Raw genomic sequence first — 72,089 nt, 5'->3', positions numbered from 1 at the left:
TTTAATCTTTCCAAAGTTCTTCTAAATATTTGGGACCGTTTCCCTTGCCTCTGATGCTGTCAGTGCCACTTCTTTGATGAATGTACTAGCAGGTCAGGGGTTCTCCTCCAAATCTCTCTTTTATGCAGCACTATAATTAATTGGTGCCACCTCTCCATATGACGATGCATGGTATAGTTACCATAACTATATTTTTTTTCGGTTCCTCTGGAGAGTTCATCGTGGCAGATGAAGCGTGTAACGTACCGGGCATTTACCTTTTTTTGCATGTACAGGAAAGGAAAGAAAATCGAGCGTCCGAGTTCTAAGGTGTCCCAGGGCCATTTTAGTGGACCAGGCCCAAATCCAAAGAACAGGCCGCCATTTTGAGAGTCCTGTTGCAGCCGCCTGTCGCTGTACCATCAAGAGCAGCCGAAACTCAGCTGAATGGCAACTGAAACGGTAAAGGGGCGCCCCACTACAGGAGACGAGCCTCCACCTAGGAAGGCCCGTTCACGCCGCCTCCCCCCCCCCCCACTTCGGGCACCCCACGCCGTTATTCGGAGCAGTATTGTAGGATGGCCACACCAGTGCGGCAACTTGCTAGACATCACCTCGGTGGTAACCGAATCTCAGCGCCTTGTGGTGTCTTCTATTCAGAAAACATTGTTGTGCTGCCTTCGACCTATTCGTCGCAAGTGCTCACGCAACTCAGCTGCATAGCTTGCTAGACACCACCTCGGTGCTAACCGAATCTCAGCGCCTTGTGGTCTCTTCTATTCCAAAAATATTGTTGCGCTGCCTTTGGCACACACAGGCCAACGGGGCGCCCCACGCCGACTTTCAGCATTGTAGGATGGCCACACCAGTGCACCTTACTAGACACCACCTCGGTGCCATCCGGATCTTGGCATCTCAGCGCCTTGTGGTGTCTTCTATTCAGAAAATATTGTTGCGCTGCCTTTGGCCCCATTCGCACATCGGTCCGCTACTGACGCCATCTCACAGGCTAATGGAGCGGCCCACGCCGAGTTTCAGCATTGTAGGATGGCCACACCAGTACAGCAACTTGCTTGACATCACCTCGGTGCCATCCGGATCTTGGCATCTCAGCGCCTTGTGGTGTCTTCTAGTCAGAAAATATTGTTGCGCTGCCTTTGGCCCCATTCGCACATCGGTCTGCTACTGACACCATCTCACAGGCCAACAGGGCGCCCCACGCCGACTTTTACCATTGTAGGATGGCCACACCAGTGCCACAACTTGCTAGACACCACCTCGGTGCCATCCGGATCTTGGCATCTCAGCGCCTTGTGGTGTCTTCTATTCAGAAAATATTCTTGCGCTACCTTTGCCCCATTCACACATCGGTCGGCTACTGACGCCATCTCACAGGCTAATGGGGCGCCCCACGCCGAGTTTCAGCATTGTAGGATGACCACACCAGTACAGCAACTTGCTAGACATCACCTCGGTGCCATCCGGATCTCGGCGCCCCACTGCAGATGAAGTGCCTCTCAACTATGAAACCACCACGGTGACATCCGGATCTTGGCGCCTTGTGCTGGTTCCGGCCTATTCACACATCGGTCCGCTACTGACGCCATCTCACAGGATAATGGGGCGCCCCACGCCGAGTTTCAGCATTGTAGGATGACCACACCAGTACAGCAACTTGCTAGACATCACCTCGGTGCCATCCGGATCTTGGCATCTCAACGCCTAGTGGTATCTTCCATACAGAAAATATTGTTGCGCTGCCTTTGGCCCCATTCGCACATCGGTCCGCTACTGACGCCATCTCACAGGCCAACGGGGCGCCCCACGCCGACTTTTACCATTGTAGGATGGCCACACCAGTACCACAACTTGCTAGACACCACCTCGGTGCCATCCGAATCTTGGCATCTCAGCGCCTTGTGGTGTCTTCTAGTCAGAAAATATTGTTGCGCTGCCTTTGGCCCCATTCGCACATCGGTCCGCTACTGACGCCATCTCACAGGCCAACGGGGCGCCCCACGCCGACTTTCAACATTGTAGGATGGCCACACCAGTGCGGCAACTTACTAGACACCACCTCGGTGCCATCCGGATCTTGGCGCGTTGTGCTGCCTTCGGCCTATTCGCACATCGGTCCGCTACTGACGCAAACTCACAGGCCAACGGGGCGCCCCACGCCGACTTTCAGCATTGTAGGTTGGCCACACCAGTGCTGCAACTTGCTGGACACCACCTCGGTGCCATCCGGATCTTGGCGCGTTGTGTTGCCTTCGGCCTATTCGCACATCGGTCCGCTACTGACGCCGCCTCACGTGCCAACGTATTTTCTCCGCATTTTATACCCTATGCCGCATAACAGGTCATGTGACTTGTTTATAAAACTTTTCATTGGTTCATTTTACTTTTGGTTTCCTAATGATGGAAGGCTTGATCATATGACCTAAAAACAACACTTTTCATTGGATGAAAACTTTTTTTTTTTCCCAAACGATGAAAGCCCCACCTTGTTTCTGGATGTTTCAGACTGAAGCTGGCGTCAGCATGAGAGCACCACCATCTCGTAGCTCCGTCGTGGTCATTCCGCGAGCAATCATGGCAGCCGCTCCCCACCAGCAGCCTACAGGAGTCGGGGGCACCCAAAACTTTTGATGAATCCTCAAGGCGGAGGGGACGCTTTCGAGAATGGGGTCCAAGACCTAGCAGACAAGCGTCCGATTTCCAAGGTGTCCCAGGGCCATTTCAGTGGACCAGGCCCAAAAAGGAAACAGCCTGCCGCCATTTTGAGAGTCCTGTGACAGCCGCCTATCGCTGCACCGCAAGAGTGGGCGCAACTCAGCTGAATTGCGGCTTTTGACACAGTGGACCAAAAGCGGACGGAATGGCAACTGAAACGGTAAAGGGGCGCCCCACTACAACAGACGAGACTCCACCTGGAGAGGCCCGTTCACGCCGCCTCCCCCGGGGCGCCCCACGCCGTTATTCGGAGCAGCATTGTAGGATACCAAAACCAGTGCGGCAACTTACTGGACATCACCTTGGTGCCATCGTTCTGCTGCCTTGGAACTATTCGCACAACAGTTTGCTACTGATGACCCACCCCCCGCGACGCCCCACGCCAGAAATCTGGACGTTGTGCTGCGTTGGGACTATTCGCACAGCCGACCGCTACTTCGTTGTTTTTCCCTAAAAATGTTTATATGTTATTACTGTTTTTGTTTTCTTGTATATATTTATAAGTTATTAAAGTTTTATAATCTTACTACTTTGTTGGAGTGCTATATATTTTTAATGTGACACATAATTGTAAAAACTTTGATGTACAAAGAGTCATCCCTGGAATCTTCCGCTTCAGGCTCGGTCCCCTCCCCAATCACAATACAGGATGGTTTTCAGATAATAGGAACGCGTCTGCTGTGACGGATCTCATCGAGTGTGGGCCTTGATCTACTATAACTCCTTTGAAGAGGGGTGATTCTTTACAGCTGGGGCCATAAACTACATCTGCAGGGCTAGCTGATACCCTAGGACCGGCCTGGACAATCGGACACAGAGGAAAAGGAGTGTCAGAGGGTGCGGTAGTGAATAGGGCGAAAGGGAGGTGTCGGGCGGGCACAGGGTGTGATTCTCAGGGAAGAGCAGCGCAGATGGGGGGTGGTTTATTACCCATGCATAAGACAGAGAGCGGGGGTGACCACTGCCTGGGGGAGATGCTTGCGAGGGTGGGGAGCCATGCTAAGGATCGACAGCGTGCACAGAGTGGGTCTGGTCAAGGCATCTAAAATGACTGCCGTGCACGACAAAAGTGTGGCATTTGAAAAAAGGCAAGATGGCGCAGACAATGTTTTTCAACACTTCCTGATTTCCTTCGAATCGAACGTTAACAGACGTTGGGGCATATTACCAAAGTTAAGCGATATTTATCCCTAACGATGCTTAGCAACGATTTTTTTACCGCTAAGCATCGTCAGAAATTATCGCAGATAAACCTTGCTATTATCAAGGTTTATCGCAAATACGATAAAAAACGACCGCAATGCATTAATATCGCTGAAAACTCAGCGATATTCATGCATTACCGAGCTAATGCTCTTAGCCATGTTATACACCTCCCATTGGATAACATGGCTAAGAACTGCTCAGGGCAGGTGCTAGCTTTTGGAGATATTCGCGCTTATCGCGAATATTTCCAAAAGTTGATAATAGGAGATAGCGATGTTAGCGACTGTTTCCAGTCGCTAACATCTTGGCATGCCCACTTTGCATGTCATTAGTGATAAATATCACTCACATGCAAAGTGGGGCCCAAGATGGTCGCTATCTCCTACTAGCCGTCGCTAACTGGTGTTAGCAACAGCTAGGTAATACAGATATAATTTTATCTCCGCGAAGCGGAGCGCTGTTACAGATATATATCTTGTTTTTGAACGTTAATTTCTCAAAATCCACTGAAGCACATATATTGAGACCTAGCAAAGGCACATCGAGCTACCAGTCCCTACAATTTTGCCAAGTTTCGTGCAAATCCATTCAGCCGTTCGATTATTATTATTATTTTTTTTTTTGCCCCGCGGGGCCCTTTTAAAACCTCCACATCAAACCTAAGAGGTCAAGGAGGATCTACTATGCCCCCTTATGGTCATTTGCCCCTTTGCTTTGGCCTCCTCTTGTCTCTCGATCCTACCGAGAGACAAGATGGCGGCCGCTACGGACTGTTTGCAATGTTTACAGACGCCGGAGAACCAATCAGCTTCGCAAACCTCCGTTACGCGAAGCGGAGCGCTGTTACAGATATATATCTTTTTTTGAACGTTAATTTCTCAAAATCCACTGGAGCACATATATTGAGACCTAGCAAAGGCACATCGGGCTACCAGTCCCTAATATTTTACCAAGTTTCGTGCAAATCCATTCAGCCGTTCGATTATTAATATTATTTTTTTTTTTGCCCCGCGGGGCCCTTTTAAAACCTCCACATCAAACCTAGGGGGTCAGCGAGGATCTACTATGCCCCCTTATGGTCATTTGCCCCTTCGCTTTGGCCTCCTCTTGTCTCTCGATCCTACCGAGAGACAAGATGGCGGCCGCTACGGACTGTTTGGAATGTTCACAGACGCCGGAGAACCAATCAGCTTCGCTTCACAAAGCTCCGTACCGCAAAAAGTCCGCGAACCGGAGCGCTGCCCGGTCCGCTGTTACAGATATATATCTTTTTTTGAACGTTATTTTCTCAAAATCCACTGGAGCACATATATTGAGACCTAGCAAAGGCACATCGGGCTACCAGTCCCTACAATTTTGCCAAGTTTCGTGCAAATCCATTCAGCCGTTCGGGCTAAAAGTGAGGCCAACCGCCCTATGGAAAACTCAATGTTAAAAACACGTTTTGGGACCCCCCTTTTTTCTCGGCCCCCCCTTGACGAACCCCCCCCAAATTTTCAAGGGCTGCTCAGAAACAAAATGTGCAATTTTCCTGAAAATTTCAGCCAATTCCTTCCGCAAACGCCAAAGTTATTAGACATAGAATTTTCAAAAATCCCATAGAGAAAAAATCCTAACTATATATACCTACTGGCGACCGCCAGTAGGTAATATGTATATATATATATATATATATGCATATATATATATATATATATATATCTGAACAGCGATAATGTCACGAAATTCTTGGCGCTGGGCTGCACTCCACTACAGGAGTCCTGGATATGGTGTTCCCGCTAAAACCTTTTCTTGTGCCCTTATCAGGCAGCACAATGCCGCCTCCTCTCTCCCCTCGCATAAATACACTCCAATTGGAAATACCTCTGCTTGGGGGGGTGCCACGATGTACTCCTCGTACTCCACCACTAGTTGCTGATTTCGCGGAGCTCCAGAACAAGAGAGCGTGCCCCCTGCCGGTATCAGCAGAAACCGGCCACACAACACCACCAATTGCTGACCGTAATGAAAAGTCTGCGGGGCACAAAAAAGGATGTATTCAGCATAATTCAAATGCTTTCCTGCAGTCAGTTAAACACTTATGGCAGACGCGTTTCTTCCCGGAATGGCCGTCATCTGTGCCGGTCCCACAGGCTGTTGAGTTCTCGTGGGCTTCAGAGACCACTCCCATAGAAGTAGTCTCTCGACTCCTCCTTCCACAGGCAGATTTGTTGATTGCACTAGGAATTCCAGGTCCACTGCATGATGGTATTTGCATTCCCCACGAGGTTCCTCATACAGAGATGCTGAACTCTGAACAGCGATAATGTCCCCAAATTCATGGCGCTGGGATGGACTCCACCACAGGAGTCCTGGATGTGGTGGTCCCGCTAAAACCTTTTCTTGTGCCCTTATCAGGTAGCACAATACCGCCTCCTCTCTCCCCTCGCATAAATACACTCCAATTGGAAATACCTCTTATTGGGGGGGGGGGGGCGCCACGTTGTACTCCTCACACTCCACCACTTGTTGCAGATTTCGCAGAGCTCCAGAATAAGAGGGCGTGCCCCCTGCCGGTATCAGCAGAAACCGGCTATATAACACCACCAATTGCTGATCTTAATGAAAAGTCAGTGGGACACATGCTCCAGGCACAAAAAAGGATTTATTCAGCATAATTCAAACGCTTTACTGCAGTCCGTGAAACGCTTATGGCAGACGCGTTTCTGGCCGGAATGGCTGTCATCAGTGTCGGTCCCACAGGCTGTTGATATATATATATATATATATATATATATACATACATACATACATATATATATATGTATATATATATGTATGAATGTATATATATATATATATATATATATATGTATATATATGGTCTCCAGTAGGTAGTTATAGTTAGGACCTGATTTCTATAAAAAAAACAGTTTTTGATTTGCCAATAACTTTGGCGTCATTTGACTAATCGTCACAAAATTGTTAAAACATATTTGACAGCTCCTGTCTAGAAAATTTCGGGGTGATCCGTCAAGTGGGCGCTGATAAGAAGGGGGGGCCCAAAACACTCTTTTCTCCATGCTAATTTCCAAAGGAAATTTTAGACAATGCTACAGCTCAAACGACTGAACAGAATTATATCAAATTTAGCAAAAAGATAGATCCAAAAAGCACTAATTTTGTTAAATTGTGCAAATCCGTTCAGTAGTTCCTGAGAAATGTAAAGATTTCTCAGATATACAACTGTGGCCGCGGTGGATCCGAGGATCCTCCCAATAACAGGCCTGAGATCTGATTGGCTGTCAACACGTCAAATCAGGAAGAGTTGGCAGCCATCTTGTGACTCGGTTGAACTAAGTCACAAGCAAAAGCATAAAAAAAGAAAAGGGGCCAGGATAGAATCACCCTAACCCCCTATGCTTGTTCAGGGGCACCAACAGGGACCCACAGGGACCAAAAAAGCATTTTTTTCGGCGGGAATCACGTTGGATCCTCTAATCTGGCTGAAATCTTTTTTCTTTTTAAAAGAAGTGTGGTTTACCGCGCTTCGTTTAATGAAGCCCCCGGGTGGGCAAGGTCACAGGGGCAATAAATAATAATGATGGTGGACCCTGTATGGGGCCCGACAGTTACCTTTTATGGCACTATGAAATGAATGAAATGAAATGAAATTGGATTTATAAAGCGCATGGCTGCCCGTAAGCGTCCCAGCGCTACCATGCGAAAATAAGAAGCTCTGAAGGGGGCAAGGGAATTTAAGAGGCTTTGGGAAAAAGAAAGAATTTGAGACATTTGCGAAATTTGCTAAGGGACGGTTCAGTGCGAATGTGTCTGGGGAGGGCGTTCCAGGTCTTCGCTGCATTTACCGAGAAGCGACGGCCTCCCGAGCGGGCTTTCCTAATTCTGGGGACTATGACCAGGTTTTCAAGGTCCGATCTCAAGGCCCGTGAGGGTCTGTACGGGCGTATCAGGCTACTTAGGGCCTGGGGTCCTTTGCCTTGAAGAGCTTTGTGGACAATGCATGATGATTTAAAGGAGATGCGCTCGCGCACTGGGAGCCAGTGCAAGGTTTTCAACAAAGTTTTTGCTGATGCTCTTCTTGGGGCACCCAGGAGCATCCTGGCAGCAGCGTTTTGTACTCGTTGTAGGGTGTTGATAGTGGCTTCCGTGGCTGCCAGGAGCAGAGCATTACTAAAATCCAGTCTGGACAGGATCAGTCCCTGAATTAGTAATTTTCTAGATTGGAAGGGCAGCAGTGGGAGGACTTTCTGCACAGTTCGGAGCAGGCCGAAACATGTGCCTGCCACTTTCTGGGCATGTGCCCTGAAGGTTAGTTCAGGCTCGAACCATACCCCCAGGCTCTTGATTTTGTCTTTTGGTGAGGGCACCTCTCCCATGCAGGGGGGCCAAGATGTGTTGGGTAGAGAGGAGAGTTGGTGACCCAGAATTAGAATCTCGGTTTTTGCTCCGTTTAATTTGAGCTTGGAGTTAGACATCCAGGAGAAAATTTCCGAGAGGCAGGCCGAGAGGTTGTCTGAGCATCCCGAATTTTGCGTCAGCGAGACGACTAGTTGGGTGTCATCAGCGTAAGTGACGCATTTAATCCCGAACGAGGCTACTACCTCCTCCAGTGGGGCCATATAAACATTGAATAAGGTAGGGCTCAGGGATGAGCCTTGGGGGACTCCACACTGGACTCCACACTATGATTCCCAACATGCAGCGCAACACGAACACCGGACGGCAATAATTTTAATAAGCATGCGAAAAAGAGTACCAATGAAGGAGAGTGTTGGAGCCACCCTGCAGCATGTGATCAAGGACCGGGAGGGTCTGAAACGCACTAGGCGAGGAGAAAAATTGTTTTTAAATGAAATGCAAGACCTCCTGCTAAAATATATATTGGAACCTGCTGAGGAGTGCACCTTGATTCTTTGGATGAATTTGGAGTGAGATATTGTGGAGGTCCTGCAGTTCAAGACTGCACCACCACAGAAGTGATATTGTGGGTCCGCCTTGACTCTGAGCCAACCAGAGCTAAATTGTGCCGAATAGCAGTTCAGCATTTAAATATTTCTGGCAAGGTATTTTAAGAAACACATCAGAGGGTTTTATTTTTACAATAAATAACAGTTTAGCAACACACACACACTTATGGGTAAGAATTCACCTTTCTGGCACTACGATTCCCAACATGCAGCGCAACACAAACACTTACCAAAAGGCCCACCGGAGGGTAATATTTATAATAAGTAAGCGGAAAAGAGTACCAGAGAAGGAGCATGTTGGTGCCGCACTGCAGCCTGTGATCAAAGACCGGGAGGGGCCGAAACGCATTAGGCGTTGAGAAAAATTGTTTTTTTAAATTAAAATGCCAGACCTTCTGATAAATAAATATTGGAACATGTTGAGGAGTGTGCCTTGATTCTTTGGATGAATTCAGAGTGTGATATACATATATATATAAAGATATAGATATATATTTATATATATATATATATCCATATATTTTTTGGACTGAAGAATCCAAAGGCTACAAGGTTGTTACATTTAGAAAATAGAATTAAAAAAACAAAGTTTACAGGGACATTATAGTCAGTTTTAGATTTCACTTGTACAAAGCCATAGAAATTCAGCAGTTATATTTACCTGAGTTAACTATAACTTACGACCCAGCAATGCACTGCTTATCACCTCACATATAACATCACTCAAGACATGGTCAGTTGCAACACTGACGACATCACTGATTACATCATCCACCGAAACATTCACACATACACTCACACGTCCACTGAACCACTCACACCCCTATACAACCTCACATACACCCACTCCCATACAACCACTCATAAACCCATTTACTTACCCATAAAAGTACTCGCTTACCCGCTCACTGATTCATAGAGCCACTCACACATCCACTAACTCACCCATACAGCCACTCATGCACCCATTCACTCAGAAATACAGCCACTCGCACATCCAGTCAAACAGAGATACAGACAATAACACACCAACCAATACAGGCACTATAAAATCCCTGTAACCTTTAGTTTTTTTAGAGAAGTTCCAAGGTTTTTTCATTGTATTTCCTGATTATAATACCTCTGTAACCTTTGGATTTTTAAGTTAATTTATAAGGTAGTTTTAATTGTATTTCCTAAATGTGCTACTAACCTTTAACAGTCGGTGTGTGAATAAGTGCATAAGTGTCCCAGTACGTCTGTGAGTGCAGGAGAGTGCCTCTTTTGAAATGGTTAGCACCCACTTGTTTGCTTGATGTCTGATGTGATTTTGAGCTGTAAGTGCTCTGGCTCCCTGCTAACCAGGTTCCCAGTGCCAGGTCTCTATCCTAAAACTGTACCAACTTCAGCAACCCCTATAAGTCTTTAGTAAGTTGTACCCCTGATACCTAGGACATTGGAAATGAAGAGGTTCCTCTGGGGCTGCAGCACCAATTGTGCCTAGCCAGAGGCCCCTCAACAAGACTATCTAAACTGCCATTGCAGGCTACATGTCTTGGTCCAGAGAAAACCGAAGAGTCAACATGTGTATCATGCACCCATACACTGAATTAGGTATAAGGAGAGTGTGAATGTCAATCCTACATTGATACAATAGTTCAAAGAGACATAATCTTGATCCGGTCACTCATTATCATCCAATCAAAAATGGTCTCTTGGGATTCTTTTAGTTGAATTTTCAATTCCAAATTTTATTCAATTCATGATACATTAACAGAAGTAGTCAAATCAATCCAGCCAACGCGTGTCGTCCAATATGGACATCATCAGGGTTGTAAATTTAAAACTAGCATATCAATAATCACGCTAATTTCAAAACGTATGTTTCGAACTTGATATATCATTAAACTAATTAATACCAATTTGTGATACCCCCCAAAAAAACTCCAAAACTCCCTGCCTATATACAATCTATCTATAAACATTCTGTAAAAAACAGTACATTCTTGACAAATTCCCTCATGGGATCAATAACTCCAGCACATAGCTTCTAGATTAGTCTATCCATTTACATTAAATTGGTAATACTGCCCTCAGAACCATCAAATAGAATCAATACCAACTGCTGTGTAATCACAAGCGAATCCAACTGATCTGCCTTCATAACTTATTTAATTATATTAACTTCCCCTTTCCCGGAGCAAATGTCTCCCCAATTTATCTCAAAATAACATTACCTCATGGTTACTATAGGTGCATACATTCTTTTCTTCTATATGTTCTACTAGTCTTGGTACATGAGCCCCAACACGCCCTTTTGTTAACATTTCCATCTAGAATGAGAGAGAAAATGAATATAGTTGCAGTTTATCTTGAAATCACCTCATCCTATCATAAAAAGTATGCGACTGTATACGCCTACGTTTTTAGTCGCTTCCCCATGTTAAGCCTGCCTTTTTCTAATGCTACATTGGGTTCCATTCTCTATGCAATCTCCTCGCTGCTGTCCCCTAATCGTTATATTGATAGGGTGAAATCATCCCCCCTCTGGCTTACCAAAACCATAGTCGTTTCCCCAACTTTTCACAGACAAAATAATGTGGGAAAAAAAGTATTTCTTCGATTCCTGCTACCCATTATTCCCGTCCATCTTCCACCTTCATCAATCTCAAACAAAGTGCTCGATTAATCCCTAATGGTCCTTAGTAATAATAATAATAATAATCCACATTTGTAAAGCGCACAATCACCTGTAAGGGTCTCTAGGCGCTGGGGGCCGTCGGGGAGATTAAGCGAGCTATTGCCCAGAGTCACATGGTGCTGGGCTAACCTGCCACCGGAGCCGGGGATCGAACCCTGATCCCCAGATTCCAGCGTCAGTCGCCCTGGCCGCGGCGCCACACCTCTCCCAGTAGTCCTAATTGCTCACCTACTCCATGATACGCCCACTCTTCTGTGACTCCTGCTCATCTGGTGACATTTAGATATCTGTATGGAACAGCCTTATTTTTTCCAGATACTTGATTCAGTTTTTTTTAATTATCCACCTTAATTTACATATTCCAACACTCCTTTTACATTTTGAGTTGAACCATAGCTATACATCTGGAAGAGTACTCACTGTAAAATCCTTAATTTAGATAATTGCGTTAAATTCTTTCTCATTTGTGAATGTCTTACCACTGTAGTGTAGTTCCTATTATCCCAATAGGCCCTGCGCATTGGAATAATATCTTCAATAGTATAGACGTAGGACAGAGGTTAACTAGGTCTTCTACTGACGATATTAGACTTAAAGTTTAGTGTTTGCCAGCTAGTTCTGAGTTCACTAGAAACTTTCTCGAATAGACAAGGAGGAGTTTAACCGCCCTGGATAGACAAGAAGGGATTTAGTTTCTGACAACCATAGAACATGACAACTTTGCTCTCCCCTAATCAAGAGTGTATCTCTAGAGTCGTGTGAAAACAAAAGACAACTTATTTTACTCAGTCAGTTCAGTGCATTCTTAGTTTCACCAGATTGTAGAGAAAAGGAAGAGACGGGCGTGTTCAATAAAAGATGTTATTTATTGATCAGTCTCTTTTCTCATACAAGAGAAATGAATCGCTATTATTGCAATACTTATTGTTAAGTAGAGTGCATACAGTAAAAACAGAATTATAAAATAATACTGTAAAAGCATTGATATGGTTTCTTAGCCATATGATACTTAAAATGGATAAAATAGATACATACATATATACATTGACTAATCGTACTCAACTGGTACTTCTAACTACGCCTACCCCAATGTACCTGACCTAAGCCTAATACGTGGGCGGGAGTAGATAAGTAGCAGTTTAAGTTAAGTTTGCTTTGCCAAGGGTCTGCTTCAAGAATTCTCTGCAAGGGGTTATTCAGTTCAGTACCTGGGATTTAGAAGGCTGGAGGGCTGGTATCTCTATCTCAGCGCTTGATATCCCAGCTGCCTGCAAGGGCGGCTGGAAGCGCCGGAGCTGGATTTCTCGGCAGGAGAAAAGGCAGCGTCTCTTTCTCAGCGCGTCAGAAAGGAGGGGCAGCGTCTGTGGGCTTCGCTGTCGGCTGGGCTCTTCGGCAAGTCTCGCTGCTCCAATCTCGTCACCACCTCGTGTGTTTGCTTAAGGCAATGTCGGTATTATTTATACCTGAAAGGTGCCGAGATTGACTTAAGGATGGACATAAATACGTCAATAAGGATGTCATAAGAACTGGTCGTTCGCACATTCTTTACTGAAGTTCTCGGCTAAATCAAAACAATGGCTGCGGGGATTTCCCAGGTCGCTGTAGGTTTGATTTGTTTTGAGAACTCCGTATGCCTATTAGGGGGCTGGAGAAATAGTGCTTGCCTAATGAGATGGCATGCGCTATGACCTAATCAGATAACGGGCTTCTGTGCCGTTGTATGGCTAATCAGATAACGGGTTTTTGTGCAGTTGAATGGCTGCTAGTTAATTATTAACCAGACAAGGGTCAGAAATAGGGGGATCGATACAGTACCCATAGTAAATACATCACACCCACTCCACGTAATCTATGTCCATATTTACAAATCTAGGCATAGTAAACAAAACTAGTAGTGCATGTGTATACCGAACCACCCCAAAATACAATCAAATGCATTTTGAAAATAGGAAATGCGAAATACACGAAAAGATGAGTATAGTTACTATATGCACTTCAAGCAGTATAATAATGCAAAATCTAATACGCATATTTTGAAATCAGCATGAACGAAATGCGGAAATTACACATGAAATGGCTCTTAATACAGAAGAAAATTCGAGACCATCTCATCACAAAATCATAAATACTTGTGAACATGCTAGAGGGTAGCTAATGTCTCTAGAGTAGCTAAAAATAGAAATTTTGTTCTCTAAGAATAGGTTTACTTTAAGCAGAAGATAAGTGTCCCAAAAAATCGCAAATATTTTGGGAAATGGAAAGAAAAAAAATGTCCCGCTCTCCGTAAAAACTGGTGAGAAAATTTCTTATTGCTTTATTTTCAAAGTTGAAGGCCAAATTCAGGGTGTAGGGAATGCCGTGTGCTAGTTTGCTCAAAGTCATTCTTTCTGCTCTGGTGAAAACATCATATTGTTGAGACTTTCGAAAAAACTGTCAACTGCTTCTTGCGAAAGTTCCACTAACTCGGAAAAATTTATTAACATGCATTCATGAGCATGATTGCCTTCATTGATGTTTCGATCAGCATAGCTGACAGAAGGTCGTACCTGATCGATGCTGCTTTCATCTTGTACTTCACTACTCTTCAATCGTAGTGGTGAAGTCTCAGCGAATGCCGTCATCAGGATTGGTAGCCGCTGGGGACAGTACAATGCATGAGCCGTTACCGGACCCAACAAAGTCTCTGCGTCCATTGGCACATCCGATTGTAGTGTCAGACAGGTGTCCAACACGCAATCTTCGCCGCATAGCAAGCACCTTAATACAGGCATAACACAACGTTGCCACATTGGTCTAAATGAAAGAAACCAAGTCATGTTCAGGTCTCTAAGCCGGGCTATTCCAAGGACTTTAGTTATGCGGTCCCTGTAGCGTATGGCTAGGATAGTTTCTTCCATTGTCGCTGGTGTCTTGTCTGTGACGTGGTTTGCCATAGCGAAGTAACAGGATCAAAAATAGGATGCCTGCCACTAGTCCCAAAAGGAGAGGAAGTCCGCCAAAGATGGAATGGACAAAATCAGGAAAAATACCCAGGATGGCTTTGAATGGGGTTAAAGCTCCCGAAAACACTGTCTTAAATACACTCGAGATTCCGCTTGTATCAGAAATATTTAAGATTTCGCTCAGTATTTCTGCGAAATGTATGGGGGAATTGGTTGATAACAGTGAATGAATCTCTGCAGTTGTCCTTGCAACTTGGAGATCATACGTTTCTTTTGATGACGTTAACCGGGTTGGCGTCTGTAGGAGCACAGTCCTCATTCTGCTTAAAGTATCAATTCGAATAGAAGAAATTTTCAAACTGGGCCATAACCTTGCCTCCCTGTCTCGAGCATCGTTTGGGAACAATACTCGTTCACAGCACATGACCTTCGCAGTCACGGTTATGAGATAAGGTTTTCCGGGCAGCAGACTGCACCATCTGCGATCTACAATTAGAATGTAACTCCCGTTCGAGAGTCTCCTAAAGAATGGTTCTATGTGTGTTGCAGGTGTGCCTAGCTGGTGACATGAAAGGTTATTTGTAGTCCCTTCACAGGCTCCATGCAAACTAATACCCTGACACAGAAGTGTACCGCTTAGTGACCTTGCACAATTATTGCCACTAAGAAACACATTCTGGCCTTTATTACTAACACATGTGTGTGTATAGGGCAAGTTCCATGTTGACTTAATGTACCCTTTACCAACCTTTCATACTGGCCTTTCTGTATATATTTTTGGCAGTATTGAAACTGGAAAGTTGTTATCGGGATATTAATTATCCCATGTATTATCCATTCAATGACAGGTCGTTCTGACATTGTCAATGGTAATCTCTCAAGTTTTTCAATGCTCAGAATTGTATAGTCAGCACCCTTCTGTGCCAAACTGATTTGTTTATCAGTAAGGTTAAAGATATTAAACAGTGACGTTGTGTTGATTAAACGCCAAGGCACATAGCCTGAACGCAGATTTTGTAACGTCCAGCCAAGTTGTACAATAGAACGCAATTGGGACTGACCGTGTTGTAACATCAGTAAGTCTTGCGATATTATATCGATTGCTGAAGACACAATACTGTCCAGTGAATATATTCTGGAGGACAGAGTCATTAACCCATTGTCCACAACAGAAAGTGATTTTTCCAAATTAATACGGTCAATTTCCCATAGTTTTTCTGCTGTCTCAATTTGAGTTTCTTTCCAAGCTTCATTGTAAGCTGCATATATAGAGGCCGCTATGAAACGTTTTTGACGCTGTTTGCGTGGTCCCATAATGAAATCACGCAAGTCAGCACCCTCTTGAACTAAAGTTAGGTGTTGCTTAATTTCTGCCAGTGTGGATGTTTGTAGCCATTGAAGGCAGAGCTTGCCCACACTGTAAGTAGTTACTATCCCTGGATGTTGTCTTTGGGAATATCTAGGGTCTGGCCTGGTCAATTTGAACCCCTGTATTTTGTTCAGGAATCTGTCTTGACAGTTATTTGTGTCTGTGGGCCAGATCAACTATTGTTTCCAATCAGGATGTGTTCTGTTTTGGTTTAAAATATGGTTCACGTCTTTCTCAACATCTATAGAGCTATTACTGTTCGTTGTTGGCTTTGGAATAGACGGTTTGTTTAAGTCTTTGATTTTGGCTAAGCCAAGACAGGTAGTTTGTTGAATAGTGTCATTCAAAAATATAATTTGTTCTGGGATCATGCAGGCTCTGAACAATGATTCTATACCTTGTACTTGCCAATCTTTTGTACCCCAAACAGTTTTTGCTTCAATGTCATTGTTCCAGAAATCAAAACCAAATGTATTCATTTGCTCAAAAAATGAATCTGAATATATCAATTTCGTGTTTGTAAGCATGGTCTTCATACCTGTCTTATTCGACAATTTGAAATAAAATGTTTCTGCATTACTTGTGTTAAACCCTGAAAAATATGAATATTTATCATAAAATGTTTTAGAACTACCCTTTGGAGGAGTAGCACAATGTTCCCATTGGTTATAATTTAAAACATTTCTAGGTTGTGCAGATTTATGGAGATAATGGTTACCATAGTGGTTGTAGCAGAACATTTGATTATAATTAGACGAACCCTGCAAATAATCATGTTCTGTAAATTTAGCAGACATTACTAGGTCAGACATCATATCATTAATACTTTCAAAGTCCCAATCATCAGCAAATGTGCTTGGTTTTACAAAGTCACTTAACGAGATCTTAAATTGATGTGGATACTTCAGGATTTCAACCGGGCCATAGATTTCATAATCAGTATTGTCCCATGCTACACCGCCTGGTATAGGATTGGCTGTGAAGTTCACTGAAGAAAGTTCTCTTTTCTCGACATGTGAAGATGTGTGTGGTTTAAGGACCAAGTTGATTTTCTGGCTTGCTGTGTCCATTTTAGCATATTTTCCCTCAATGAAATGTCCCACGCATAGTACCATGATGAGCCAAAGTATGAGGACAAATGCACCTAATGTCACCCAAATTTCAATCCATGGAGAAATCAGATAGGTTCCCTTTAGTTGATGAAAAAGTTCCTTTGCTTTGTCTTTAAAAGTTTTTGTTGATGGCTGTACTTCCGGTTCACTTGGATCTTCAGAAAAATCATCGAAGTTGATGAAGTAGCCGGATGCCGTTCTGTCAATTGTTCCAATTGCTTCTGGATTACTTTTTGCTTTTGGATTTTGCTTTGTTTCATTAGAAAAGTCTGTAGTTACATCATCGTAGGTCGGTGTTTCTTGATGAAAAGCTTTGATTTGGGGTTTAAGAGGTTTAAGTTCCATTGCTTTGTTGCATAGTCCTTGTTGTTTCACTGTAGATTTTTCAAATGTGATCAGTCTTTCAGTTTGAACCTCTGTGGATGTAGCAAACTTTGGTGTTCTGCTACTTCTTGGGGGTCCACTTGGCCTACTATTTGTTATCGGCCACATGATTGTGGTTTAACCAGGTCGATGGATATGACTCGGTTCTCCTTTTTACCAGCAAGGGGCGGTAGTACTACTGATCTTGTCCCGTTGATAGACAACACAGGAACTGCTTTTCTTTAAGAAGGCCCAAATTCCTTCTTTACCGCGATCTTCTCTCTGACCAGATCCCCGATCCCCTTTTGGAATCCAGACAGGCCTTGCTGGGACAGGTGGTTTTTCTTCAGTGGTTGTTGGCTGCTGTTTCAACTTTATGTTGCTCAGGTCTTTTCTTGTTTCATTTAAGTCCTGTAAAATAGCCAAACGATCTTTGATATCAAAGCATTTATCTTTAACCACTGAAGTCTGACTATCAAGGTCCTGGATCAACATTCTAGTCCCGAACAATAGTTCGTACGGACTGAGTCCTTTCAGAGAATTTCTTGGCAGGTTATTTAGACTACGTTGGACACTTATTAAATGTTTGACCCACCCAGCTCCTGAACCTAATACCTTTGCTGTTATAGATTGCTTTATGTCATGGTTTTTTCTTTACACCATCCCGTTTCCCTCAGGAAGGAAGTGAGAAGAGTCCCGCAATGCAATGTTCATTCTGGCCAGGCACCCCCCATAAGCTGTTTTAGAGCTAAAGGAAAGATTTTGGTCAGAACGTAACATGCTTCTAGCGTATATGCCATTATAGACTCGCAAATCTTTGTATAACAGTTCCGACGTCAGCCGAAAGTTGGGGTCTACATTATAAGTGAAAATAGTCTCTACATGTTAATATGACGCATTATTCATACTGGGTGTGTTTATGTTGGTAGCCTATTCCTTATTGAGCGAAAAGCCGTGGGAATATACCGTTTCGTTCACCACTGGGATCTCTGTTGCAGTTTGGACAGTTCCTCGCGAATAGGTGTTGGTCCAGACTCATTCCTGGCCACCAGTATGTTGTTTGTAATTCTGCTAGAGAATTTTTAATTGTGCGATGTCTTAGACCCTCGCCAATATGTGCGTCTACTATTAACAAGACTCTCTTGTCCGTGTTTGGAATTACTCTATCCCCCACTCCAGGGATTCGAGCAAAAGGGACTGAGTTTGCATCGATTATGTATGTATAACTGAGTGGGTAATTGATCGGTAGCGCTGAGCAGTCGCCTTTTGATGACGTTTTTACTGCCAGCACAGTTTCACCGTCAATGTATTTTACTGCACGCTTCTTTGTAGCTACGGAAGCCGATTTAGTTGCTACCGCTGTGGCTGTCTCAGCCAATGAATTCCCTGCAACGTGAACGCCATCACGCCGATGACTCAGTGAATGTATCACGTGAGTTTTTGGTAGTTCTTTCTGTAAAAGAACTACTTGTTCCCAAAGCACTTTTTGCTTTATTGTTGCACCTGTGTCATCTTTGTAACCGTTTTGAATCCATTTCTGTAAATCGTTATTGTATGATTTGACGCAGTAATACGAATCGCACACTATAAGTGTCGGGAATTCGCGATCGGCATTATCTAGCGCCATTTTTAACGCTATTATTTCAGTTTGTTGTTCTGAATTATTTTCCACTGAGTGTGTTTTTGTAAATAGAGGTCTCAATTTACCTCCGCGCCACACGTCTTTTACAATTTCGCATGTGGCGTTGTAAGCCAGCTCTCCCCAAACTGAGGGTTGAGCATGACCGTCTGTATATATTACACAGGCGTACTGTCGTAAAGGCAGAATGTCGATTGGCAGAGGGTATTCTCTCTCATATTCTAGATATTTTAATTCTTTCATTTCCGGGTCAAAATAGTATTTTACTTTGTCTGTAGCAACAGAATTTACCCATTGTATCCATTCTGGATTCAGTGCCGTTGTCGGTAAATTACATGGTGTTGTTAATGCCTCAAAAGCTGATTCTGCTGTTCTGACTGTAACCTGTCTACCGTCGGCTTGGTATTTTTCTTTTGCTACAGCTGTTTGAACCGCATGAACAATGTTTTCCTTAATGCTGAACCTTTTTTCAGCTTCTGTGTACAAATGTGATTTGTATGCAATTGGTACCTTCTCTCCCTCATTAGAGGTTAGGTACGTGAATCCGCATCTTCCTGGGATGACTCGAATCACAAGGTTGCGTGTGTTATCACGTGTTTGTAATTTTGTTTTAACTAACATATCTGTTTGTAAAGATCTCAAAATTTCTGTGTGTTTTTGAGTCCAATTGATTCTTTTAAAATCTGGTTTTATAAGATCATAGAGAGGTTCAACTCTCTGTGCATAATTTATAATGTAAGTTCTTCCGAAATTTAGGAAACCTAGAATTGATTGTACGTTTTTTAGTGTTCTAGGTGCTTGGATTACAGCACATTTCTCTAGGAAATTGTCAGCCAGGCTTTTGCCTTCACTTGATAGTTCATATCCTAAAAACAGGACAGTTAGATGGGCAATTCTTGACTTTTTAAAGTTGAATTTGTAACCCTCTGCTGCGAACCCAAGTATTATGGTGTTCACTCTCTTCAAGTGAGTATCCAAGTCATCATCTGTTAGATAGATGTCATCGACATAAGATAATGCCTCATCATCATGTATTTGGAGTAACTCTGTTACTCTTGCTGAGAATAATCCTGGGCTGTTCTTGAACCCCTGGGGCAAACGACAGAATTTTTTTTGCGCGCCATTTATTGAGAACGCGGTCAAATATCTGCTCTCTGGTGCTATATTTTGACAGAAGAATCCATTAGAGATGTCTAATGTTGTTTTGTATTTTTTGCGCACGATGTTATTCATTAGTGCAGCACTATGCGAGTTTTGTACTGCAAAGGTTTTGCAACATGAGTTAAGGTGTCTGTAGTCCAAAACAAGACGATATGAATTATCTGGTTTGGAGACAGGAAACAAAGGATTATTCATTTGTGAGGTGCAAGTTTCAATCACCCCCTGGTATTCAAGTTGATCTAGAATCTCTTTTACCCGTTTTTTAGCTTCTTGCTTAATTGGGTACTGCCTCTGTGCAGTAGGTTGTGATTTTAACTGGATTTTGTGAGGAGGAGAGTCCTCATACCATCCCACATGGTTTTTTATATAATGCAGGAGCTTGGGCTACTGCCCACTTTCTTGCAAGTGTATATTTTTTATGAATTGGAATATGATTTGAGAAGGCAGGCATAATTATTTCTTCGCCATGAGGGCACTCCCTGACAAACTCTGGTGGCCAGTCTCTTTCAGCTAGAAGGATGTCATAGCCCTTGGAGAGATTATCCCAAAAGAGACCCCTTATTTTCCTAGTCTTATCCCCCTCTATACGCAATGTTATTTCATATATTTTATGAGGTTTGCTAACTCTGGTATCTGCAGTTTCCACCTGAATGCATTCATTCGTGTCCACTGTCTCCAGATGATTCATAAGGATCTTGCGAGCTATGCTCACTTCTGCTGCGCTGTCTAGCATTGTCTGAGCCCATTCTCCGTTTTTCAGCTGTGTCCTCAGTATTCTCGGCATGGTTGATTACTTTAATACTGGCTACCTTCTTTTTTGGAAACTGTAATTTTTTATTTTGATGAGCAGGTTCCTTGTCTTTGGACTTGACGTGCTCTTCCCTGTGTTCTGATCGTCCTCTTCTTTCTGATTTCTGCGAGGAAGTCTGAAAAGATTGAGAGGGACGTGTATCAATATCTTGATATCTATCAGGTTTTTTTATATTATCCCTATTTCTAAGGTTGTATTTTTTCACCGAGGGCTCCCTTTGGGGAGACTTGCGTCCTTGGTCCGGAGATCTTTCTCTCCGCCGAGGAGACCTTCCTCTGGACTGGAATCTTTTTTCTTTGGGAGTGGATTGTTTATTTCCATCCCAGATTTTCTTTGAAGTGTTTAGGTTATTTTTAATAAATACCTTTTCAGGATTTTCTATTAGTTGGGGTTTCACTGGTTTCCCACCCAAACTATCTCTTCCTAGTTCTTCATAGGATTTTTCTATGATTCTGGCAATTTCAAATGGTTGGTCTGCTATATCTGTTTCTTTCAACCTCTGGCGGATCGCCACATTTGCTGCTTCTCCCTTTATATTGGCTAATAATATTGCCGAGACCTGCTTGAAGTCTTTTAGTAGTTTCATACCAAGAGTTAAAGCAGGTTCTGGACCGTATTCATCTTGAATTTGTTTTAGCACATCTGGTATTACTGACATGGATGCGACACCATGGGGTCGATTCCGATCCGGTAAAATGCGCTCCGAATCGTCGTACGGAGCGTTTTTTCCCCGTACGAATCGTACCCGTAAACGTCCCGTACGTACGACGAAGTACGATCCGTACCAGGAGCCGAACTCCGTACGAGTCGTACAGGACTCCGTACGACTCAAATCTCCGTACGAGTCTCACTCGGAACCCGCTGTACAGGACATCACTACTGTTCGCGGCTGGTTTTTACGACCCAGCAAGTACGATTCGTGTCGGGTACGCACCGTACGACCCTTTTCCTACGGGAGCCGAAAACAGTCGTAAACGCAGAGTTCGCGCCGAAACAGGTACGGAACGCCCCCCCCCCGGGTACGGCACGTACCCCCCATGATCGCAGGGGTATACGCCGTACCCCTGTGATCATGCGGGGTACGTGCCGTACACCCAGCGTACATGGGGTACGCACCGTACCCCATGTACAGTGGGTGTACGGCACATACCCCATGTACGCTGGGTGTACGGCACGTACCCCGCATGATCACAGGGGTACGGCGCGTACCCCTGCGATCATGGGGGGTACGCGCCGTACGGTGTGTAGGTGATCGTGCGCTTTTCCGTACGAATCGACGTGTACCGTACGAATCGCGCCCGGGTCGGACGATCGGGATCGGAATCGTCCGGTCGTACGGCGTCCGTACGAGTCGTACGGAAACGGCTCCGGCTACGAATCGTACGGACGGGGATTTTACCGGATCGGAATCGACCCCCATGTGTTTTTGTGTAAATGGAAGCAAAGACTGTACCCCAAGTGTCACAGTCCTCCACATGTGGTGCGATTCCCATTGGAAGACAGATAGTCAGAATTCTGTGTTTCTCAACACAGGTGGTATCAGGGAACACTGCCTCTATTTGAGTGATTTTTTGTGCTAACCAGAATGGAATTTGTTCCCGTTTTGCGGGTACTTTACCTAGACAGGACTGTATGTTCTGTGGTGTAATTTTATTTGTGTTCCCCTGATGAGGGATCAGCTGTGGAATTTTAATCGATGTTTGGACTGTTGAAGTCCGCATTACATATTGGACTAATTGTCTATGTATTTTAATTAATTGTTTTAGCTGTGCTAAAAGATCTGGTGCAGTCATTTCTTCAATGTCTGGATGTGGTGTGTATCCGGCTAGGACCGGCCACGTTGCTCCGGGTCTACCTAGTGGACCGAGCCTGGTGATGTGATTATTATGTTTTAGGGCGCCATTAAACCAGAGCAGGTGCTCTTGGTATTTGAGTGGTATTTCCACCTCCTCGAAAGGAGTGTACTCATTAGGAGGTTCCACTATTTTGTAATAGTGGAAGTGCTTTGTTACAGCGTTTGCTGCTGGAAAGTTTATCCATGAATAGAATACCTCTGTCTGCCGATATTCGTGTGCCTCAATTACGAATATGACTGTACCACCTCTCGGTGTCAGCCCATTTTCTATAAGTTTTAAAGTTATAGATTTTCTTATGTTGACCGGGATGAGTATTGCATCCGGGTCTTGGTGTAGGAGACTTTTGTCATCCGCTAGGAGTTGAGCTGCTATTCTAGCTGTCTCCCTTTCTTCTTCAGTTTCTGACATTCTACTGTCAAGAAGGTTATTTTGTTTATTTGCAGATCAGGTTTCTATGGAAACAAAGATTAGATGCACAATATTTTGGAACAGTGTATCCTTCAACGTTGAATAAACCAAGAACCATACTTAGGAGTCTCCTCCTACGAAGTTTGGCGGATATAACCTTTCACCCACTCCAGACGTCTTTGGAGTATTATGGGGAAAAAGGGGTCTGTATGAAAAAGCACGACTGAGTTACTCTAATGTCTTACGTTAGATTTATCGCCTATCCAAACCGTTGGGCGCCATGTAGTGTAGTTCCTATTATCCCAATAGGCCCTGCGCATTGGAATAATATCTTCAATAGTATAGACGTAGGACAGAGGGTAACTAGGTCTTCTACTGACGATATTAGACTTAAAGTTTAGTGTTTGCCAGCTAGCTCTGAGTTCACTAGAAACTTTCTCGAATAGACAAGGAGGAGTTTAACCTCCCTGGATAGACAAGAAGGGATTTAGTTTCTGACAACCATAGAACATGACAACTTTGCTCTCCCCTAATCAAGAGTGTATCTCTAGAGTCGTGTGAAAACAAAAGACAACTTATTTTACTCAGTCAGTTCAGTGCATTCTTAGTTTCACCAGATTGTAGAGAAAAGGAAGAGACGGGCGTGTTCAATAAAAGATGTTATTTATTGATCAGTCTCTTTTCTCATACAAGAGAAATGAATCGCTATTATTGCAATACTTATTGTTAAGTAGAGTGCATACAGTAAAAACAGAATTATAAAATAATACTGTAAAAGCATTGATATGGTTTCTTAGCCATATGATACTTAAAATGGGTAAAATAGATACATACATATATACATTGACTAATCGTACTCAACTGGTGCTTCGAACTACGCCTACCCCAATGTACCTGACCCAAGCCTAATACGTGGGCGGGAGTAGATAAGTAACAGTTTAAGTTAAGTTTGCTTTGCCAAGGGTCTGCTTCAAGAATTCTCTGCAAGGGCTTATTAAGTTCAGTACCTGGGATTTAGAAGGCTGGAGGGCTGGTATCTCTATCTCAGGGCTTGATATCCCAGCTGCCTGCAAGGGCGGCTGGAAGCGCCGGAGCTGGATTTCTCGGCAGGAGAAAAGGCAGCGTCTCTTTCTCAGCGCATCAGAAAGGAGGGGCAGCGTCTGTGGGCTTCGCTGTCAGCTGGGCTCCTCGGCAAGTCTCGCTGCTCCAATCTTGTCACCACCTCGTGTGTTTGCTTAAGGCAATGTCGGTATTATTTATACCTGAAAGGTGCCGAGATTGACTTAAGGATGGACATAAATACGTCAATAAGAATGTCATAAGAACTGGTCGTTCGCACATTCTTTACTGAAGTTCTCGGCTAAATCAAAACAATGGCTGCGGGGATTTCCCAGGTCGCTGTAGGTTTGATTTGTTTTGAGAACTCCGTATGCCTATTAGGGGGCTGGAGAAATAGTGCTTGCCTAATGAGATGGCATGCGCTATGACCTAATCAGATAACGGGCTTCTGTGCCGTTGTATGGCTAATCAGATAACGGGTTTTTGTGCAGTTGAATGGCTGCTAGTTAATTATTAACCAGACAAGGGTCAGAAATAGGGGGATCGATACAGTACCCATAGTAAATACATCACACCACCTACTTGAAGTAGGTGGTAAAATGCAAATGTTTTACGACCGCATTCATGGTCATAACACATTCAGGCATACTGTTATGATTCAATATTTGGACTGGACTCCCTAAACACGCCCATTCAAAATAGCGAATAGCGAACCCATTTTGCGATTCAGTAACAGGTTACCGAATCGCAAAATTGGGTTTGGTGCAAAATGCTGATCGCAAACAGTTTGCGAGGAGAAAAATGCTTGATGCATCTGGTCCAAAATCTCATAGCTACAATGCATGACAATCACAATGCCAGTGTGGAGCAGCAGGCCCACACAGTTTACACAAAAACACACAAAACACATTGAGGATCAATCAAACCCAACACTGATGTGCAACTCACACACTTTGCACACTTTAAACTTACAAACACAACAAGGAGGAGTCACACACAACACCATGGATACACCAACACACAGCACAGTGCACTACAAACAGCTCACACAAGTGCATATAATCATCTACACAGGTCAAGACAAAACAAACAACAGGAATACAACTACTGTGTGTGTCCCACAACACAGCGGCACACATACATCCACTACAAACTGACACCCTTCACACTGCACACCTCAGCTACACCCAAGACCACGCATCCCATGTAGGCCATGGTACCAGGACCAAGGGCCAACACAAGATGACCATACACATACAAGGCTGGGCACACAGAAAGGAAACCACACACATACTTCATGACATATCCCAGCCAGCTTCTAAACATTTGCACAGCATCACACCCTGTGCTGGCAGTGTCCCCCAACCAGACATGTGAACAGTGTAGGCAACAGTAGCAAATCACTATCAAGATGGCTGCATGGCAGCTAAAATAGCCATCACACAAGACAACATTTTCAGGGTCAGAATGGACTGAAGACCCAGTCACCCCTGTCCAAATATATGATGCCTGCAAAGAGCCTTGCAATGTTGAAGTTATACATGGAGCATGGTGCACAGGCAATCAAATGCGAACAGAAACAGAACTTTAATCAGCAAGGACACTGACAAAACACACAACAGAAGTAACTGTATTTATTCACTGATTGCACAGATGTAGCGGTACAACAATTGTAGACAACAGCAAGGCACAAAATGATGTACAAATGCTAGATATCATGCACAGGTGAAACACAAACAGGAAGGCCAGTGTCCATAGCACAGGGGTGAGGCCAACACAGCAGAGCAACAGGGCCAGTGTCCATGGCAGGTGAGAGTACAGCACAGCAGAGCAACAGGGCCAGTGCCCATGGCAGGGGAGAGTACAGCACAGCAGAGCAACAGGGCCAGTGTCCGTGGCAGGTGAGAGTACAGCACAGCAGAGCAACAGGGCCAGTGTCCATGGCAGGTGAGACAGCAAGTAGATGAGAGGCTGCACAGGTGAGAGTACAGCACAGCAGAGCAACAGGGCCAGTGTCCATGGCAGGTGAGAGTACAGCACAGCAGAACAACAGGGCCAGTGTCCATGGCAGGTGAGACAGCAAGTAGATGAGAGGCTGCACAGGGGAGAGTACAGCACCGCAGAGCAACAGGGCCAGTGTCCATGGCAGGTGAGAGTACAGCACAGCCGAGCAACAGGGCCAGTGTCCATGGCAGGTGAGAGTACAGCACAGCAGAGCAACAGGGCCAGTGTCCATGGCAGGTGAGACAGCAAGTAGACGAGAGGCTGCACAGGGGAGAGTACAGCACAGCAGAGCAACAGGGCCAGTGTCCATGGCAGGTGAGAGTACAGCACAGCAGAGCAACAGGGCTAGTGTCCATGGCAGGTGAGTGTACACCACAGCAGAGCAACAGGGCCAGTGTCCATGGCAGGTGAGAATACAGCACAGCAGAGCAACAGGGCCAGTGTCCATGGCAGGTGAGAGTATAGCACAGCAGAGCAACAGGGCCAGTATCCATGGCAGGTGAGAGTACAGCACAGCAGAGCAACAGGGCCAGTGTCCATAGCAGGTAAAAGTACAGAACAGCAGAGCAACAGGGCCAGTGTCCATGGCGTGTGAGACAGCAAGTAGACGAGAGGCTGCACAGGGGAGAGTACAGCACAGCAGAGCAGCAGGGCCAGTGTCCATGACAGGTGAGAGTACAGCACAACAGAGCAACAGGGCCAGTGTCCATGGCAGGTGAGACAGCAAGTAGACGTGAGGCTGCACAGGGGAGAGTACAGCACAGCAGAGCAACAGGGCCAGTGTCCATGGCAGGGGAGAGTACAGCACAGCAGAGCAACAGGACCAGCAACACACCCATGTTCCAAACAATGTACAGGACTAGCACACATGTATGGTGCACAGGAGTATGAGGGTGATGTCAACTCATTCCTTGCTGTCATGCGGACTTGTACCTGGCTGTGTGTCGAGGACAGCAGGCCCACTTGACTGTGGTGACAGAGCCCCAGGTGCTGTGGGGTTAACAGTGGCTTGGCAAGCTGGAGGGCTGTGTGGACCAGGTGGCATAGTGGCACGTGGAGGTGGAGTCATGCAGACCTCTGACACAGTGTGGGTGGGTGAGGTTGGCGGGGTGCCCTTCCACTTTTTTGGAATATGAAATGGCTTCCCTGTCTTGGGGTTGATGGGAAGTGGTGCTGACACAACAGGCACACCCCCCAACTGTCCCACATCAGGTGCAGACACTGGAACTACTATGGAGATGTGCTTGAACCAGCGGAACGCTTGGTCTGGCTATGTCTCTGGACCACCTTCCCCTCTTTCCCAGGTGTACCCCCTACAGTGCCCTCCTTTGCCTTCTTGCCAGGGGTGGTCTCTATACTGCCCTCCTTTACCTTCTTGCCAGGTGTACCCCCTACAGTGCCCTCCTTTGCCTTCTTACCAGGGGTGGTCTCTACACTGCCCTCCTTTGCCTTCTTGCCAGGTGTACCCCCTACAGTGCCCTCCTTTGCCTTCTTGCCAAGTGTGTTCTCTATACTGTCCTCTTTTGCCTTCTTGCCAGGTGTACCCCCTACAGTGCCCTCCTTTGCCTTCTTGCCAGGGGTGGTCTCTACACTGCCCTCATCCACCCGCATCAATGAATGTGGAATTAGGGTAGACGTTTTTGGTTGATGTGTCCTTGTGCTCTTCCTAGGTGTACCCCTGATATGCAAGACCTCCTCAGTGGCCACAGACATTGCATGTGTAGGTTTGTGTGATGTACTAAGGACAGGAGAGTCTTGTGCTGGTGATGCCTCTGCAGCATGTGAGGCTGATGTCTGCCTCATTGCTCTTCTGGCCTTTCTTTTCCCTGACTGGCTCTTGTCTGTGCATTCTGGGGTGGCCATGCTCGTCTGTGGGTGGGAGTGTTTGGGTTGTGTCTGTTGTGTGCTCCTGGTGCAGTACCTTTTAGTTGACGCAGGCGAACCGTGCACACTGTCATCTGATGTGGCCACTGACTGGGGGGTGGACAAAGGCACCTGAGCTGCAATGGGATCACGTGCCTGTTGAAGGGCTGACGTGACTGTGGATGACAACGCCTGGACTGTCCGGTGTAGCCCACCCACGTCTGAGTGTATGCCCTCCATGTATGCAACAACCTGTCCCAATTTCTTTTCATGGTCACTGAAGGCATTGAGCAGGGCGGTCTGGCCCACACAAAGCTGGCGCAGGAGCTCAACACACTCTGCACTGAGGTCAGCAGGGAGGACAGGTGCAGGGGCAGCGGTGCCAGGTGTGAATGTGACACTCTTAGTGACACGGATAAGGGCAGCACCGGAGGAAGTGGATGGGAGGCTGGGCACTGGCCGTTGGGTGGTAGATGATGATGCAGACTCCCCATCCCCTGTGCCTGCCAACATGGATGCATCCCCACTGGCATCTGATGATGTGGTTCTCTGTGTCTCTGGCACAGATTCTTCCTACATACTTCTGTCCCCCTCAGATGCGCTGGTGGGCTCTGTGTCACTGGCCTCCGCTGCAGCTGTAGTGCTACTCTCTCCACCACTGGTTTCTGGCTCATGCTCCTCCGTGGTCTCTTGAGAAACTGCATGAGAGAGAGATACAGGGTTGTGTAAGTGTCATCATCTGGTCACACGTATTACAAGCAATGCAGTATAGGAGATGCCCAAATCTACATGGTAACCACCACACCCTGCAATCACTGTGCAGCAACACACTACATAGACCACAACAGTGCCTGTAAGGCACAAATTATGCCACGACTTAGCCATGTTCATGTAACACAGCCCGTAGATGGAGTGCCCTACCCCCCAACTCTCCCTGCCCTAGGGACATGATGTGGATACAACACTTATTACCAATGTCAGACCTTCAGGGAACAGGAGGGGACAACACACACATCTATTAGGTCATTACAGTCAGCAAAGTCAAGTAGGCCATAGAAAGCACCATGTGGTAACCTGGGGCACATTGTTGTCTGATGTGTGGGCCTCAACGATCATGGCGCATGCAAAGTAGGCATACCTGAAGTCACACTCAGAAAGTTGACACTGCAGTTCACCCCATTATGGATTCCCCACACTATCCCAATGAAGAATGACCATGTGGAGCCTAACCCATCTGGCAATGCGAAAGTACATCAGGGATTATCAGCTCAGTAAGGCCAGGGTGGGCCAATGCCTGATAGAATGACACATCACAACAGCCACTCACATTACTCAGCACATCACAGCACATCACATGGGTCTCCGGTGCCAAAGGCCCTGTACACATGCATCCACTCCCAGGAAATGTCACCCTTCCCAGATACTCACCACCCCTGCCTTGCTGCCGATGCTCCCTCAGACGTGCATCAAGGTCTGGATGAGTCACTGCCAAGATGCAGCCCATCAGTGGAGTCATGCTGCGCCGTGCCAAACGCCCAGTGCTTGGTATCATCCCCAAGGTCATCTCTGCCACTTACTTTGCCAGCCGGCTGATGTCATCCCACCTCTTGTGACAGTGGGTGCGTCGTCTGTTTGAAACCCCCAGGGCGCGCACCTTTTCTGCAATGGCCCTCCACAAGGCCTTACGCTGGTGTACCTTGAGCTGCAGGTATGAGAGAAAAGAAAGGTAAATGTCCAGTTACACAATGTCAAATACCAACATCTATCAGAACAGTAGCAAGACACAGATTCATGACTAATTGTAACCTCCATCCCTCCAAGACTGGGGGACCCCTCTCAAGGGCACTATGCATGGCCCAGACATTTGTGATTGCATGCACACATTGGGGCGTATATGCTCCATGATATTCCCACAAATGCATGATGCCACAACACAATATGCATCGACAGAAGTGTGTAGGTCTGCAGTAATCCTGGGCATAGATGGTGCATATCTACTATTCAGTGTGAAGAAACTGGAGCAAGGAGCATGTAAGTTTGGTGATGTATAATCGTTTTTGTGGGCAGGCACTGAATCTACTCTCTGGGTCACACTAACTCAGACTACAGGTGCACACAGAAATATTCACACATGAAAATACTGTCCTGGCACCTACATGGCTATCAACTGTTGGCTCTGTATGTCTGACAACGTAACACACACCACACACACATACAAGTCCAGTCATATAAAAGAGTGACATTATGACACACACACTCCCTTGCCCTGGAGACAGCTTGTCTGTCAGTGTTTCACATGACACCACGCCACCAGGCATATACTGCAGATGCACAACTACACTTCTGACACCCCCCTGCCCTGCAGCTACCTTCATGGTGACTTACCACTACATTGGGACCACCAAACAGCCTTGGGTACTGTGCCAGCACCTCGTCCACAAGGACCTCCAGCTCCTCACTTGTGAATGGACTGGCACGGATCTTCTCTGTTCTTGCCATCCCTGTGGACATGGAACACCTGTGGTGGTAGTGAGTGGTGAGGGGTCCCAGGCAGCTGGCTCTTCAGGCAGCAGCAGGAGAGGGTCCCAGGCAGCAGGCTCTTCAGGCAGCAGCAGGAAAGGGTCCCAGGCAGCAGCAGGAGAGGGTCCCAGGCAGCAGCAGGAGAGGGTCCCAGGCAGCAGGCTTTTCGGACAGCAGCAGGGGAGGGTCCCAGGCAGCAGGCTCTGTGAGCAGTGAAAATGTGAGGATCACTCCCACAGATGTATAGCCCCCTGGGGTCGTTTGGAAGCTGCAAAGCAGCAACAATTGGTTGTCCAGGTCTGCCTCTTTCAAAAGTATCCAATGACTGCCTCCGCGGAGGCGGAGCACACTTTCTGCAACTTTCAAATCTGCATCATGCCACCGCAATCATCGCTCCCATTGGCTGTAGGCAATGCTCCATGGCGGTGATGTACCGCGGGTGCCAGGGGTGCGCTACCGCGGTGGTGCATCATTCAAAAGTATCCAATGACCGCCTCCGCAATGGTGGAGCACACTTTCCACGACTTTCAAATCGGCATCATGCCACCGCGATCATTGCTCCCATTGGCTGTAGGCAATGCTCCGTGGCGGTGATGTACCGCGGGTGCCTGGGTGCGCTACCGCAGTGGTGCATCATTCAAAAGTATCCAATGACCGCCTGCGCGGTGGCGGAGCATGCCGACCGCCATGTACACATGCCCATATGCCAATGGCTACCGCACTTGTGAAGGGGGTGGTGTTGGTGTCACACCGCCGGGGACAGGCGGTAGGTACCGCGATGCTTGCGGTGAAGCATGCCCACCGCCATGTACACATGCCCATATGCCAATGGATACCGCACTTGTGAAGGGAGTGGTGCTGGTGTCACACCGCCGGGGACAGGCAGTAGGTACCGCAATGCTTGCGGCAGAGCATGTCGACCGCCACGTACACATGCTCATATGCCAATGGCTACCGCACTTGTGAAGGGGGTGGTGCTGGTGTCGCACCGCCGGGGACAGGCGGTAGGTACCACTATTTTCATGACCATTAATGTCTATGTCAATCCTGAAGAGTGTATCAGTCCACAGCAGCAACATGGTGAAGGGCACATCATTGTACACACAATGCCATACTTCGATGTAATCCACAGGTGGACGTACGTTCAGTGTGACACAATTTGGTCTGTGGTCCCTGCCATGTTAGTTATGCATTTGATGGCTGATGATGCTTGACACACTTGAGCTGGTGTTAATGATGTAGTACAAATCAATTTGTTGTGGGTCAGTGATAACCTTGACAAGGATTGTGTCACCGCATTGTACCGTATCAGACTGGTGCATTCACAACAGCTCATGCACACAACTGAAAGTTTTCCTGATACTGTGATCATTGTGTTGATGGATGTGTGCAGAGTTTACATGATGCATTGAGATGTGACAGGTACATCAGATGGGTATGATACAGACATGGTAATTTCAAAGACATTGGCGGATGTTGCAGCACCTTGCCTGCACATGTGAATTGTGTTCTCCAGTATGTGCGCATTCACATTCCCCGATGTGTTTGTGGCACTTGTGTATTGTCAGTGGAGAGGTGTGCCCTCTGTGTGTATCAAAAGGCCACCCATGTAACCTGGTGTGCCATGCATCTCTCAGGCAGTCTTTGTTTTCCCATGACCTCATTGATGGTATGTGCTGTGGCCATCTCATGATGGTTGTCACTGACTTTTTCAATTTTACATCTCAACTAGGAGGAGGCCAAATCTCCTACGTCACCTGACAGTGCTGGAGGACATGGAGAATGAGGCAATAATACGGAAATTCCGCCTGGATATGCCAACACTGAAGATCCTGTGTTATCTTTTGGAGCCCCACCTGCAGCCTCGCCGTCACTATCCAACGGCATTCACACCCACATACAAGGTGATGGCAGCACTCCACTTTTTTGCGACAGGTTCCTTCCAGGAGACCGTGGCTAGCGCTGGAGGGATGTCGCAGCCCATGTTCAGCATGGTGCTGAGGGATGTTCTTGAAGCCATGATGCTGTATCGGAATCGCTACATTCATTTCCCTAGGGGAGGAGAATTGGCTGCAGTGAAGGGGGACTTCTATCCCCTTGGGCGCATCCCACATGTTGTTGGTGCCATCGATTGCACCCATGTAGGTCTGGTGGCACCACAGGCGATGGAGCACATTTATAGGAACCGCAAACATTATCATTCCATCAATGTGCAGGTGGTGTGCCTTGCGGACATGACCATGTCTCATGTGTGTACGGAGTATCCGGGCTCGGCGCATGATTCATACATCATGAGAACAGCATGGTGCCACGGATGATGGAGAATCTGCATCCCGAGCGTGCTTGGATTGTGGGTGAGTATGCCTACTGATATGGCGTGCTGTGTGTTACCTGATGCACTCTGGCTGTGCAACATTGCAATGGGTGTTTGTCATTCACAGGTGACTTAGCATATCCAGTAGGCCATGGCTGTTGAGCCCCCTCAGGAATTCCAGGACCCCGGCTTACATCTGTTACAATGAGGCCCATGGCAGGTCCCGACGGGTAATTGAACGGACTTTTGGCCTGCTGAAGTCAAGATTCCGCTGCCTTGAAAGGACCGGAGGTGCACTGGCATACTCGCCTGGGAATGTGTTCAAGATCGTTCTGGCATGCTGTATGCTGCACAACCTGGCCATCCACAAGTGGGTCCCCCTGCTCCTGGACGATGGTGAGGAACCAAGGCAAACCCCCTGCTCAAGGACCTGAGTCCAGTGATGAGGACAGTGGAGAGGAGGAAGGAGTAGACCTGCGCCAGCAGCTCATCGACCGCTACTTCACTTGAAGGTAGGTGACGAGGTACAACGTGTACATTGTCTGGTGTGGTTGCTGTTGTTGTGAAGGGCTATGCGCGAATGTAACCGACAGGCACACGTTCAGTCACCTGTGTGTGGTAAATGTGACATTGACGTTCCATATGGAGACGTATGCTGGACCCTATTTGTTCACACCTGCAGCCCATTGTCTGGTATGCCTGTTGTGTCTTGTGTATGTTTTGTGTAGTGTTCTGCCTGTGATGTGACAAGGAGACAAGTGACTGTTGTTCTGTTGTGTCTCCCTAGGTGCTACAGAAGAATACTGCCCTACTTACTGTACATCATTTGGACACATCATGGACATTGTCAACACTGTAAATATTGCACTAAAAACGATAATGCACAAAATCAGGTGCGTCAGGTATTTTATTTTGAAAGTGGACATGTGAATTGTGCGGGAATATTTACATGAAGGTGGGGAATGAGCAGTGAGTTGACAGTCATGGTCGATGAGATGCAAGAGTAGACACCACATAGATGTGGTGACCCAGTCCAACAGACAGGTGCCGTTGCCAAGGCGATGTGGGGAAAGACAGTCCAAACAGTGAATGCAGTGGGGAAGAGGGTTGTCTTCACGGCTGGCTCCTTGACTGGCATGTGGCAGGTGCTTTGCCTCCAGAGACTCCCAGGCTCTTCTTTGGACGCCCCCTAGATCTTTTTGGCGGTGGGGGTCTTGCTGAATGGCCAGTGGCGTCAGAGGACTCGCCCCTCTCTGTTGGGGCTGGGGAGGATGGTGCACTGTCATCCTGCGGCACAACAGGAGGGGACGGAGGTGGTGGTTGGGACACAGGCCTGTCCCTCTGCAAAGCCACTTGCTGGCCCATGAGGTCCACCATCTGTCCAAGGCGGTTATCGATGGACCTCATCAGCAGGATGAGCTCCCTTAATAGTTCATCGGACCGGCCACTTTGTCCCTGGACCTCTTGGAAGGCCTGCACAACTCTGGTGAAGTGGTCCAGGGATGGTGTCCACTCCTCCCGAGGTCTGGCGGTGACCCTGGCCCTCCCACCTGCTCTGCTGCCACGGACCTCTTGCCTCGCCACTGTGGGTCCACGCACTCTCTCCCTGCCCTCCACAGTCGTTGCTGTGGGCTGGTCATCCCCTGGGACAGGTAGGGTGCTGCAGATAGTACTGGTGGTACTAGTGGTAGTGGCGGTGGCGGTGGTAGTGGTGGTGGCTGCGGTGGAGGCAGAGGCTGTGACAGCAGGGGATTGCTGCGCTGTTGTTGCAGCAGACATGGTGGTGGGGAGGATGGAACCTGGGACCTCTGGGTCTGTGGCACACCAGATGGGCCGGGCCAGTGCTCATTGTCCATACTGTCCTGGGAGTTCACATCTGAGAGTCCATGTGCCAGGGGTGGAGATTGGCTCTGCTGGTCATTGGTGTGGTCTTCAGCAGTGAGTTCTTCATCACCTATGGAGTAGATGGGGAATGGTCAGTGTTGGGAACTGTGCAAGTATTGTGTCATCTGCGTAGCATCGACTTCCTGTACACTACACAATTATGAAGTCACCAGTAGTACAATTCATGGCAACACTGTGTGTAATATCATAGTGCACAGGAACATCATTTACTCATACATGTTGAATGTCAATGCAATGCATGCAATTGTTGTTGCGTTTAAAGATGCAGGTCTACCACACACACATCAGGAAGAGTTAAGATAGCTACCTACTTGTTAGGTGAGGGTGAAGAGTGCAATGGCTGACACATGCTCCTGGATGGGGGTGGCTCCATGCTGCTGGGGTGTGGGACAGGGGGGGGTGCTGGGAGTGGTAGTGCAGGCCTCTCAACCCCAAACAGTCCTCCAATACAAGATGGCTACCTACCTGTTAGGTGAGGGTGAAGAGTCAATGGCTGACACATGCTCCTGGGTGGGGGAGGCCTCCATGCTGCTGGAGTGTGGGCCAGGGGGCATGCTGGAAGTAGTGGTACAGGCCTCCAACCCCCAAACAGTGCTCCAATCCAAGATGGCTACCTACCTGTAAGTCTGTTTGGTGAACAGTGCAATGGCTGACACATGCTCCTGGGTGGGGGTGCCTCCATGCTGCTGGGGTGTGGGACAGGGGGGTGCTGGGAGTGGTAGTGCAGGACTCCCACCCCCAAACAGTCCTCCAATACAAGATGGCTACCTACCTGTAAGTCTGTTTGGTGAACAGTGCAATGGCTGACACATGCTCCTGGGTGGGGGTGCCTCCATGCTGCTGGGGTGTGGAACAGGGGGGTGCTGGGAGTGGTAGTGCAGGCCTCCCACTCCCAAACAGTGCTCCACTACAAGATGGCTACCTATCTGTAAGTCTGTTTAGTGAACAGTGCAATGGCTGACACATGCTCCTGGGTGGGGGTGCCTCCATACTGCTGGGGTGTGGGACGGGGGGTACTGGGAGTGGTAGTGCAGGACTCCCACCCCCAAACAGTCCTCCAATACAAGATGGCTACCTACCTGTTAGGTGAGGGTGGACAGTGCAATGACTGACACATGCTCCTGGGTGGGGGTGCCTCCATGCTCCTGGAGTGTGGGCCAGGGTGCATGCTGGGAGTAGTGATACAGGCCTACCACCCCCAAACAGTCCTCCAATACAAGATGGCTACCTACCTATAAGTCTGTTTGTTTAACTGTGCAATGGCTGACACTTGCTCCTGGGTGGGGTAGGCCTGTATCCTGCTCAACTGTAGGCCAGGGGGCATGGTGGGAGTGGTAGTGCAGGCCTCCCTCTCTCCCCCATACAGGCCTCCTAAGCAAGATGGCTAGTTACCTGCTGGGTGAGGGTGGACAGTGTAATGGTGTTTAGGTATTGCAAGGAAGTACTTCTCAGTGTGTTGTTTGGCATTTGTTTGTACTTACCAGCCTCCGCTCCCCCGGCTACTCCTGTGAGGTGGTGGATGTGTGTGTGTGCTGTGCTCCTTTGCCTCTCCTGTTAGATGTGGTGTATGGCCTTCTCTTCTGGAGTATAGCAAAGGATTGTGGTTAGTGAAGGAGGTGGCTTTATACTCAGCTGTGTGGGTGTATCCAAGTGGAATTTGGGTGTCAGGTGTGTTATGCGAGTTGTCCTGTGCTGTTTTATTTTCATTTGTATTTATTTGTTTAATTTGTATGTGTGTTATGTATTTGGGCGGGCATGGCTAATTTTATTTGTGCAATGTTTGGCATCACTGTGGTGTTTTGGCATCGTCCGCCATGTTTTTCATGTCCCGTCCGCTGCAGTGGCTATGCTGCAGCTCTTCCGCATTCACTCCTATGTATGTCCGCGGCGGTCGGTAACAGTGGTTCCGACCGCGACACCCTCGGGGATATCCTAATTTCCCGTGTGGTGTGTCCGCTGTCCTTTCGGCGGGTTGCTGCTTTTCCGCAGCTTTTCCGACCGCTGCGGTCGGTTTTTGATCATCACCGCCCGCGTCGGACGGCTTTGCTTGGCCCGCTACCGCCGCGGTCGGTCTTTAGTGGCGGTTGATCCTAATGTGGCCGCCGGTGTATCCGCGGTGCAGATGGGCGGTTGGTTTCTGACTCCATGGCGGTCGGGGTTGTTTTCCGCCCGCTATCCTAATGACCCCCTAGGTATCTCACTTGCCGTGAAGACTGCTGTTTTGTTCAATAAAATAGGCTTGAAGTTGTCCATCCCCAGTCTCATTCTTGGTAGTATTAGCTCTCTACAGGACCGCTTTGTTTAATGCCTGAAAGCATGAAAACTACATTATTTTCAGATACATTTATGTTAGGCATAGTACTATTTAATTCCTCTGTTTTTATTCTCCTATGGATGTGAATACCAACTATTGAAATAGTTTCTGCTTTCCTCATTGATACATTTGTTAAATATTGATCTTGTTTAGTGTTACTTTTTGCTTCCACTGAGTAAAAATAAGTGAGGCACAAGCAGGCGAGACCAGTTGGGTTGGGCTGGTAGTTCAGGGCAGATTTAAACCTGAGCATCATTGAGTATTGCCTGCTCATATACAGGCATCCCGGAACAAACACATTTATCCAGAACTATGCAATAACCAAGTTTGTGGTGGTTCCATCTTCCTGCTGCAGTGCAGGCGCAGACTAACCTCTCTATTTCATATATCCCATTCCCATGTTCTCTATAGACTACTCACGAGCTCCTAGTATCTAATCCTGGGTTGTTGGGAGGGGTCTAGTGATGAGGTGTGAAGTAGCTTCAGTATCATGGCTCCCCTGCAGTGGGTGTTGGGTTTGGTTTGCAGTGATTTACTGTCAGTGTCACCGAAGAAACTTGTTCAGGAATGCGTCCTGTGCACCTGTCATGACCCTAACAGAAAGATCCACAAAACTACCCCAAACAGATGAATTGCCCAGCCGTCCAAAACAAGGTAAACATTTTTGTGGTTTTCGTGTTTTCTTTATGGTTCCTTGTCTATATTGTGAAGCATTGTGTCTTTAAAAAGTAAATAGTTTTAGCTCCGTTTTACTTTAAGCTACTGTATGTACTATGTGTGTGAGTTTGTAAGAAATAACGTTTCTAATTATACATGATTTGTAGCTCGGTGTAATGAGGAATCGAGGCATGAGGCATGTGGAAAACAGCCATATTTCATCTCCATTTCCAACCAAAACGCCCTCTGTAACTTGAGCTCCGTGCAAGGCAACGGCCTGTTTCCAAGAATGCTGTCATGATCAGTAAAAATGTTCCAATCACTGCAGCTACATTCCAAAAATGACCTAGAAGAAAGCTGCAGTGATAAATAAGCACATCTTGTAAACCAGACATAAGACAAGTCTTCTGCAGCAGTGTTCATTAAGCCCTTTATATATTGGCATTGCATGTTGAGTGTGGGGGAAAAACTTTAGGCCTTATTGAGTGGGATTTGGCATAGGGCACCCCAGCAAGTCACCTTGCTGCATTGCCCTACGACAAAGTGGAAGGGCTGAAACATGTCGCCCTAATGATACAGCTTCAGTTGTTCTACTTCCAGCCTAGACCACATAATTTAAGTATAAAACAAACATCAAACGACCTCCGGTATCTTGCTTTGCTCGTCTCAATAACTTTAAAGGTTCTTACCCGCTATTGTTCAATATTCTCTGGTTTTCATATACCTTCTTAAAAACGTATCACACCACATTGTTGAAATAGGTACCTGCATCAAAGTTACAATAGATGCATAATGTTGTTTCTTCAGTCCGTGTTCTCATAACTTTCATTGCATTAACTTAAAATAAAATGCCATGAAGGAAAAATGCAAAAGCTTAAAAATACAAATTGCCAATTACTTTTGCTTCACGGGATGTAACCTATTGATATGGAAGTAGGTGGCAACCTTGTTGGGTTCTGAACTTTTTAATACCAGCACATGCCACCATGACTACGGGTACCACGTTGGAATGGTGGCATGTGGAATGGTCAGGAGCAGCAGTTGGTGTCGGTGCTTGCTCGGACCGGCACTTAACCTCGGACTTCAATCAAGAAGAATTAACTTACCTGTCGAGTCTTCTACTTCCTTTCAAACCCTGAACAATATTTTTTTTATACACAAAATGTATGTATCTTTATTAATTATAAATATGCTGCTACCTCCTCTTTAATACTAATCTTGCCTTGAGCAAATCCCCCATACAAATATTAAATGCAGGGTTTGGGCGTCATTGAGAATTTGACAGCAGAGGAGCGCTATCATAAATTGGTGATGCTCCTGGCCAACAAAACCATAGTTCCCTCCTTCAATGTCTGGGGGGCAACGGAGTTTCCAACAGCTCCAGCGCCCTCTGCCTTCAGAAACCCTTGAGCTGGTATTCAGCCCCCCACAGAGCTGCCGGGCCACTGAAGGTCACCTCCCCGCCACGGGGTTTCCTTGCCAGGTACTCCAGGCAAAGCAGACCGTACCCGAGTAGGGAAACTAACGATAGACCCTAAGTGCATGCAGAAAACTCAATGCGGGTCTGGGGCATTGATATTGTCTTTTTTGCAACCAAACACCACTTAGAAACCAAACAAATGATGTTCTTGCTCTTTGTGCAGTCAAAGTATCCAAACAAACAGCAAGTGTTTTGTTTGGCAGCACAACATGATAACTCCAGTGATATGATGTCTAATATGTTAGAGACACCCACACCATTCTAATTGATTTGTCAATGCAGTCCAGTAAGTGCTCATTTTGACTCCGGGCGTGTAAACATTCAGTCTAAAGCTGCTTTTACTCTGAGATTCATTACTTTTTTGTATCCCTCTTCAACTGAGATTCAAATAATTGGTTGTGCTTTGAAAGACATTACAAGGGGGCTTACAGCTCGAATCTCATCATGCCGCTACGTTTGCCATTGCAATTACCTTTTCCACTTTATTTCTGCTTCTATCAAACTCAGGGCAGTTATAGACAAGTGTGTTTGCTGTGCGTCTACATGCTGCTGTCCAAGACTGATAATTATTCTCCAACGTAACACATTCTCTGGCATTGCAAAATCCTATACATTATACCATACGGAGTGCGTTTGTCCAGCAAGCGTATGAAGATCTGGAACATTAAAACTTGTGAACTGGATTAATAAAGTATTTTAAACATGGCCCTTTTGACAGGTTTATCCCCAAACCTTTTGCCTCCTATTTTTCTGACCCTGTTTTCCTTGGCTTTAGGTTTCTGGGCACTTTACCACTGTTGACAAGTACTAAAATGCAAATGCTCTCTGTATAACATGTGACAATGATTGGTTATCCATGATTGACATATTTGATTTACTGGTAAGTCCCTAGTAAAGTGCACAGTGTGTACCAGGGCCTGTAAGTCAAATGCTGCTGGTGGGCTTGCAGCACTGGTTGTGCCACCCACACAAGTAGCCTTTCAAAGGTTTCTCAGACGTGCAGTGTCTACATGCTGTTTTTACTGCCATGTCGAACTGGCAAGTGCACCCACTTGCCAGGTCTTAACCTTCCCTTTTCTTACATGCAAGTCACCCCTAAGGTAGGCCTAAGGTAGCCCCGTGGGCAGGGTGCAGTGTTTGTGAAAGGTAGGACATGTAGTAGCGTGTTTTAAATGTCTTGATAGTGAAATACTGTGTATTTATTTTTTCACTGTTGAAAGGCTATCTGTCCCATATGCTTATCATTTGGGTTGCGCTGTAAAAATGTTACTTGTGTAACTTGCAATAGGGACAAGATAGACAAATGAAGTTTAGACTCTCTGAACTCAGAATTTATTAATGCACCTTTTGGTGCAGGTGGTTTTTAAATCATGTGTTGAAAAATGCCACTTTTAGAAAGTGGGTATTTTCTTACTTCACCATTCTGTGTGCCTCTGGCTGGTTGTGTATTCAGCGTCTGGTGTGTGTGTGACAGGAGCGGAGATGTGCATTCACTCTAGACAGTCACTGGGGGGTTGAGGTGTGCCCTGCCTTGCCTGGGTGACTCATCGCAGGGGTGAATAGACCTAGTCTGCATTTAGAGTGGTGAGAGGAGTTATGATTACACCAGAATAGGCTATGTCTCCTTTTGCACAGTGCTGTCTCCACCCCCTGTGGTCATGCCGCACCACTGAGGGCAGAACTGGTTTGGACTGGGTTCAGAGACCCATGCCACAAATAGAACAGATACATTTTGGGGTATAAGTATTACACCTAAAACCCCGGGACTTTAGATTACTTCAAGGAACAAGAGGACCCTACCAAGAAGAAGAGCTGAAGAGTTGTAAGGAGGAGTGCTGCCCCTTTGCTGTGTGCTGTGTGAGATTGGCCTGCAGTTGCAGTCTGTGGTAGAGGAAAAGGACTGACTCTTTTTGCCCTGCCGTGGCATCCCGCTTGTAAATGGAATCTCCAAGGGCTTGTGTGTGCTGGCCTCCTGTTAGAAGTCTCAGGGGTTAAAAAGACTTTGTGGAAAGATCATTGCTGGATCTCAAAGGGAAACCTGCAGAGGAAGGACTGGACTGTTGTTCTTCTCTTATGTTTTACAAGGTGTAAGGAGCACTTTCTTTCACAGTCCAGCTCATGGAGAGCACTGTGGAAGAAGTGCTCTCCTCCACCTGCCTGGCAGCCGGTGCGTGTGTGCACCCATTAAAAGCGTGTGGTGAGCGCCTTATTTTTTCCAGCGGAGATGGGCAGAGGAGCACATGGTTAGCACTTTATTTTTCTTCCAGCCCATGCAATGCCAAGGGGCACTGAAGTGCAATGTGAGAGCGCTTCCCGCTCTCCCCCAACTCTGGGAAGTCGTGTTAATGTGCAGAGGAAGGCTGTTCAAATAACCTGGTAACTTGAGGTCAAAGGGGATCGCTATTCCACAGCGCGGCCTCTTGTCAGCTGAGCCAGAGCACCGGGGGTCTCACTGTTGCCAAGCAACCAATGGTGCAGCTCTCTCCTGATGTGGCAGGGACCACCCCCTAAAGATGCAAATGTCGTGCAGCACACAGGAAGCAGACACGGCCTCAGCCGCAACCCCCTCTGATGGGGGAGCCAATACTATGAACAGAAGAGAACGAGGAAGGTCCCTCGCACCCGCGGTTGGTCTTAGCATTGTAGCTAGTATGTGAGGCTGCTTAAGACCAGAGAAGGTCTCCGAAATTGCGGCAGGTAGATTCTCAGGACCAGCCAGCCTCGGGTACCTAGGGCTACCCCCGTGTTCGTGGGAAGCCCCATTTGTTAACTTTGTCTGCGGGGAACCTAGCGCGGCCTCCCCACTGGTGAGGGCAGTGCATGGGTGCACCCACTAAACGGATAACTACAGTGGGGGAGGTATCCTACATGTTCCGGGCACCGGTGGACCCACCCTGCAATCGTGGGCGGCTACCTCCCTTCAGACCTAGGAGGCATTTTGCTTCCTTCACTCTTGGTGGCCATTATTTGAATATTACTGCAGTGATGACCCTGGTATAACCTGGCCAACCTGTAAGTACCAGTCTGGAGTTTCATGACATGTGCAACATATTAGTATTTACTGTATGACACTAAACGTGGAATGATGACAATTGCCTTGTGACAAACTGATGAGGGTTTATGACCTATGCATTTTCTGTGACCCGTGCCTAGTGGCACAGTGATTTATGTTATGTGGTCTAATGTGCTTTACATGCTACGATGTGATTTATGCCAAGTGTGTTTTTATGTACTATACAAAGGATATTTTTGATATAACCTTGTGTGGAGTCATTTTTTGTGGTGTGCCTAGTGTGTGACATGTGTGTGGTGCGCAAATGCTTTACAAAATGCCTCTGGGATAAGCCTGACTGCTCTGCCAAGCTACTGAGGGGGGTAGCAGGGATTTTCTTGGGTGTGTAACTCCCTTACCCTGACTAGAGTGATGGGTTCTGCCTGGCTTAGGTGTATACCCTAGCCAACCAGAAACCCCATTTCTAACACAGTAGCAAATGTTTTTTGCACTGTTGAACTCTTCAACTACTCTAGATATAAATTATCTTCTATTTATATATATGCAGGGCCGGACTGGCCTATAGGGCAATCAGGCAGTGCCTGATGGGCTGATCTGATAGACTACTGTGTGGGCCGGATTTTCAGCAGTTTGTGGGGCTGTTTTATGGCCAGATTGGCAAGTTTTCACTGTTGATTTCCCTAATATTACCACAACCATTGCCTGCAGCAACCACAAATGCATGTAGAGTCATATACTGTGCAAAATACCCATACAGTATGTCTTTAGAAGGTCGAAACTCATCTGAATTGTAAATGTGGGCCACTTTGTTAGCTAGCTTGTTTGCTAATGAGGGCCACTTTTATTTTGGTGCCCAGGCATTTTTTTTTCCCAGTCCTACCAGGTATAAATGGATAAGCACCCCCTGCCTGGGGTGTTTATCCATTTCTGGCTGGGTACTTTGGACTACATATTAGGGAATATCTGCAGTTCCTGGTTATCTTGCCTTATTAGAGCCCAATGTACGGAGCCAAGGTCTCCAACCAGCAAGCGCAAATTACACTTTTGACTGGTTTGCAGCCAGGGTTTCACTTTGCTATGCAAGAGATATCATAATTTGTACGATCGGAAAAAGCACTAATAAAAAGTTGTGCGGTAGCACGCATTCCGCAACCTGCTATGAATGACGGTGAACACAGGGATGAGGTCTGTGAGGGACAGCAGACCTCCATACGTCCGTCAATTGTCAATCTGTTAGACCTAGCATCTTTGTTGTGTTTTTCTTTTTGCCTCTACCCCCAGTATTTTTGACTGCATGCTGTACTTCGTTTTTGCAGGTTTTTTAATGTTGGTCACTTTACCACTGCTGTTCACTGCTAAAGTGCAAGTGTTCTCTGTGTAAATTGTGATTATGTTTTATTATTCCTGACTGACATATTTGATTTACAGGTAAGTCCCTGGTAAAGTGCACTGTTTGTGCCAAGGGCTTGTAAAGCAAATGCTTCTAGAGCCACCACAGGAGGAAGGTCCTTCTCCTACCTGGCTGCCAAGACTTGGAACTCCCTTCCGACCCACCTCCGCCTGACCCAGGACCACCTCGCCTTCAGGAAGCAGCTCAAGACCTGGCTGTTCGAGCAGTAGCGGACCCCCCCCCCAGCGCCTTGAGACCCTCCGGGTGAGTAGTGCGCTATATAAATGATATGATTGATTGATTGATAGAGGGCCTGCAGCACTGATTGTGCCACCCACACGCGTAGCCCTGCAAACATGTCTCAGGCCTGCCATTGCCTGCCATCTGCAGTTGCCAGGCCCAAACCTTCCCTTTTATTACTTGTAAGGAATCCCTAAGGAAGGCCCAAGGTAGCCCCATGGGCCCGGTGCAGTGTATGTGAAAGGTAGGACATATGTTTTACATGTCCAGATACTAAAATACTGCTAAATTCATGTTTCACTGTTGTAAGGACTATCTCTCCCATAGGTTATCATTGGAGCTTACAAGTGTAACCTTCAATTAGGAATAGATAGAGATTTAGAGTTTGGGTTATGTGAACTCAGGATTAAAAAGACATATTTTTATAAGTTGGTTTTTAAATTGTGTGTTTGAAAATGCCACTTTTTGAAAGTGGGCATTTTCTTTCTTTACCATCCTGTGCCTCAGCCAGCCTGTGGAATCCACATCTAGGTTAGACTGACAGTTGGGTTGTTTGTGCATTCACTCTAGACAGTCACACAAAGGGAGCTGAGATGTGCCCTGCATACCCTGATTGCCCATCACCAGGCTGATAGGCCTTCCTAAGCTAGCATGGTGGGAGGAGTTATCACTGACACCTGAATAGGGCTCTGCCTGTCCTCTCACAATGATGTCTGTAGTGTGTGTGAAGCCAGGACAGGGCAAGGCAGGGTCTGTGCACTACAAAGACTATCCTTTGAAGTATGCCTACTTCAAAGGCGAAATAGGGTATAAGTAATGGACCTGTAAGAAGAAGAGCTGAAGAAGCTGTGGGACGTGAACTTTTACTATGCTGTTGCTTTGTTGTGCTTGTCTGCTGCTCGCTGCTTCTGTCGTGGGCAGAGAAAGGATTGTACTGTACGTTCTTATTCTGCTTATCAGGTTCTTCAAGGCTTCTGTGTGCTTGCCATCTGTTGAAAGTCTCAGGGCCATCAAAGACTACATCTGCAGCTCCCCTGAACTCATCTGCTTGAAGTTCTGACCTGCCAAGTGGTGCCATACTGAAGTTCTGGACCCTTGGAGGTGGTGTTGCTGCTTCAAGAGCTGAACATCCACACATCACCCTTCAGCACCATTTTTCCTGCCACAAGCTTGCTGTGCGGTTGACAAACCAACGCATTCCCGTGCTGCGACTGATAAATCGATACATCGCCTGTATGTGGCTGGAAGTTACGCCGCAGCCTGTCTCAGATGTCCGAGACCCCTGCTGAAGGAATCAACACAGTAAGGAACTGACGCAACACTTCTCCTGCGTGCAGCAGAACAGATGCCTTCATTCAACTGGGACTCAAGAATCGATCCATCACTTGCGTTTTCTGATGGTTCTCTCCTTTGCAGGTGTATTTCATCTTGGATTTTGACACATCAAAGGTACTTTGTGCTGAAATCAATGCATCCACATAGTTCTATGGACTAATTTGCTTAAACCTTTCAAAAGTAATATGTTTACTTATTTTTGTAAGATTTTTTTAGTTTTGTCTTATTTGGTTTAGATAAAGATTGGTTATTTTTCTAAACTGGTGCAGTGTCCAAGTGTAGTTTGTTTGCTGTATTACTGTGTGTTTTATGTAGAAATGCTTTACACACTGCCTCTGTAATAGGCATGATTGCTCGTGCCAAGCTACCAAGGGAGTGAGCAGGGGTAATCTTGGGTGTGTAACTTCCTTACCCTGACTAGAAGGAAGGGTTCATACTTGGACAGGGTGCACACCACTGCTAACTAGCGACCCTAATTTCCAACAAATTCTACATGCACATTTGAACGTCAGCCTTGACAGCGCAGTTGCTGGAATGTGAAACTGTTACCTTTTCTTTAAATTATAGATAGAGTGCAGTTTTGCTCCATCCAGAGAAGTATTTTACATAGACACCACGATTTGTGCTGAATTATATTACTGTTTTTTAGATTCCGCACCTGGGGCACTGCTGCCTAGTGCCCAGTATATGCGCTTTGACCCCTAAAACATATAGCAAGTGGCTAATCCCGGATTGACATATTTAACTCTCCTATAGTGCCATGTAGAAACTATACCCTTGGCATGGAAAGTTAAATGTCACCTGTGGACTGCAGCACTTATGGTACCTACCACTAGTGTGACAAAGGAAAATATGGCCTACCATTGGTGCCTGACTGCTGCAGAGTAAAACTTGAAATGTGACATGTTAGAATAAAAACCTTCTACCAGATAAAGAAACTCACTTTTAAATATTAGTAAGTCACCCCTATGTAATCCTTTTAGCTCGCCAGGTACAGTGCAAGGCATTCAAAAGTGGGACGTAGGGGGAAATAAATGTTACCATATCCCTATGGTGACAAGGCCATAAAGGCTATTTTCCATGCGACAGCCCTAGCTAATAATTCAACTACTATTTTTAATAGTTATTACAACTCCAATTCAATATTGAAGTTGGACTTATGATAAATATTGAGGAAAACACATTTTAAAAATGTTAACTCTTACCTGCCTGCACTTTCAGAAGGCTAGTAGCATTAGCCTCCGCAATTCCCAGCCTGTGCTAAGCCTGGGAAGAGCTGCTGTGAAATTCCTAAAGAACGCACAATAGGCTGACCTGGATGGGCAGAGAAGACTCATTTTAGCTTAGCATAATATGCAGAGTGGGGGCTGTGCCTCTTCTGTTGACACAACAGTATCAAATCCTGCATGACAGGTCTGCCTGAAGCACATTTAAATGTTTTGCACCCTCCAAAGGGAGCAAACAAGATGCCAGTATATTTCTAGTGTATCCTATGTCTGGTTGCGGAAGGACAATAATCAAAGAAGATCCCATACTCCAGCACCCTTCGCTTTACATCCTAATCACCACACTTTACCATATTTTTGCACTCCAAGGTTTTATGAGACCAGCCACTGCCTGGTTCATTAGGAGACACCTCACATAACTACCGAGATAGCGACAATGGATGTTTATTCCAGTGGCACAGGCTTCTCATCATCTGTGTGTTCCTATGCATGGAGGAATGAAAGGGTTGTCCATCAAACCTCATGTCAGTCCAGATTAATTACTCTATCCTTAGTGTGTCTTTAGTCCTATTACGCCCCAGTGTAGTTATGTGTCTTGTCTGATCCTCTATTCAGAGACATTCTACACTCCATTAGTCTCATAAAAGTTACAACTTTGATCTAGGGCAATACCTTTATTGCATGCATGAAAGACCTTGTAACCGAAAGCGATTAATGAAAATGTGTTAATCTTGTTCTAGCTTTAATCATTCAAATCCTTTTCCGTTTTTTCCAGATAACATATAAAATACCTTCCAAATTGGTAAAGACCATCTGTATGGACTGAGGCTATCCTCATTTAATGCAGCCCATTGAACTAATACTTGGGTTTTCAGTGTCAGCTGCATGACAATACAAGCAGGAGGAAGCAACATGTTTCAACTTTTGTATGGCACTTATGTGGCACAGAGAACTTCACATATGGACACAATCCAATATACCTCAAGGCACCTATGAACACACATGACAAGACTTACATGGACCAATGCGCAGATACAGGAAGTAATGCACAGAATCAAAACATGCAGACAGACCAACAGCACAAATTCATTCAGTTAGGGGAACAAAGGTGATGTGCATTAGATCAGTACACAGTGATATGCAGGGGGTGTGATATACGGTGACGTGCAGCAAAGGAGCACAGGTTGATGTGCAGCGGCGCATAAGTTAATGGGCATTAGTGCAGCACTGAGTAATTTGCAGTGGTTAAGCTTATGGCACTATGAAGCACAGGAACACAGGGTGATGTGCATCTTGTCCAGAAGTACTGGGGATCCTGGGGTATTATGGGAGTATTACAGGTACCTAGGTACATATTTATATTGGTGGCACATGCTGAAGCTCTGTATGTAGAACTATGGATACTTAAGGTGTTCCAGCGCGACAGGGAGCTGTGACCTGACCTGACCCTGGTCGGTGACGGTCGCTCCACCCGCTGCCCGGCTCTCCGTGAGTGTGCCCGGTCGACCCTACCTGCCTCTACCTGCTCGCTACCAGTGCTTGTTTTTGTTTCGTTCTCGCCGTCTTTTCTCGCCCTCCCCGCTCCCTGCCGCTGCTCCCCTGCAGCCCTGCCCCCCTTTTGCCTTCTGTACCCCGATCCCCTCCCCGCGCCACCCCGCTCCCACCTCCCAGCTGCTCCTCCCTCCCTACGGATACTTAAGGTGTTCCAGCGCGACGGGGAGCTGTGAACTGACCTGACCCTGGTCGGTGACGGTCGCTCCACCCGCCGCGCGGCTCTCCGTGAGTGTGCCGGTCTCCCTACCTGCCTCTACCTGCTCGCTACCAGTGCTTGTTTTTGTTTCGTTCTCGCCGTCTTTTCTCGCCTTCCCCGCTCCCTGCCGCTGCTCCCCTGCGGCCCGCCCCCCCTTTTGCCTTCTGTACCCCGATCCCCTCCCCGCGCCACCCTGCTCCTGCCTCCCGGCTGCTCCTCCCTCCCTCCGGATACTTAAGGTGTTCCAGCGCGACGGGGAGCTGTGACCTGACCGGACCCTGGTCGGTGACGGTCGCTCCACCCGCCGCGCGGCTCTCCGTGAGTGTGTCCGGTCTCCCTACCTGCCTCTACCTGCTCGCTACCAGTGCTTGTTTTTGCTTCGTTCTCGCCGTCTTTTCTCATCCTACCCGCTCCCTGCCGCTGCTCCCCTGCGGCCCCGCCCCCCCTTCTGCCTTCTGTACCCCGATCCCCTCCCCGCGCCACCCCGCTCCTGCCTCCCAGCTGCTCCTCCCTCCACCCCTTATGGCGGAGTCCGCGCGCACACCCAGCGGGTGCATCAATGGCGCGCCAAAGGCGCGCCAAAGGCAAGCCCGTCTACGCCCATCCGTGCCTGGACCGCGCCCAGCGCCAGAACCCCTGGTCCCCGACGATGCCAGCCCACACGACGGACTTACGATGCCGCCACCCTCAACGCACTCAATGCCGGCCGGAACCCCGCCTGCTACCGAGCCACCCCGAAACGCACCCACGGACCCTTCACCTGCCAAGCGTGCAAGTTCACCTGCCTCCGGACCTGCACCGCTCCCGCCAAGCCGAGCCCCAGCAACAACCACCTCAAGTGCATCCTGCTCAACACCCGCTCCGTCCACAGACACGCCGTCGAACTATGGAATCTGCTCGACACAACAGCACCAGACATCGCCTTCCTCACAGAAACCTGGATGAACGCCTCCTCAGCGCCCGACATCGCCACAGCCATCCCGGACGGATACAAGATCACCCAGAGGGACCGCATCAACCAGACGGGAGGAGGCATCGCCATCGTACACAAGAACACCATCCGCATCTCGACCAACTCCGACGACACCTTCACCGCCACTGAACACCTCCACTTCCAGATACACACCGACCCCAAGACGACCCTCAGAGGCACCCTCATCTACAGACCCCCTGGACCACGCACACAATTCAGCGAAGACATCGCAGACTTCATCAGCCCGCACGCCCTCCCCTCCGCTGACTACATCCTCCATGGGGACTTCAACTTCCACCTGGAGAACAACAATGACAGCAACTCCACCACCCTGCTGGACAACCTCGCCAACCTCGGACTCAAGCAACTCGTGAACACCCCCACCCACTACGCCGGCCACACGCTTGACCCCGTCTTCTCATCTAGCAAGCACATCTCCTTCAGCCACTCCACCGGACTTCATTGGACTGATCACAGCTGCGTCCACTTCAGCTTCAGAAGAAACCACGACCCACCACCACCCGCAACAGGTTCCTCGCCGGAGCTGGAGCAAGATCACCGCCGAGCAGCTCACCGCCTCCCTCAGCCAGAATCCCCCCGCCAGCACAACGGACCCCAACAAAGCAGCCAGCAACCTCACACAATGGCTGACCGCCTGCGCCGATGACCCCGCACCACTAAAGAACCCTCCCAGCAGACCTGGCAGCAAGAAAACCCCCTGGTTCACCGACGAACTCAAGGACTCCAAGAAGGACTGCCGCACCCTCGAGAAAGCCCAGCGCCACGACCAGACCACAGACAACATGACCGCCCTCAAGCACGCCACCCGCAAGCACCACCAGCTGATCCGCGCCACCAAGAAGACAGCACTCAAAGAACTACTGGACAACAACGCCCACGACAGCAAGGAACTCTTCAGCATCGTCAAAGAGTTCTCCAACCCCAGCGCCGCAAACAACGACATCACTCCCTCGCAAGACCTCTGCGACTCACTCGCCTCGTTCTTCCACCGCAAGATCGCTGACATACACAACAGCTTCGGCGCACAGACAACGCACCCTACCACCGAACCAACGCCCTCCACCACTACCCTGAGCAACTGGACCCCGGTCAGCACCGAAGACACCACCCGCACGATGAACACCATCCACTCCGTATGCCCAACCGACCCCTGCCCCCACCACGTCTTCAACAAGGCCGACCACATCATCGCACCCCAACTCCAGGACATCATCAACACCTCCTTCCACACCGCCACCTTCCCGGAGAGCTGGAAGCACGCCAAGCTCAGCGCCCTCCTGTAGAAACCAACACCGTACCCCACCGACCTCAAGAACTTCCGCCCCATCTCGCTCCTCCCTTTCCCTGCCAAAGTCATCGAGAAGACCGTCAACAGACAGCTCGCCGCCTTCCTCGAGACGAACGGAACCCTCGACCCCTCGCAGTCCGATTTTCGAGCCAACCACAGCACCGAGACCGCCCTGAACGCAGCCACCGATGACATCAGATCCCTGCTCGACAACGGGGAAACAGCGGCCCTCATCCTTCTGGACCTCTCTGCAGCGTTCGACACTGTCTGCCACCGCACCCTAGTGCAGCACCTCAGCAACATCGGAATCCAAGGGAAGGCACTGGAATGGATCATCTCGTTCCTCGCCGGAAGAACCCAGAGAGTCCGCCTCCCCCGTTCAGATCCGAGGCCACCGAAGTCATCTGCGGCATACCACAAGGATCTTCACTCAGCCCAACCCTCTTCAACGTCTACATGAGCCCCCTCGCAGCCATCGCACGCCAACACAACCTCAACATCATCTCCTACGCCGACGATACCCAGCTGATCCTCTCCCTCACCAACTACCCCGCCACCGCCAGAGCCAGCCTACACGAAGGGATGAGAGACGTCGCCAAGTGGATGAAGAACAGCCGCCTGAAACTGAACTCAGACAAGACGGAAGTCCTCATCCTGGGATCATCGCCCTCCGCCTGGGAAGATTCCTGGTGGCCCCCGGCCCTGGGCACCACTCCCAAGCCAACGGACCATGCACGCAACCTGGGCTTCATCCTGGACTCCTCCCTCTCGATGACCAGACAAGTCAACGCCGTCTCCTCATCGTGCTTCAACACCCTGCGCATGCTCCGCAAGATCTTCTGATGGATCCCCACCGAAACCAGGAAGACCGTCACCCAGGCACTCGTCGCCAGCCGACTGGACTACGGGAACACCCTCTACACCGGAACCACAGCCAAACTTCAAAAGAGACTCCAACGCATCCAGAACGCCTCCGCACGACTCATCCTGGACATCCCCCGACACAGCCACATCTCCGGCCACCTGAGAGACCTGCACTGGCTCCCCGTCAGCAAGAGAATCACGTTCAGGCTCCTCACCCACGCACACAAAGCTCTCCACGACCTCGGCCCCAAATACCTCAATGACCGCCTGACCTTCTACACGCCCATCCGCCAGCTACGCTTGACCAGCCACGCCCTCGCCGCCGTACCACGCATCTGCAGAGCCACCGCCGGAGGAAGATCCTTCTCATCCCTGGCAGCCAAGACTTGGAACTCCCTCCCAATCCACCTTCGGCTGACCCAAGACCATCTCTCCTTCAGGAAGCAGCTCAAGACCTCACGGGTGAGTAGCGCGCTACACAAATGCCTTGATTGATTGATTGATTATGTTCGGTGATGCAGGAGGCACAAGAGGATAAGGAACAGTGGGTGGCATGCTGCAAGAATACATGATGATGTACAATAGAGAGCAAATGCTGATATGCAGTTGGTGGGCACAGGATGATGTCAGAACATACTTGCACACTTTGACGTCAGGTGTGAGTAATTCTTTCTGACCAGGATCTTATCTTTATAGTCTGGCATTTGTAGTATTTTGCCGCATATAGTATGTAACTAGCAGCAAAAACAAAACACAAACTTCTCCAATTGGATACATACTGTACCAAAAGCTTAACAATATTTGGGAGCCATAGTTCAGACCAATTCAGTTTTTAGTTTATGATTAATCAATATAAATATTTTATACAGTAGAAAAGATTTATTTTAACAAAGCTTCATACAAGGGTTTTGTGAACTCCACATAAGTTCAGAACATATATAAACAAAACCAAGGACAAAAAATATCACAGTATTACATTTTCGAAAAAAACAGTCACACTCTACAAAAAGCATACATATCAAAACATTAGACTCAAATTCAACACAATATCATAATGATTATTCCATGTTATTGATATGGTGGTTGTCCAGCTTTAGGACTTCTGGCATCTTTTCTCTCATTTATGAAGCAAAATATGTAAAGACAGAATTGCACTGACAAGCGTTTCGGAAGTTAAGGGACAGTTGAAGAGAATAATGCAACCTTCATCAGGATGCTGTCTGTACTCTATAGTCAGTGGCAACTTCCATTCATTCTGTGCTTTTTTAGATCTAAATGCGAGCTCATATCAGGTTTCAAATACTAGTTTATGTATATATTGACCATAGGCTTATGTCCAAGTAGAGAATTGTCTACTGGAGGTCACGTGCAAGATCTAAAGAGTTATATTTTCCACTGGGAGCTGAGAAAAGACGATGTTTCATAGACAATCTGAGAAAGAATTGAGGAACACTGATATTAGCTTCGAATAAGGAGAGGTACCCAGAGTCATATGGGGGTACCCATGTTCTTTTGATTAAGATGGAAGTTGTTTAAAATGGGGGTCTCAGGTTGGCAAGGATTTGCACCTTTTTCCAAGTCGGGACCCTTCTTTCTAGTCAGGGTAACAGAGTTACTCTCCTAAAATAACCCCCGCTCACCTCCTTGGTAGCTTGGCATGAGCAGTCAGGCTTATCTCAGAAGCAGTGTGTAAAGTATTTGCACATAACCAATGGTAATACAGTGAAAACACTACAAAAGGACACCACACCAGTTTAGAAAAATATTAAATATTTTTACATATCAATAACAAGGCCAAAACGATCAAATTCCAACATACAGTACTGTAGAAATATATACTTTGCAAGATATCCTTACAATTGCAGAAATACAACAAAACACCGTTTGTACGAGTCCGGGGCTAGCGCAATGCTGTCCGGGGCTACCGCAATGCTAAAAACAACAGAATCTAACAGTCTAGCTGACCGCGTCAGAACGGGCTAGCCAAAGCATGGACTTTCTCAGTAACAGTACCTTTCTCATTGCAGCTGGCACGTAGTTGCAAGCTAGTCATAGCAACCGTTGAGGTTGCGTTGCAAAATGGAAGTGGTGCAGGGTGCAGTACCCTAACGATGCGGTGAAGGCAGCTGCTCGGTGGCAATCATCCAGACAGCGTCGGTGAGGCCAAGACTTATGGTGCAGGGTGAGTCGGTGCTCGATGTGGTGCTGGCAGGTTGCGGTGCAGGCAACAGAGTTGGTTAGCGGGAGCTGACGTCGATTGGCCCAGACTGCTGTGAGGGATGTGGTAGTGCATCGTGAAACGTACGAGTGGGGCCCGCAGCCACGATGCGGTCACGGGTGTCGAAATCAGCAGCAGCAATGGCATTGATGAGACCAGGTTGGAGAAGTGAAGCATGGCGGTGCGGAGTGCGGTGCCCACAGGTCATGGTGCAAGCAACAGCTCGGTAACGGTGGCAGCGGTCGTCAGTGAGACCAGGGTTGCGGTGCAACATGCAGATGGTGCAAGATGCAGACTGTGCATTCTGCGGTGCCATCAGGACACAGAGCCAGTGACGGAGTCGTGATGGAGTAGGTTGCTTTTCTCTTCTCTGTGGCAACTGAAACAGCAGTTCCAGAAGCGGTACCCAGAGGTTGGCGAATTCTTTGCAGTCCTTGAGACTTCAGAACAGTAGACAAGCTCTATTTCAAGACCTTGGAGATACTCCGCACAGTTAAAGAAAGTTCAGCCCAGTCCTTTCACGGCCCAAGGAGGAAGTAGCAACTGCAGGGCAACCCAACAAAGCAACAACACAGCAAAGGGGCAGTACTCCTCCTGGCAGCTCTTCCAGCTCATCTTCTTCAGGTTCCTTGATTCCAGCGAGTTCTAAAGTTTTGGGGTCTGGGCCCCAATATTTATAGTCAAAATCCCTTTGTTCTCTCTGGTAAATAGTGTCTGTGCTTAGTCCTAACCAGTTCTGTCCTTTTGGTCCAGCTTCCTGGCAGAATGTGGAGACAGCATTGTTCCAGGCAGCCCAGGCCAATTCAGGTGCAAGGACATCTCCTACCATTACTCTAAATGCAGCCCAGATCTATTCATCCCAGCCCTGACTCATCCAGACTCTCTGGAGCCACTGCACATCCCCAGCCCCTGTCACTCCAAAGCCAGATAGTCAATACACATCCTAGCAGAGGCACCCTGGATGGCTAAGTAAGAAAATAGCTACTTTCTAAAAGTGTTATTTTCAAACACAGAATGCAAATATCACCCTCACTAAAATATGCATTTTAACATTCTGAGTTCAAGCATACTAAACTCTGTTTCCCCATCTTGTCCTAATGGGAAGTTATGTTTATAAGATGTTATAAGATGTTATAAGTAAAACTCCCATTCTTTCCTGTGGAATAGATAGCCTTGCATTGGTGAAAAACAAAATACACTGTAATTTACCACCAGGACATTTCACACACACCAGTATATGTTCTACCTTTAACATACACAGCACTCTACCAACATGAGTATCTTGGGCCTACCTTAGGGGTGACTTATATGTAAGAAAATGGACGGTTAGGGCCTGGCAAGTGGGTGCACTTGCCAGTTTGACATGACAGTTACAAACTGCGCACAGACTCTGCAGTGGCAGGTCTGAGTTACCTTTACAGGGCTACATCTGTGGGCGGCACAATCAGTGCTGCTAGCCCACTAGTAGCATTTGATTTATAGGCCCTGGCGCTCTTAGTGCACTTTACTAGGGGCTTACCAGTAAACCAAATATGCCTATCATGAAATCATCAATCCCTAATAACAATTTACAACAGGAACACTTGCACTTTACCACTGAACAGCAGTGAGAAAGTGCGCAGAGACACTAAACCAGTAAAAATAGAATAAAAACCAGGTGTCTGAATGTATAAAAAAACCAGGGGAAACAGGCCAAAAGATGCCAAGTCTAACAGAAGTCTTAATATATATGCATGTTTTTGCTGCTAACCTTTCCTGGTTTTCTTCTCTATACATTTTATTTTTCAGGACCCCTCTTTTGTTCTTTTGTTTACTGTAGTATGTAGTCCCTTGAAAGTGTCGGTGAGCAGTTTAAATTGTGCTAGTTTGTGAATGGGGTGTCAGTGGAGTTCCTTCATGTCTGGTTTGATGAGAGTGTGGTGTGGAAGGTAGAGTGTGGTTCTGGCTGCCAAGTTCTGAATGCAGCGTTCTAGTGAGTTTATATTGATCCCAGCATATAGGTTATTCCCATAGTTCAGATTGCTTGTGACCATAGCATGCCGGACCAGGGTTTCCAGGTGCTGATTGGGAGACATTTGAAAATCTGCCTCATCATCCTTGGGGTATGGAAGCATGAGGCAATGACGGTATTGACTTGGGAGGTCATGTCAAGTTTGCTGTCGATTATAGTCCTAAGGTTCTTGACGTGAGTAGTAAGGGTGGGTGTCAGTCGTAGCTCTGTCAGCCACCAATTGAAATACCACGGTGATGTGCTCTTTCCGAAAATCACAATTTCGTTCTAGTCGGTGTTCAGATGTAAAACAAAATGAGAGTTTAAAACATATTTTTTCTTTACCAGACATGCAAGTAACTCTTACTTAGAGAAAAGGAAATACAAAATAAACATAAAACCCAGCCTTGAGGAGGCATAAGAGAAATGTTCTTAATTTCTTAAAAAGTTCAATTTTATCAGTCTGACCGGAGTTGTAATCAAGGTAGCCCTACCCTGTCAATAGCTCACAAAAGGAGCAGGGAAGAAGTTTTCTTCCTTACATCCAGATTTTGGGATGAAACAGCACACCTAGACATATGAAAAAAAGAGAAACAAAGATTCTCCCCAACTGAGAGAATTCAGAAACAACAGAAAACCAGAACTTGAAGCGCTTCAAGTTCCGAAAGCAAATGTCTGTGTCAAAGAAGGTCTTGAAGTACCTCTCAGCAGGAACTGCCAGACTGTTATCCAGAAACAAAATCAGAAAACGTCCCTTTTCTTTCCACCTCAAAAGAAAGTCTGCACACTCCCTCATACAAAGCATGTTAAGAAAACAGGCGACTGGCAGACACCAGTCCTGTTGGGTTGAATAATGTGCTATTTTGCATGAGATAGACACAAGACATTGTACTCCATGTCACGTCTCGTGTCTGTCGCGTGTTGTTGTAGAGTGTTCTGTGCACGAGTTGGATGTTAGCATCTTTCAAAGAGGGATGAGGGTTAGAGGGAGAGAGAAAGGGGAATGTATTATTATGAACGGAAGTTTGGATCGGACAAGACGTGAATGTGGATTAAACCTTCGGAACTATATTCTTGCCTCCGTGTCTTACTGGCGACGACAAGGAACGGATTACTAAAACTAAAGATTCCATCATTCAAACTGATTAAAGAATCTGGAATATAAATTTATTTAAAGGAAGCGGAGGAAGTCTTTGTTTTGGAGAGAAATTTAAACAGTAGGAAAATGCGAGGAAGAATAACACAGCTTTTGAGGTAGTCTTTAGCAACATTGTTTGAAGGACGTAATTCTTATTTAAAAAAAAAAAATATATATATATATATATATTATTTTTATTTTTTTTGCGGAAAGAAACGTATTGACTACCTCGTTGTGAACAGTTTTTTCCTTTTGTTCATCGATTGACTTGAATATTGTTTTGTAAATATTACCAATGTCCGTGAGAGTTGGTGTAACTGCACGCTGTTGTAATTCTTTGAACAGCGGCAGTATTCCATGCCCGGCATCCTATGTGAGTTGATTCCTGACGGCAGAGTAAGTCTGATGACAGCGTACTTGAAGTGGGGAAAATAAACATATGATGCAATACGTTTCCTCACACATCATCGCGCAAAGGTCACACTGTAAATCGCCATTTTAGATCGGATCAATCTCTGTATCTGAATCTTTTAGAGTAGAGAAAATCCAGAAAAGACGCTCCACGCAAAGGTCAACTCATAATTATTTACACTGTTACATTACATCGTACGATGATATTTTTTAACAAGATTAAATAAACAAAGGAAAAGTGAGAAGAGTACAACCTATTACAAATAAAGTTTAATGACATGCACATTGTGTGTTTTTAAAGCTTTATTGGAAAATAACTATTTCAGTTAGATATGCACATCGTGTGTTTTTAAAGCTTTTTTGGAAAAGAACTATTTCAGTTGCATAATTATTATAGTTCTTAAAAAAAAAAAGAAAAAAGAAATGAGTGGAATTGCTACTCCACCATCTTTCTTGGCAAACAAAGGTGAACCTCCTATGGATTGGGAAGTTTGGGAACCAGTTTTTTTAGCTTATGTTGAAGTCTTAGAAGGAGGAGAATGTGAACCTGAGAGGAAACTTTCATTACTGAAACACTGTCTTGGTGGAATTGGTCTATAGGAATTCAACACTTTACCTGCATTAATTAATCCTGGTGATAACAATGTATATGACTATGCTTCTGAACAAATAAAAATAAGATTTGGAAAAAAAAGAATATTGTCATGGAAAGGTTCGTGTTTTACTCCCGTAAACAATATGCAGATGAATCCATTGAGGATTTTGTGTCAGCTCTCAGATGACTTGCTGTCACGTGTGATTTTGAACATATTACGTATGAACAAGTACTTAGAGATCAAATATTGATGAGAACTAATAATAAAAAAGTACAAGAGAGACTATGGACCACATCAAACATGTCCCTAAATGCGGCTATAGATATTGAAAAATCTATTGAACACTACGAGAAATTTGTAAAAGAAATAAGAGGAAATGACAAAGGAGATGTATTTAGCGTACCCAAAAAAGGAGACAAACAGAAAAAATTCTCTACACAAAAGAATGAAAATCCTACTAAAAATGATTGGAAATATAGAAATACAAAAAATGATAAGAGGAACAATCAATGGGCTTGTTTTAGATGCGGGAGTCAAAGTCATTTTGCAAATTTTAGAATGTGTCTAGCCGTTGATAAAATATGCTCTAAGTGCAACAGGAAAGGTCATTTTAGTAAATTTTGCAAAACTGTTAATAAGAAAGTAAATGTTGTTCAAGATTGTGATGATTATGAATGTTCATCAGAAAATGATATCAACACTGTTATTAATATTTGCAGCAGTGAAGGTGTATGTAAATTTCCATCCTGTGACATAACCATTGACTCAGGTGCATGGTATACTATAATTGGTCTTCATGTAGTCAAGAGTAATTGGCCTGAAAAGGAATTATCAAAACCTGATATTACACCTGGGGGTTACACAGGGCACATAATTGACTTAGTTGGTTTATTTTGGGGAAACATAATGTTTGCAAACAGTTTAATCTTAGGAAAAATCTACGTAGCCAAATCAGGACAGTCTCTTTTGGGATGGCCCCACCAAAAACAACTAGGAATTAGACTTGATCCTAGAGCTGACCGTCCTGTTTATGCTATTGATCCTGTTAATTTTGATGGAAGCAACCACAACAGTACGTTACATCAATTAAAGTTTTTAGTGGGAAACTTGGGGAATACCAAGGGTTTAAACATGTCATTAAACTGAACGATAACGCAGTGCCAGTTCGGCACAGAGGGAGAAATGTTCCTCTCACCTACAGAGATAAACTACAAAATTTACTTAAAGACTTATGTGAAATAAATATTATTCAACCCATCGAATCATCACCGTGGGTTTCTCCGATTGTGATTTCAGTTAAATCTAATGGCGAACTAAGATTATGTGTGGACCTTCACAGTCTCAATAATGCAATTTGGGTGGATGCACATCCATTGCCAAACCTACATGAGATGGTTTCAACGTTAGCAGGCGCACAGGTATTCTCATGTATTGACTTGGCTAATGCGTATCATAGAGTAGTTTTGGATGATGAATCAAAGAATCTTACTGTGTTTATCACACCAGAAGGTCTTTTTTGATACAAACGTATGCCTTTTTGTCTGGCAAGTTTTCCAAAGACTGATCAAAGAGACTCTTGAAGGTTTAACTGGTGCCATGGCCTTGCAAGATGATATACTTGTATTTGGGAAAAATGTTGAGGAACATGATGCGAACCTAAAGAAAGTAATATCAGCATTATCTGTTAAAGGACTTACCCTACGTCTTGATAAATGCAAAATCAGAGCGATGGAGGTAGAGTACTTAGGGCACACCATCAGTGGGATGGGAATCAAACCCAAACACAAACATGTAGAAAGCATTCTTAACGCACCTGTACCTTCCTCTAAGGTACAATTAGTAGCATTCTTAGGACTAATTAAATTCTATGAAAAATGTATACCCAATCTTTCATCGAAACTGGATCCTTTTAAAAAAAATGCAATATTTGTATCGTCTTGTGATATGATAAAAGCATTTCAAAATTTAAAAAAGTTTATAGTGAATGCTCCATGTTTGAAACCTTTTGTTCCTGGAAAAAAATGTATCATTATGGTTGATGCAAGCAATACAGGATTGGGTGCTGTTCTCATGCAATGAGTTTATGGGAAAGAATGGATAAATGCGTATGCGTCAAGGGCATTAAGAGATGCTGAGAAACATTACTCAGTTACCGAAAGAGAGTTGTTAGCATGTGTTTGGGGGCAAAACATTTTAAAACATTTTTGTGGGGCACAAAATTCACTTGAAAAACATGTCATAAACCTCTGATTTATATGATGGCACCAGGTGGAGGATGAACAATGTCTGCCCGTCTTGCTAGATTAGCATCAAGATTGCAGTCATTCCAACATCAAATTGAATATGTTCAAGGTAAAATGAATACTCATGCAGATTGCATGTCTAGGTTACAGTCTTCTTTTCAGGATGATATAGAGGATGAAGAATGTGAGGTTGCTTTTACCTCTCATGATGTAAACTTATTATATGGTGAGCAAATGAATTTATGTGACGAATCTTGGTCACAAGAAATGGAGAAAGACGTAGAATTAACAAATTTTAAAATATATATTTTGCAAGGGTGGCCTGAGCAAAGAAAAGTGTCTGGTGACATGATGAGTTACTTAAAATTTCAAGATGAGTTAGCAGTTGAAAATGTATTACTTATGAGGGGAGATAAATGTATTCCTCCTCATTCATTGAGGAATATCATCATTGGAATTGCACACGAAGGCCATTTAGGCATTTCTTTCACAAGGAGACGCATAAGAGAATCCTTTTTGTGGCCAGGAATTGGTGTAAGTGTGGAACATTTTGTACGATTTTGTACAAAGTGTGCCAACAGTGATAAATCTGCTGTGGCCTTAGGTTCTGAACTTTGTCCAGTGGAATATCCATCTAGTCCATGGCAAAAACTTGGTTTCGACATTATTGGACCTTTTGGTGTTCTATCTGAACAAGAGAAATTTGGGATTGTTTTAATCGACTATTTTTCAAACTGGCCTGAAGTTAAAATGGTAAAAGATGTCATGTCCAAGAATGTAATAGAGTTTTTAGATGATGTATTTTGCAGAGAAGGGATTCCAGAAGATGTAGTTACCGATAATGGACCACAATTTATTAGTAAAGAAATTGAATGTTTTTTTAAGAAATGTGGGATTGTGCATAAAAAAATTGCTGTTTTCCACCCAAAGGCAAATGGTCTGGTCGAGCGATTTAACTGGGTGGTAAAGGAAGGTATTCAACTTTTTGTAAGGGGTGGTTTGAATTGGCGTAATGCATTACAGTCCATGTTGCTGTCATATAGAACTTCACCTAATTTTGTTACTCTAGTTAGTCTGTTTGAGCTTTTAAGAGGTCGCAAGCCAAGTACTAAACTCACTCCATGGTGGTTAAAAAAGAATCTTAATGATAGCAGGCATTTTTTTAATGTTTATTATAACTTAGTTCGACGTAGAGTAAACGCATGCAAAGAAGATATGAAAAAAATGGAAAAGAAACAAGGATCTCTAAGTAAACAAGAAATTTCACTTGAAGATTTTGTTCGCATAAAAAAAAGGAGGGAATTTTAAAAGGATCCCATGTTTGGAACTATATTCTTGCCTCCGTGTCTTTTTCCACAAGTACCAGTCACATATCATGTGACTCTAAACATTTTTAATCGCAAGTCATTCAGGAAGTACGGGGATGTAGGACCAGTCAGGTCAACCTCCGACCAATTCACATCCTTTACGAGGTAATTCACAGCTGTCATTTGCCTTTCATTTCAATATTACACTTTCCCTGAATGACTGTATGCATGCAGAAGCAGAGCCCCTCATGTCGTTCTCAAGTGCTCCATGCAGACTCATGAGTTTTAAATCTTTCTATTTGGCCAGTGCTTAATTTAAGCCATTGTGGCTCATCAGCACTTTCTTTTTGGCACCGGACTTATTTTTCGGCATCAGGAATTTTCTTAGAGCAAGAGAGGGAAAAACAAAGCAGAAATAAGTAGGAGTAGAAAGATGGAAACCCTGCCTTAAAGGGAGAAAACAGGGAGGGGCCGGAAAGAGTGAGCTAAAGGGACAGAGAGTGTCTAGAGGTGGATTAAAGAGACTTGAGGTGGATTCAAGAATACACAGCCTTGGTACTGGCCATGCCAACATTTAATTGCACTGGCCGTGGGCTGATGACCAAAGCTTTGGGCACCAGCACGTTTTCCATTACAAATAAAGCACTGCATTCAGCACTCTCTACGATTTCCGGTTTACCGTTGCAAACATTAAAACATCCCCAGAATGGACTACACAAACACTCAGCAAATGGTAAAAACTCATCTATTTCCACTGTCATTCACTCACTTATTATTTGGGGCTGCCAAGTTTGACAAGGCTTACTCCCCATCCCCTGTTAATTTTCCCATTCACTAGTTAGATTTCGTTTTTTGGGTCTCTCCTGACACTGCGCAATACCAATGTAAAAACATTTTTAAAATATGCTTAGAGTAGGTTGTGGCTTCAGGATGAGAAATATTACTCTCAAACATCATGCAATTGATTCATTAATATATCATCCTGCCTTCTATGGCCAGCTTGCATTGCAACGTATGAGCAGCTATTTTACATCTGAAAAATGCACTCTATCATCACACTTTAATTTCTTTATAGCCTTAATGTAACTTATACAGAAAGCTATTTAAAAAAAAATATATATATATATATATATATATATATTTTGTATTTTTTTTTTTGTAATAGGTTTTTACAAATGTTTTTGTTAGGACCTCAATACGAGCTACAGCCACCACTACCTGAGCTACACCATCACTACCACCATCATTTGAAACATCTTTGAAAACAACTCCCACTACTACCATCACTATGATCAACACCACAATAGCATTTGTTGGATTTGCCAGCTATTCTTTTTTTTATATGTACAGCTTTAGGCTTTTACATTGACGTACATAACAGTCGATTTTCAGAGCATAGTACCTGTATTTATGTATGTATCAATGTATCATTGAGGTCGCTTCTGGTCGCTGTACAAGGATGCTTACTTGTGATGACATTGATGACATTGGGACTTTTCCTATTGCTTGTAGTAAAAGGATCAGTTTCATCTAAGATAACTGTCTGCTATTGCACCTTTGTGGCAGGGCAGAGCAGAGTAAACTCTGTTCTTTCTGGCCAGATGAAAAAGAGGAAGGAAGTAGGTGTATTACCGATTTTGATATCTATATATATATATTCACTGAAAAAACCATAGGTTTCACACGTTATAGTTAGCTGGAAATTTTACTCGCATAAAACCATTGAAATTCCCACATTATAGTTAGTTGGACTCACTATAACTTGCGCGTGCAATGCACTGCTGATGACGTCACATATTACATCACTCATGACATGGTCAGTGACATCACTCATGACATCACTGATTACACCATCCTTGTGACAGAGTGACAGACCTCCTTTCACTGTAATGTAACCCTTGAAACACATATTCAATAATAGAAAATACAATTGTTTTAAAAATGGAGATACCCATACCAGTTTCAACAACCAATTCAATAATTCCACCATCTATATACACATCCACTCATTCACCAACAGTTGTATATAGTCACTCATACATATACTCACTCATCATATGTAGTGATACACCTATACATCCTGTTACACACCGACAGTCATCCAAAAGATACTCTCACACATACTCACACATGCAAATAAACTATTGAACATCCATTGATTTGCATATACAGCTATACACACACTACCACCTTACTTCTAAGGAAACTTACACATAATGTAATGTATATTTTTCCCTTTTTTTTTTTTGCCCGAGTGCATACGATCGCGCAACGTAAGCGCCGCCGGGCGCGCACCGGGGCGCGTAGCGTAAGCGCGTCGGGTCATGTGACCTGAAAATAACACTTTTCATTGGTTCAGAACAGTTTTGGTTTCCAAATGATGAAAGCCCGGATCATGTGACTTGAAAATAACACTTTTCATTGGTTCAGAACAGTTTTGTTTTCCAAATCATGAAAGCCCCCACCTTTTTTCCTCATTCTCACTTTGTTCTTTGAGTGAGGAAGACCTGCTTTTTTCTTAGAGATAAGGCTACAGTACTATCAGCAGCTGGAGCATCTGCCCCACCACCACCACCACCACCACCACCACAAGGACCACCAGAACATCACATTGGTGGTCAAGAAGAAGAGGAGGAGGAGGAGGAAGAGGAGGAAGAGAGAAGGCAGTTCCTGCCAGAAGACAATCCCCCATACAAACCTAGGGAGCACTTTATATGGAAGTTTTATAAAATCCCACGGGGTTCCCAAAAAGTAAACGCTGCAAAGGTGACCTGTCTCATCTGTGGCGCTGTACTATCCAGGGGTAACCCTGCCAAAAAATATTCATTTGGCAATCACACAATGATTCGCCACATGCAACGATTACATCCCAATAACTATTCTGCAACAGAGGTGAGAGAACTGTGCAGAAACCTTCCCCAATCGTCTTCCCGAACCTCAACAACCAAAGAACCCACTCCATCGGGTCCAGAGGCAAGGGAGATGGTGCCAAACATACAAACCAAGTTTGGTGGGTACAAAATCGTTTGCATTGTTTGTGGAAAAACAATTACCTATGGTGAGCAAAGTATTAATCTCATCAACCTTGCTGGTGACAACCACCAGTGCCGAAAAAAGCCTTAATTTTTTCCTGGGTTTTTTTTTTGCTCCAGTTGAGCCGTTTACAATTCCCTGTTTTTTGTTTGTCCCCATAAAAAATACAAAAAAAATAAAAAAATTGTTCATAAAAGCCAAAAAAAGTAAAAAATGTTCAAAGAAACAATAAAAAAATATAAAACAACAAAAAGAATAAAACAGTTCTTTTTAGAACTACCTCTAATTTATAAAAAAATGCTCCATTTTTTAAAAATTCTGTCATTCTTTTTTCCCCATGGTACGCTCCCCGGTGCGCGTACCGGGCGCTCCCCCCGCCCTTTTATGGCCCCCACATCAAACCTAGGGGGTCAGGGGGGTCTACCCTACCCCCTTTTAGTCATTTCCCCCTTTGTTTTTGCCACCTCTTGTGTCTCGATCCTACCGAGACACAAGATGGCGGCCGCTCCGGACTGTTTGGAATGTTGACAGACACCCTAGAGCCAATCAGCTTTCCGCTCGCGTACTCGCGTAGCGCGCTGGTACGCGCCCCGGTGCGCGTACCAGGGCGCGCTTATAGATATATATATTTTTTTGAACCTAAATTACACAAAATCCACTGGAGCACATATCTTGAGACATAGCAAAGGCACATCGGGCTTCCAGTCCCTACAATTTTGCCAAGTTTGGTGGAAATCCATTCAGCCATTCGGGCTAAAAGTGAGTCCAACCGCCCTATGGAAATTAACATGGGAAAAACACGTTTTGGGACCCCCCAAATATCTCGGCCCCCGCTTGACGAATCCCCCCAAACTTTCAGTGAAGGAGCAGTGCGGAGCGGGCCATCTTCTTTGAGAAATTCGCGAAGATTTGTCCACCGGCGCCAAACTATAACTACCTACTGGCGACCGCCAGTAGGTAATATATATATATATATATATATATATATATATTTATATATAAATTCACTGAAAAAACCATAGGTTATACACCATATATAGTTAGGAATTAGCATTTAAAAAACCTTATTTTACTCACACAAAACCATTGAAATTCCATATATAGTTAGTTGCACTAACTATATATCGTGCACCCGCAATCCACTGCTGATCATGTCACATATTACATCATTCATGACATGGTCAGTGACATCACTGATGACATCACTGATGACATCTCAAATGACATCACTGATGACATCTCAAATGACATCACTGATGACATCACTGATGACATCTCAAATGACATCACTGATGAGATCACTGATGACATCATCCAGTGACTGTGTGTTTCTGTAAAGTTTAAATATGTTTTACATATTGAAGAATGAGTAGATGTATAAGTGTCTGGACGAAGGATTTAGTAGGTGCATGACTGAATGTATGAGTGAGTGATTAAATGTGTCTCACTGAGTGCATGGGTTAGTGAGTAAACTGTCTTAATTTGTGCATCATTATGTCTGTTGTTCTGTAAACTGCTGCATGTGTTGATCAGTAGCTATATGATTAACTATATGGGTTATTGATTGATTGTCCAAGTATTTGTATAGGAGACTGAGTGTGTGTGTGGCTGGCTGGGAGGTGTGTGACTCTGTGCAGATCAATGTGTACTTGTATCAATGATTGTATAAGAAAGTAAGTATGTGTTAGTATATGTTTGAAAATGTAAGGTGCTCTATGTTTAACTGTATAGACAAGAAAATTGATTGATTCTTTACAGGACTGACTAGGTGTGTGAGTAACTCCATGGATGAGTGGCAGAGTGTAAGTGTCTGTATAGGTGTATGAGTGCATATGATAGTGTTGTAAAGATGAGTGATTGTATGTATGAATGATTGTATGGGTGAATGAGTGAATGTGTGTGTAGACGTAGGAATCAGTGAGTACGTATGTAGTAACTAGTATTGGTGTGTCAATGGTTTCAAAAATTATACTCTGTATTTAACACTGGGTGAAACAGAGGTTATATTAAAACGTGAGGAGATGCATTGTATTGTCACATGAATGATATCATCAGTGATGTGGTCATTGATGTCAAATGAGATGTCATCAGTGATCTCATCAGTGATGTCATTTGAGATGTCATCAGTGATGTCATCAGTGATGTCATTTGAGATGTCATCAGTGATGTCATCAGTGATGTTACTGACCATGTCATGAATGATGTAATATGTGACATGATCAGCAGTGGATTGCGGGTGCGCGATATATAGTTAGTGCAACTAACTATATATGGAATTTCAATGGTTTTGTGTGAGTAAAATAAGGTTTTTTAAATGCTAATTCCTAACTATATATGGTGTATAACCTATGGTTTTTTCAGTGAATTTTCAAGGTTTTGTAAATGCTAATTCCTAACTATATATGGTCTATAACCTATGGTTTTTTCAGTGAATTTCAATGGTTTTTTAATAGCAAATATCATAAGCTGTCGAATGTCAAGTACGTGGTAAGTGAAAACATTTTCGTGTTTATGCACACTGATCTGCTTTGAATGGTGCCCCCCCCCTCATTTCTATTAGGAGTACTCTCTCTTTGCAGATAGTGAAAGGTAGTTAACGCAGACCTTTGCCCCCGTTGTAATCCGTCGTGCCTGCTTCTCTCTCCATTTGATTGATTGTTATCCAAGTATTTACTGTTTTAGAATTAGTTCTCTTTGGTTCATTCTCTATTTACAAACAAACACAGAGTCGCAATACTCTGTTTAGTCTTTGCAGATAACGAAAAATCGTGTAAAAAAAAAGAAAAGGAATCGAGCAAAATCAGTAGGCCACTAATGGGATCTCTTTTTGACCTCGCTAAAATAGAAACATTAGGAACAACCCCTCATGACAAATACAAAACTAGTGAGATGAACTGAACTCCACACAATGATGGCTGCAAAACAGCTCGGCTCCGCCACCAACCCCGCCCAAAATAACGATAAAGAGCGGCTGCCATGATTGGTTGCGGAATGGCCACAACGGAGCTACGAAATGGTGCTGCTCTCATGCTAACCCCAGCTTCGGTCTGAAACATCCAGAAACACTGTAGACTACCAATTCGATCAGTTCCGGTAGCGCCCCAATGTAACCCGGTAGAGAAGAACTAGCCCTCCCCTCTTTGACTGATGGTTCTTGTTGCCTGTCCTTTCTGTTGTCATTTAACAGAACTATTTAGCCTGCTGAAAGGGGTTGTGTTTCGACCGCTGGTTGGTGGAGACATTTTGACTATATTCTGGACCTGCGTTGTCGCGTAATGCGTCATATGACGCGCCGCGTTAGCACATCCGGAAGTCATCCGGGGCGCGCAGCGCGTAACGTAAGCATAACAAGTCATGTGACTTGTTAATAAAACTTTTCATTGGTTCATTTTACTTTTCTTATTCTAATGATGAAAGCCTTGGTCATATCACCTAAAAATTACGCTTTTAATTACTTCCGAACATTATTTTCTCTTAAATATATGTTATAATGTTCCAGGCTAATGTACTTTCCCGGAAATTTTACAACTGTCCTGCAAGTAAAATATATTCTTTTTTCGAGAAAAAGAGCGTTTCTTCGTCCCATGACGGAGCCGTTGAGCAAAAGAGGGTCGACCTGCTGTCTTAGTCGCCGATACGCCTGAATATGAGATTCTTATTGATCACTTTATGTTGCAGGAATAGAAAACACAACAGCCCTTGACCATTTATCTTTACTGCGTTCCTTCGTATTATACCTTTTACCCTTCATGTAATTGGTCTGCTTTATTTCACTTGCCTTTTAATGATTCTAAAACAGTGACTATTATTAAAAACTTTACCAATGTATACACTACTACCATGTTTTCTTTTAAAAACCTTTATTGTGAAAATTTCATTATACAAATACGAGCCTATAACCACGTGGGCCTGCCACGGAGCAAACTGTAATTGTATATGATGAATAGACATTTACACTGTAGAGGAACGTAACGGGCGGGCCATTAGGTTGCAAAAACTAAGGTGTCTAACAGTTACGGAATCGGTGGACGTACATTTTATAATTAAAATACGACAGGGCCAGTTACAATAAAATTATCTAGATATACATTTGCGGGCAAGTACCATGGGTGACGTTAATTCGAATTTTCAACAGTACAGTAATCAATAACACATCAGAACTTAATATCAATAGGGATGTCGAAATATTCAATCAATTCTCGTCCCCGCCCGCCATGTGCTTCAAAACTGCATACGTATCTCGTGATTTCAAGGTTCTGCAACCAGTACACAACAAGGAGTTACGAGTCCCATTTATTCCGGCGCCATTTTGGGCGAGGACGGGCAGGTCCAGGATATAGTCAAAATGTCTCTACCAACCATCGACTATGATGATGTTCATATGCTGTATTTATTAGAGTAACACTCATCTGCCCACATGAAATTAATTTACCACAATCTAAACATGTCATTTTAATCTTTCCAAAGTTCTTCTAAATATTTGGGACCGTTTCCCTTGCCTCTGAAGCTCTCAGTGCCACTTCTTTGATGAATGTACTAGCAGGTCAGGGGTTCTCCTCCAAATCTCTCTTTTATGCAGCACTATAATTAATTGGTGCCACCTCTCCATATGACGATGCATGGTATAGTTACCACAACTATATATTTTTTCGGTTCCTCTGGAGAGTTCATCGTGGCAGATGAAGCGTGTAACATACCGGGCATTTACCTTTTTTTGCATGTACAGGAAAGGAAAAAAAAATCGAGCGTTCGAGTTCTTAGGTGTCCCAGGGCCATTTTAGTGGACCAGGCCCAAATCCAAAGAACAGCTATCTCACAGGCTAATGGGGCGACCCACGCCGAGTTTCAGCATTGTAGGATGACCACACAAGTACAGCAACTTGCTAGACATCACCTCGGTGCCATCCGGATCTCGGCGCCCCACTGCAGATGAAGTGCCTCTCAACTATGAAACCACCACGGTGACATCCGGATCTTGGCGCGTCGTGCTGCCTTCGGCCTATTCGCACATCGGTCCGCTACTGACGCCATCTCACAGGCTAATGGGGTGACCCACGCCGAGTTTCAGCATTGTAGGATGACCACACCAACTTGCTAGACATCACCTCGGTGCCATCCGAATCTTGGCATCTCAACGCCTAGTGGTATCTTCCATACAGAAAATATTGTTACGCTGCCTTTGGCCCCATTCGCACATCAGTCCGCAACTTAGACATCACCTCGATGCCATCCGGATCTTGGCATCTCAGCGCCTTGTGGTGTCAGTCAGAAAATATTGTTGCGCTGCCTTTGGCCCCATTCGCACATCAGTCCGCTACTGACACCATCTCACAGGCCAATAGGGCGCCCCACGCCGACTTTTACCATTGTACGATGGCCACACCAGTGGCACAACTTCCTAGACATCACCTCGGTGCCATCCGAATCTTGGCATCTCAACGCCTAGTGGTATCTTCCATACAGAAAATCTTGTTACGCTACCTTTGGCCCCATTCGCACATCGGTCCGCAACTTAGACATCACCTCGGTGCCATCCGGATCTTGGCATCTCAGCGCCTTGTGGTGTATTCTCTTCAGAAAATATTGTTGAGCTGCCTTTGGCCCCATTCGCACATCCGTCCGCAACTTACACATCACCTCGGTGCCATCCGGATCTTGGCATCTCAGCGCCTTGTGGTGTCTTCTACTCCGAAAATATAGTAGAAAATATTGTTGCGCTGCCTTTGGCCCCATTCACACATCAGTCCGCTACTGACACCATCTCACAGGCCAACAGGGCGCCCCACGCCGACTTTTACCATTGTACGATGGCCACACCAGTGCCACAACTTGCTAGACACCACCTCGGTGCCATCCGGATCTTGGCATCTCAGCGCCTTGTGGTGTCTTCAAATCAGAAAATATTGTTGCGCTGCCTTTGGCCCCATTCGCACATCGGTCCGCTACTGACGCCATCTCACAGGCCAACGGGGCGCCCCACGCCGACTTTCAACATTGTAGGATGGCCACAGAAGTGCGACAACTTACTAGACACCACCTCGGTGCCATCCGGATCTTGGCGCGTTGTGCTGCCTTCGACCTATTCGCACATCGGTCCACTACTGACGCAAACTCACAGGCCAACGGGGCGCCCCACGCCGACTTTCAGCATTGTAGGATGGCCACACCAGTGCGGCAACTTACTAGACACCACCTCGGTGCCATCCGGATCTTGGCGCGTTGTGCTGCCTTCGGCCTATTCGCACATCGGTCCGCTACTGACGCAAACTCACAGGCCAACGGGGCGCCCCACGCCGACTTTCAGCATTGTTGGATGGCCACACCAGTGCGACAACTTACTAGACACCACCTCGGTGCCATCCGGATCTTGGCGCGTTGTGCTGCCTTCGGCCTATTCGCACATCGGTCCGCTACTGACGCAAACTCACAGGCCAACGGGGCGCCCCACGCCGACTTTCAGCATTGTAGGATGGCCACACCAGTGCTGCAACTTGCTGGACACCACCTCGGTGCCCTCCAGATCTTGGCGCGTTGTGTTGCCTTCGGCCTATTCGCACATCGGTCCGCTACTGACGCCGCCTCACGTGCCAACGTATTTTCTCCTAATTTTACACCCTATGCCGCATAACAGGTCATGTGACTTGTTTATAAAACTTTTCATTGGTTCATTTTACTTTTGGTTTCCTAATGATGGAAGGCTTGATCATGTGACCTAAAAACAACACTTTTCATAGGATGAAAACTTTTTTTTTTTCCCCAAACGATGAAAGCCCCACCTTGTTTCTGGATGTTTCAGACTGAAGCTGGCGTCAGCATGAAAGCACCACCATCTCGTAGCTCAGTCGTGGTCATTCCGCGAGCAATCATGGCAGCCGCTCCCCACCAGAAGCCTGCAGGAGTCGGAGCCCCCAAAACTTTTGATGAATTCTCAAGGCGGAGGGGACGGTTTCGAGAATGAGGTCCAAGACCTAGCAGACAAGCGTCCGATTTCCAAGGTGTCCCAGGGCCATTTCAGTGGACCAGGCCCAAAAAGGAAACAGCCTGCCGCCATTTTGAGAGTCCTGTGACAGCCGCCTATCGCTGCACCGCAAGAGTGGGCGCAACTCAGCTGAATTGCGGCTTTTGACACAGTGGACCAAAAACGGACGGAATGGCAACTGAAACGGTAAAGGGGCGCCCCACTACAACAGATGACACTCCACCTGGAGAGGCCCGTTCACGCCGCCTCCCCCGGGGCGCTCCACGCCGTTATTCGGAGCAGCATTGTAGGATACCAAAACCAGTGCGGCAACTTACTGGACATCACCTTGGTGCCATAGTTCTGCTGCCTTGGAACTATTCGCGCAACAGTTTGCTACTGATGACCCACCCCCCGCGACGCCCCATGCCGTTATTTGCTGGGTGGCAACTTACTAGACATCACTTTCGTGTCATCTAGATTTCAACGCGTTCTGCTGCCTTGGAACTATTCGCACAACAGTTTGCTACTGATGACCCACCCCCCGCGACGCCCCACGCCGGAAATCTGGACGTTGTGCTGCGTTGGGACTATTCGCACAGCCGACCGCTACTTCGTTGTTTTTCCCTAAAAATGTTTATATGTTATTACTATTTTTGTTTTCTTGTATATATTTATAAATTATTAAAGTTTTATAATCTTACTACTTTGTCGGAGTGCTATATATTTTTAATGTGACACATAATTGTA

The sequence above is a fragment of the Lissotriton helveticus genome, chromosome 3_2 (genome assembly GCF_964261635.1).
Source record: "Lissotriton helveticus chromosome 3_2, aLisHel1.1, whole genome shotgun sequence".
In the NCBI taxonomy this organism is placed as follows: domain Eukaryota; kingdom Metazoa; phylum Chordata; class Amphibia; order Caudata; family Salamandridae; genus Lissotriton; species Lissotriton helveticus.
Note: the sequence above shows the minus strand (reverse complement) of the source record.